This window comes from Benincasa hispida, chromosome 9 (assembly GCF_009727055.1).
Source record: "Benincasa hispida cultivar B227 chromosome 9, ASM972705v1, whole genome shotgun sequence".
Classification (NCBI taxonomy): Eukaryota; Viridiplantae; Streptophyta; class Magnoliopsida; order Cucurbitales; family Cucurbitaceae; genus Benincasa; species Benincasa hispida.
Genome location: NC_052357.1, coordinates 76,360,749 through 76,432,837, shown reverse-complemented (window position 1 = coordinate 76,432,837; position 72,089 = coordinate 76,360,749). Strand labels below are relative to the sequence as shown.

At 34.1% G+C, this 72,089-nt stretch overlaps 3 protein-coding genes and 1 non-coding gene across 6 annotated transcripts; 1 reads left to right on the top strand and 3 right to left on the bottom strand.

Annotated features, from left to right (window-relative positions):
• Window positions 1–21,829: 21,829 nt before the first annotated feature.
• LOC120086001 (4-coumarate--CoA ligase-like 5) lies at window positions 21,830–28,890 on the bottom strand. The gene is made up of 5 exons (XM_039042374.1): window positions 27,500–28,890; window positions 26,356–26,501; window positions 25,926–25,993; window positions 25,093–25,195; window positions 21,830–22,512 (listed from the first exon to the last, which is right to left on the bottom strand). The coding sequence occupies exons 1-5, from the start codon at window positions 28,719–28,721 to the stop codon at window positions 22,399–22,401; spliced, it is 1,653 nt and encodes a 550-aa protein (XP_038898302.1). The 5' UTR covers window positions 28,722–28,890; the 3' UTR covers window positions 21,830–22,398.
• A 14,395-nt stretch (window positions 28,891–43,285) lies between these two features.
• Window positions 43,286–44,870, top strand: LOC120085268 (NADH dehydrogenase [ubiquinone] 1 beta subcomplex subunit 2). Of its 3 annotated transcripts, none has more exons than XM_039041176.1 (4): window positions 43,286–43,490; window positions 43,859–43,904; window positions 44,310–44,360; window positions 44,595–44,870. In XM_039041176.1, exons 1-3 carry the CDS (start codon window positions 43,384–43,386, stop codon window positions 44,358–44,360), a joined length of 204 nt encoding a protein of 67 aa, XP_038897104.1. In that variant the 5' UTR covers window positions 43,286–43,383; the 3' UTR covers window positions 44,595–44,870. The 3 variants fall into 3 exon arrangements, with proteins under 3 accessions (XP_038897104.1, XP_038897103.1, XP_038897102.1); XM_039041175.1 differs by having other exon boundaries at window positions 43,287–43,490; window positions 44,575–44,870; XM_039041174.1 differs by having other exon boundaries at window positions 43,288–43,490; window positions 44,584–44,870.
• Window positions 44,871–54,222: 9,352 nt separating this feature from the next.
• TRNAK-CUU lies at window positions 54,223–54,295 on the bottom strand. Its single transcript has one exon. It is a non-coding gene; the product is annotated as a tRNA-Lys (tRNA).
• A 10,901-nt stretch (window positions 54,296–65,196) lies between these two features.
• LOC120084912 lies at window positions 65,197–67,875 on the bottom strand. The gene is made up of 8 exons (XM_039040722.1): window positions 67,714–67,875; window positions 67,215–67,481; window positions 66,958–67,097; window positions 66,581–66,851; window positions 66,139–66,232; window positions 65,738–65,983; window positions 65,542–65,653; window positions 65,197–65,449 (listed from the first exon to the last, which is right to left on the bottom strand). Exons 1-8 carry the CDS (start codon window positions 67,873–67,875, stop codon window positions 65,197–65,199), a joined length of 1,545 nt encoding a protein of 514 aa, XP_038896650.1.
• Between the last annotated feature and the right edge of the window lie 4,214 nt (window positions 67,876–72,089).

Below are 72,089 nucleotides of genomic sequence, written 5' to 3'. Positions count from 1 at the left end.
TTATCACTTAAGACATGATCCACTTGTATATCTCCTATACATGCTTAAGTTTACATACAATAACTATGGAACTTTGTTTATTGGATATGAATAAATGCCACATAAAATAACTGTTATTTTATTCAAAACAATATGTATAGATTACAAACTACGAGACTCCGAGAGAATTGGGACACCAATCCCAACATAGAGCGAGTGAAGGATTATGATTGTGAAATTTTGTACCACCCAGGGAAGGCGAATGTCAGTGGCAGATGCCTTAGTAGAAAGGTAGCCCATTCAGCAGCCCTCATTACCCGACAAACTCATTTGTGCAAGGAGCTAGAGCGGGTAGAGATGCAATGGCAGTGGAGAAGTCACGACACAGTTAGCGCAGTTGTCCATGCAATCGAGTCTAAGGCAAAGAGTTATTGATGCGCAACGGTGTGACCCTTATCTAGAGGACAGAGTTCATAGGGTGAAGTCAGGCCAGGATGGTGAATTCTTAGTATCAAGGGAAGGTGGTCTTCTCTATCAAGGGCATTTGTGCGTGCCAGTGGATAATGATTTTAAGAACGAGTTATTATCGAAGGTTCACAGTTCCCTGTTTACGATTCATCCCAGTAGAACCAAGATGTACCAGAACTTGAAGTGTTATTACTAGTGGAATGACATGAAAAGAGAGATTATTGAGTTTGTCAGTAAGTGCTTGGTATGCAACAGGTGAAAGCCCCGAGACATAAGCCAATAGGCTTGTTACAGCCATTGAGTGTGCCCAAATGAAAGTAAGAGCACGTGTCTACGGACTTTATTGTGAGGTTGCCTCGGATAGCAAAAAGTTTCACTATGATAGGGTTGTGGTAGACAGACTTATTAAATTAACACATTTCATATCTGGAAAGTCTACTTATTCAGTAAATAAGTGGGCACAGATATACATGAAAGAGGTGGTGAAATTGCACGGAGTGCCTATGTCTATTGTGTCGAATAGAGACCCTCATTTCACGTCTAACTTCTAGAAGAGTCTTCAGACAGCATTGAGAACTCGGTTGGAGTTTTCAAGAAGCTGTGATGCTCACCTGCATTTGATGGAATTTGCTTATAATAACAGCTACTAGTCTACTATTAGGATGTCGCTTTTTGAGGCCCTTTACGGGAAGAGTTACAGGTCTTCTATGTGTTGGGGTGAGGTAGGAGAAAGGAAATTGCTAGGACTTGAGCTAGTACAGACCACGAATGAGGCAATACAGAAGATCAAGGCTCGTATGCAAACAGTTCAGAGTAGACAAAAGAACTATGTCGATGTGAGACGTAAGGACCTAGAATTTGAGATTGGTGATAAAGTCTTCTTAATGGTGGCACCTATGAAAGGTATTGTGATGATTGGCAAGAAAATGAAGCTAAGTCCGAGGTTCATTGGGACTTTCAAGATCTTGGGGCGAATTGGCCTCGTAGCTTACCGATTGGTATTACCCCCAGCACTGTCTTCAATTCATAATGTCTTCCATATTTTGATGTTGAGGAAGTATGTGACAGATCCATTCCATGTAGTTGACTTTGAGCCATTGTGTTGAATGACAACTTGAGTTACAAAGAGAAGCCTACAGAAGTTCTCACCAGAGAGGTAAAGACATTACGCTGCAAGGAGATAACATTTGTGAAAGTCTTATGGAATAATCACCAGTTCAAGGAAGCCACTTAGGAGCGAGAGTATGACATGGGTGCCCAATACCCGAAGCTTTTTCAGGAATGAACTTTCGAGGACGAAATTTATTTAAGGAGGGTAGAATGTAACATCCCAAAATTTTATTTTTATTATACTTTCGTTAATTTCTAGTATTAAAGGGCTTTTTTGAAATTTTGGAAATTTATGTCCCCAAATTTAATTTGATATTAATGCCAAGAATTTATTTCATTTTGGAAGGGGATTAGTGAAATTCTTTTGAATTGAAAATTTTAAGGAAGAAGGGATTAAAAGTTGGGAGAAAGAAAAAAAAATTAAGGTAAAACATAATAGTATAAAATGAAATAAGATATTTTATTTTATTTTATTATGTTTAATTATTGTTATTTCCTTTCCTTTTATTTTTCTTTTCTTTCTATTTTTTCTCTCCCCCTCCTCATTTCTTCTTCCAGCCTCCAAACCCCTCCCCCCATCTCTATCTCTTTCTCGCGTCTCACCCTCTCTGCAACCCCTGCCAAGTGTCTCACCCTCGTCGTTCGATCCGAGCTAGTCTCCGCTAGCTGTAAAGCTCGATCGTCCGCACCATCGATCGGACTCGTTGTAGACAACCGCACCGCACCAAATCAGAAGGGACCCAGTCGTGAGTGTCGTCATCCGCGTCAGTTTCGTGCATCGCCTCGTTCTCCAGCCTGCTCCCGTACCAGATCTGGTCGTCTAGTGCTCGCCCAGCCAACATCTCAGTCGTCTGCCTCCCTTGTACTACACCGCTGTCGACCTCTGCATGCTCGAGCAGCCACCTACCCGCTCCAACTGCCAACCAGCGCCACTCGTTTAATCGCACATCGCCTGATCTCTATCGTCATGTCGCCGTTGGTTTTCGCCAGAATCTTCGATTTGGGTAAGAATGAGGGATTAAATGTGAGTATAGATATTTGATTTCTAGCATGAGATGGGTATGTGTTATTTATGTTTGAACGCTAGCATGAGATGAGTATGTTTATTCTATGAGATTATGTTTGAATGTTGGCATGAGACTAGTATAGGTTATCCTATGAGATAATGTTTGATATGAAAATCTTAGGTGTATGTACATGTGTGTTATAGAGTCATGCTATGATGTGTCAGTAGCAGTAGCATCCTAACTGTTAGTTAGTTACCCACTAGAGTGAAGGAAATTAGATATGAGAATTTACATGAGCAGCGGAAGGATCGTTCTAAATTCCATTCGAAATTGAACATGTACAATTACAGTCTTAAAACGGAAACTAAACGGGTCATGCACAATATGAAATTACAGTATGCTTTAAGAGAGTGTTAAGGGATAGAGTATGTGTACCTTTCAATAACCATTCTTCAAACTCCCTCGATCGATCTACAAGGGTTCACAGAACAACAACTTAACCCTCAAACGCAATGACCGGAACACCAGCACGATCAACAACACGGACATAGCGATCATGAACCCAACGAACGACCTCTAGAACCTCGAAATAAATCGAATTGAATGAGGACACCACCACAATGGTCACCTTGGTATTCTCGGTGTGAGAATCCATGAGTTATGGGCTCTGTATGATCTTGGTTAGAGGAAGAGACTGGAGAACAATAATCGTGTAGATGATTGAGTAAGTGGGAGATAGGATGTTGTCTATCATATAGACGATATGCTCGATTGTGTAGAATATGGCAACATATCGTATAGACAAAGCCACGCGATTGTTTAGCTACAATCAGCTGAATGAACTATCATATAGTTTAAATCCACGATCGCTTAGTCTCTCTATACCATCGCTTAGTGAAACATTTTCACTTGATAGCCTTGTCCGTGAGTAACTTTCCGAATCAAATAACTACTAATTTTAGGAAAACATTTTTCCTTTTATCTCACAGTTACCATAAACCACCAATAACCTCCCACTCAATTGGTTATTAGAGAAAAAGAGATAATTATCAAATAATTAATACTATTATAAATAAATATGATAACCAACTTATTGTATTATAATTATAACCTATAGTTTTCATATTTCATCTCATGAAACATATAGATTATAGTTATTTTTTTCTATTTTATGGTACTTAATATAAATCATATTTACATTAATCTTCCACTTGATGTATCTCATACATCATACCAATTATATCATATATAATTGAATTTCGTCTTGTCAATTTGAACACTTCAGACTAACACCAATAACTGATTCTGAACTTGAATCCATTGAGCTACCAAGGGAATCTTATGGACCTGTAGCTTGAAGCTCAAACGGTACGTGAATAGCTAACTAAACTCTTTAGTCACGGGATCCACCATCCATTAACTGTCGGACACTCCACTAAAGATCGACAGTTACAGTCTCCTCACTACCGATATATTTATGTGTCCATATCAATCAATCAACGGTGCGATAACCCTTCACAGATCGCTCGTAAGTACAGCTAGGCCAATTTACCATTATGTTCTTGTAGTTACATCTAACTCCTTAAGTACCACTAATTCCTCCAATGAACATAAGTCATAGTCCTACTATGACTGAGTCCTCTATTCCAAAGAGAGGCTATGGCCACTATGTTTGAGACCTAGAATCAGCCCTTAAGGGGACAATCTATCTACTTACCCCTGCTTCGGGGAAAGAGTGAATTCCGTCTTGTGTAACTAAGTTCCCAACTCCCCAATCAGACAAATGCTAAAAAATGTAGGCTTGTTGAGTCGGCAATCTAACCACTTTCACTCATACTAATCAAAAGACCGACCTTAAAGGCAGAAGTTTCCAAAACACTCAAGATTAAAGTCATGTCACCTATGGTTGTTTAAGTGAGATGTTAGTCTCAAATATCAACGATGTTATATAAATAGACGAATCATCTCGTGGTCCGGTCTTATATAAACTCTTTGTATAGGACACCCCCGCTCGCATGTCTCCACATGAATGGTCAGGATCAGACGATCTGTAATAGTTCACAACACTTGAAAACCTCTACAAAGCGAGCCATATCCGTAGTGTCACAAGGATAAGATATCTCTCCTTAATCCGTATACTACAGACCTTTTAAGTTATTACTTAAAACATGATCCACTTGTATATCTCACATACATGCTTAAGTTTACATAAAATAACCACAGATATTTGTTTGTTTGATATGAGTAAGTGCAAATAAAATAACTCTTATTTTATTCATAATAATGTGTACAATGTTTACAACTACCGGAAAAATTAGGACACCAATCCCAACAAAGAGGTTGTGATTCCTTTGGGAATCACCAGAGGTAGTGTTATCCTTTGGGATTCACCAGAGGTTGTGTTTCCTTCGGGATTCACTAGAGGTGGTGTTATCCTTCGGGATCATCAGAGGTTGTGGGTCCTATGGAACTCACTAGAGGTAGTGGGTACACTTAACTATAGTAGGATGGGAGGTTAGTTTTGCATGTCGATATGTGTCCCATGAGGACTAGAGGGGACATTTATGCTCTACTAAAGAAAGGCATCTAGAGGACATAGATGCCTAGCCTGACCCTAGTAATGGGGTTACTTACTGAGTATTTCATCCTTTCTCATGTTTTTGTTTCAGGTAAGGGTAGAGATGCACCGACGATTAATAGACGGAATCCGTGTTTGAGCCACTAGGACCAGTTTAAATGTTTCTGCTATATTTCTTTTATGTTTTAAATTTTCAGTTTTGAGATTTGAGACTACTGTTAAGTTTTTTTTTTTTTTTTCTAGATTTATTCGTTTCCATTTATGACTCATGAGTACCCTATCCTTGGATTTTAAATATCTGAGTTTAATGCAAATCTTTTTAGTTACCTTATTTATTTAGTATTTATTTCACTATAAAAGGAATGTCATTTTCATTTCCATGTATGCATGCGTTTAGTAACGGCCTAGCTTGAGTCCTAGGGGTCGGGCCGTTACAGTTCCAGCCCCGGAATCAATCCTTAATAGAGTAATTTATCTACTTACCCCGATCTTGAGGAAAGAGTGAATTCCTTCTTGTGTAGTTGTGTTCCCAGCTCCCCAATCAGAAGAATCTCCAAAATAGTTGGCTTATTGAGTCTGCGATCTGGCCACTCTCACTCATACAAATCAAAGGACCGCCCTTATAAGTAGAAATTCACAACTTACTCAAGATTCAGATCATGTTACCTATGGTCATCTTGGTGAAATGTAAGTCTCTATTATGAACGACATTATATAATGAGACTAAACATTTCATGGTCCGGTCTTATACAAAGTCCTTTGTATAGAATATCCTCACTCACATGTCTATACATGAATGATTAGGATTAGATCATTTATAGCACTTTACAACAATTGCAACACCTACAAAGCGAGTTATACTCGTAGTGTTATTAGGATAAGGTACCCAGTCTTAATCATCTACTACAGACCATTTAGGTTATCACTTAAACATGATCCTCCCGTATGTTTCTACATACGTGTTTAAGCTACAAGATAAACTTGGATTTTAGTTTATTGGTTTGTGGTTCATACAACTAAAAAATGGAATAAAATATTATATATTTTATTAAATAAACAATGATTTTGTTCATAACATTTACAAACTATAGGACCATATAAGATTTGGGGCATCAACCCCAACACTAGACTCATCGCATAGCTGTAGCCTCATCGCATGGTCTTGGCATCGCATAGTTCACCAGTCGCACGCCCAGCGCCCCCCGCATTCAGCACCTTGCGCCCATCCTTGCGAATTCATGCATGGCCTTTACTCGATGCACGATCTTTTCCTGGCTCATGCATGGACTTTACTCGATGCCCGATCCTTTCCTCACTCACGCATACTTTTACTCGATGCTCGGCCACCATTTCACGTCAAACACTTGGCTGCTAACTTATAAACACCTGAGAACCAAGTCTCCAATACTTAAGCATTTTCCTTCTTCATTTCCTTATCCTTTACACATTTTCCTACAATTCCACATTAACTCATACCCGAACTTAGTTTAACATACTAATTACTCACTTAAGTAGGAAAAATAGGGTTCGGGTTTCACAAATCCCACTATAGCTTATGCATTTAATTTCAAGCATCATGTTATATTATAAAAGTTATAATATATGTTTAGTTGCATGATTTATTTTTATTGGATGCTCATACATCATATAGTATAAATGTTATAATATATGTATGCATGCATTAATAACATATACATGCATCATTTATATTATAAGAGTTATAATATATAGTATAAATGTATGTTTAAAGTATGCTATTAATAATTTCATTACTTTAATATGTAATTGTTATTTATGTTAGTAATGAAATGAATTTGCATGATGCATGACATTACCTTAAGTAATTTATAATTGTTATAATTTACTATTATATCAGTGGATGCAATGTATGCTTTTAATTTATTTCATTTGCTTACAAAATAAAATAAATAAATCAGAATTGCATGCAAACCTTAGGTTAAGTTCATTTTTTAAAATATTTTTAAAATATGAATCATATAGACCTAAGATCACATTTCTAAGGAGATTCGAAATTTAGTTTAATCTTTTAATTGGTTTAATAGGATTAAATTGGTGTTAATTAAAATATTAACATTGTAACAAATGTATCTATAAAGGACCTTTTGTCTAAGTCTAATTCTTTCTAGATTGGGGTATTTAAGTCAGCAGAAACGTAGCACTCCTATCTAGGAACTTACCTAGAAATGTGAGTTAGATAGATTTGTTATAAGCATGTAATTATTGGTTAATGTTTGTTAAAGTGTTTAATGAACCTTAATCAACATTGTTTAACTATCCAAAGAAAATATCGTTTTTTGGCAAATTAAACAATCACTTAGTTAAAATCAGTCGTCGAATTTTTCTAAGTTAATTAATCCTAGGTAAAACGATAAGTGGGAGGAAAATGGGTATATGATACTTCATTTTTTCCTCTTCACGTTTCTCCCTAAAAGTTCACACCTTGAGATCTATACTTTGTCTCGAGGCACCTCTAGTATCCCCTTATGAATAGTGTTTGTATAGATCAATATCAAGGTGAATGGAGAGAATGTTTATAGTAAGTGGGAGTGGGACGTGTGACAACACATCCCTCGGTCTCTCTCATTAGTTTAAAGTAAAGTTTTATGCGCAGCCTTTTGGCACCTTGAGTGTCCCCCTACGAATGACATTTTTGCATGACTCTTTATTCAAACTCCAAAAATGGATAAAGGTTACTTTAATTTTTGTCCCAGTCGGTTTTTCCCTACGGTTGACTCATTTAGGCGGAACTCTAGAATCTAAAATAAGGGGTTACCTTTAGAAGAAATGTTAAGTGAGTTTAACTATTTCTGGACCAAACAATGGTGACTATAGTAACAAAGAGTTGTTCTGTCTGTTGGTTGAGATAGTCTCAATTCAGTGAAAGAGCACCTGATCACCCTACGGTGGTTTTTGTCCTGTCTCACTAAAATATCATTTCAAAATGGATTTCACTTAAGGTACACTAGATTATTTTGCTAAAATTGATTGGTTTTTCCTAATGGTTTAATGAAAATAAACTAATATAAATAATTTGTATGGTTTTAGTAAATTCATTCATTAAGACTTCAACGACTCTTAATTTACTACCACCAACAAATTAACAGGCGATAATTGCATAACATGAAAAAACATAATCAACAATATTCTAATCATCAATGACCTTTTTTTTGTCCTAATGGAGGACCGTCCGCCCATTCCAACTCCAAATGCAACTCGAAATGTTCGAGAAGCGTATGATTGATGGACACAGACAAACGAGAAGACCCGAGCGTACATCTTGGCAAGCCCCTCTGAAGTCTTAGCCAAGAAGCATGAGCCCATGCTCACGGCCCGTGAGATCATGAAGTCTCTAAGGTGAATGTTTGGACAACCATCCATACAGCTCGGACATGACACTCTTGAATACATCTTCAATGCACATATGCAATAAGGGACATCTGTTAGAGAACATGTTATCAACATGATGGTCCAATTCAACATGGCGGAAATGAATGAGTCCATCGTCGATGAAGTTAGTCAGGTTAGCTTCATCCTAAAAACTTTACCTGAAAGTTTCCTACAATTCTGTAGAAATGTTGTTATGAACAAAATTGACTATAACATGACCACCTTGCTCAGCGAGTTATAGACCTCTCAATCCTTGATGAAAACCAAGAAACAGAAGGGTGAGACAAACGTTGCTTCATCTTCTAAGAAGTTCTTTGGTGGTTCGACCTCTAGGACGAAGTATGTGCCTTCTTCTTCCGACACCAAAAAGTGGAAGAAGAAGAAAGGTGGAAAAGGGAAAGCCAATCCACCAGCTATTGCCGAAAAAAGGTCAAGGTTATAAAAGGAATTTGTTTCCATTGCAACCAGGAGGGACATTAAAAGAGGAACTCTCCTAAATACTTGGCAGAAAAGAAGAAGGCCAAACAAGGTACATATGATTTGCTTGTTTTGGAAACATGTTTGGTGGAGAATGATGATTCGGCCTAGATAATTGATTCAGGTGCAATTAACCATGTTTGTTCTTCATTCAAGGGAATTAGTTCCTGGCAGCAACTGAAACCTGGAGAGATGACGATGCAGGTTGAAACTAGGCACGTCGTCTCAGTTACAATAGTGCTTTGTTTACGGAAATCTTATGTTATACTAGATAATGTATTTTTTGGTTCCAAGTTTGAAAACGAACCTTATTTTTGTAAAATACTTATTAGAACAAAATTATTCTATCTCTTTTAATGTAAATAAAAGATTTGTTTACAAAAATGGTGTATATATTTATTCTACAAATCTGGAAGATAATATTTTTGTGCTAAAACTGTTAGCAACTAAATCCCTATTTAACACTGAAATATTTAAAACTGCGATAACTCAAAATAAAAGACTTAGAATTTCTCCTAAAGAAAATGCCCAACTTTAATACCTGAGATTATAACACATTTATCTCAATAGGATTGAGAGATTAGTAAAGAATGGACTTCTAAGCGAGCTAGAAGGAAATTCTTTACCTATGTGTGAGTCATGCCTTGAAGGCAAAATGACTAAAAGATCTTTTACTGGAAAAGGTCACAGGGTCAAGAACCCTTAGAGCTAGTACATTAAGACCTCTGTGGCCCGATGAATATAAAAGCAAGAGGAGGATTTGAATATTTCACCTTTATGATGGAATGCACAAGCATACAACGGAAGCAATCAAAATCAATAAGCACTCTAATTACATTTAATTTGAGTTCTAAAAGCATGCATGAAAAGAAATTCATTAAAGAAGGTTTCTTTCAATAACTTACACCTTTGAAGAAAACCTCTTGATCCTTGCTCCTCTCCACGAATTGGGCTTTCAAATCAATAGTATGATGGAATGTAGAATCGTGCAACGGAAGCAATCAAAATTAATAAGCACTCTAATTACATTTAATTTGAGCTCTAAAAGCATGCAAAACATATTTTTCGTAAGACGGTTTCATGAAACACATACCTTTGAAGAATTCCTCCAATTCCAAGTTGCTCCTCACGAATTCTCAGCTTCAAATCTTTAGTGAACCACCAAGAGATATTCCCTAATATTCTCAACCTTGAATTTGAGTGGTGGAACTCAAGATTGAAGTGAATTTGTGAAGGGAATGGAGTGGGTTTCAGGTGAAGAAGAACTTTTGTGCAGAAAACTATTTTTCAGCAACAATCCTTTCATAAAACTTGAGAAATCCAAAAGTTTTTATCACAATCCTTCAAGCAAGTTGAGTGAAATTCAGTCAATCCCACATTAGATTGATGAATGAAGTAGGTTAGGTGGGACTATTGTAATCAATCCACCTCATACTCAAGGAAATTATGGATTTTTCCACTATGAAGTTAATTTCCATTTTTTATCTTTAATTTTAATTAATTCACAATTAACTAAAATCAAAATTTCAATTTCTGAAATCGAAATAAAAATAAAAATTAATTTGATTTTAATTATTGGGTTGTAGGTCCTAAAACTCGCAGTTTATAGAGTTGAACATTTTATTCAACATTTCTTCAATAAAGTTGTTATTGAATTTGTAAATTGCACTTGAAAAGATCAAAGCCAATAAACTAAGATCCATGGCTATTATATGAATACTTGAACTTTATATGAAGACATAAAAGTGGATCAAGTTCGAGTAAATAGTCAAAATGATCTATAGTATATGAATAAGGTTGGGTGCCTTATTCTGGTAACACTATCAGATGTGGCCCACTCTGTAGTTGTTACAATTTGTTGTAAGGTGCTACAAATGAAGTGATCCTGATTCATTCATGTATTCACATGAGGAATGAGGGTGTCCTATGCAATGAGTTTGCGTAAGATTAAACCAAGAAATAAGTCACTCTTACTTTATAATGTTGTTTACTGTTTAAGACTGACTATTTCTTTTAAATGACCTAGGTAACTCGATCTTAATCCTGAGCTAACTAAGAACTCCTGTTTATTCAGGATTATCCTTAGATTTGCATAGGTGAGGGTTGTCTCAATAGCGCCGGCTCAATAAGTCTCCCATTTCAGGGGTAAGACCAGGTAGATAGCTGGGGACATAGAGTGCAAGATGGAATTCACGCCTACCCGTTTTAGAGATAAGAGGAAGGTTGTTCTCTTAAGTGCTAAATCCAAGTCTTAAACAAAGGGTCCCGTCCTCTCATTGGCCCGAAAGGGATCCGGTTTAGTGATTGAATTACAAACCAATTGTTCATTAGAGGATCAGTGGAACTTAAAGAGCAAGATGTAATTTCGGGGGTAAAACAACATTTGACCCAACCTTTATTACGAACAACCTGTGAAGGGTCGACTTACTGATTATGGTTAAATAAAGTGGACACAAATATATCTACAGTTGGGAGAGTGCAACTATCCAGCTGTAGTAGTGTGACTCGAGAGTTAACAAATATTGATTAATTCGGTCTAAAGAATTTTAGCCAATTAATCTCAAATCGTTAGAGCTCATGATCTGTAGGTTCGTAAGGTCCCTCTACTAGCTTGTAAAACATGAACACCTTGAATTAGTAAATTGAATGAATTTGGAATGATATCAATTTGAAGTGTTCGAATTGAATATTAATTTGAAATGTTCAAATTGAATTTAGTGTATTCAAATTCAAATTAGGGTTTATATAATTATATTTGATTATTATTTAAATATTAATTACATGAATAGGATTCATGTCTAAAATTTGGTATGTGATTAATTTAATATTTGATATTAAATTACTGTTTAATTAATTAAAAATCAAAATTAATTTTCATTTTTATTTCAATTTTAGAGTTTGAAATAATGGTTTTGATTTTAATTAATTTTGAAATAATTAAATTAAAGATTGAAAATGAAAATTGAGAGTTGGTAGTGTATTTTTCCACTTTTTGGTGAAGTAAGGAGGTGTTTCTCCTAAATTCACACACATTGCCCATTAATTCCATGCATTTGAAGTGGCATCAGCTGGTCTCTTGAGTGTATGCATGAAAGAGAATGTTAAAACTCTTCAATCTTGAGGTTGAAAGAAATTCAAGGGCCGAAAACAAGTTTACGCAGAAATTGTTTTTTCCTCTCTTCAAACCCACCAATTCCTTCACAAATTCAGTTCAATTGTGAGTTCCACCACTCAAATTCAAGGCTGAGAATAGTAGAGAAGATCTCTCGATGGTCCACAACTTCAATTGGAGAAGATTGCAGCTCAAATTCCTGTTTGAAAAGGATTTTCAAAGGTATGTGTTGAAACCTTTTTAATACCCCATGAACATGTTTATATTGATGTCAAAATTAAGGAATTAGAATGCTTAATGATCCTGTTTTCTTTCGCTGCATGTTTCTATAATCCAACAGCAAAGTGTTTCTGAAACACTTTTCTAGGGAACCATATTCAATATATGCATCGCAGTCTCAATTGCGTGTCCCCAAAAAGAACTTGGCAACTGGGCATAACTCATCATAGAACGAACCATATCTAACAGGGCTATACCACTCTGTTGAGGTGTGCCAGGTTCTGTGAGTTACGACTGAATTCCATGTTCTATCAAATAGTCCTAGAATTTTAAGTCCATATACTCACTCCCTCAATCTGGTTGAAGTGTTTTAAGCCTTTTACCTAATGGGTTCTCAACCTCAGCCTTATATTCCTTGAATTTTTCGAGTGTTTTGGACTTATGATACATTAGGTAAATATGGCCATACCTTGAATAATCATCAACGAAGCTAATGAAATATTCATACCTCATCTAACTTTAACATTCATCGGACCACAAAGGTCTGAATGTACTAACTCCAAGGTTTCTTTGGCTCTAAGACTTTTTCCAGAAAAAGATCTTTAAGTCATTTTACCCTCAAGACAAACTTCATGTGGAGATAATTGTCACACCCTGCCCCAAATCACCCTCTTAGCCTAGAGAAGGGTGTGACTGCAGCAGTTATCAACCCTTAAGCTGACATTTACTGCCTAAAAACTCTTGCGGAATAACTCTGATACCAAATACAAATTATATGCAATGGGATGGATGTAGGCCCACAATTTATTAACTTAGAAACTTAATATGTTTAAAGTATTTACAACATTAGATTTACAAGTTCCAAAACCCACAAACCATAGTCCCTATATGAACAATAGTAACATGTGTACAATATTAACAGTAACCACCTAGCAAACGGTTACAAGTCTTTTGGTCCTTTAGTGGCAGAGCAGATATTGAGCTGTCTTCAGAGGATTTAACCGCTACTTGTGGGGGGAAAAAAGAAAAATATTTGAAAACGGGGCGAACTTACGCCCAGTGAATGAACGAGAAAACATAGTAAATTCTCGTGCATAATTTAAGAAAATAGTTTTATCTGAAATATAAAGTTTAAAACTGTTTTAAACATAAAATAGTAAAATCATTTCTCAAATCAAAGTACTATATATCTGGTAAAATAATCCCAACACCAACTACTGGTCCAGAGAGAACCATTTTGCTCAATCTCTGACTTTATTCACCTGTGGCCACATTAGGTACTACTGCTCAGATACCTTCTCCTTGTACTTCAGTATTGAGCTACTAGGATACCTTCTCCAACGTACTTCAGTATCCCGTTGGCTTGGTACCTTCTCAAACGTACTTCAGTACCAATAGATACCTTCTCCTTGTACTTCAGTATCTAGTTGGGTGGATGCCTTCTCCTTGTACTTCGGCATCGCATTTTACCAAAATTATTTATAAACAACTTTTTCTTTAAAGCATGTACAGTATAACACATATACAACATGGCTTTAAAGATGATAACGCATGCTGGATAAAATCAATACATATACATATGTAAATAGTTTTTCAATAATATGCATGCGTTCAAATCACAATTCAAACTTGCTTGGAAACCACTTTAGAAAACTAGTAAGCATGAGAATATTTTCGCAAACATGCTTTCAGTAAAACATTTGTAATCGAAACAGTTTAAAAATATTTTAGTTCAAAAACATTTTAGCCACTCACCTCGAACTCTTAGGAACTTTTCACTCTAGTAGCTTCTCGGGTCCCTTTTTCATCCCTAGAATCCAGATTCAACTTACAACTTAGATTACCCATAGTTCCGAACCTTATTTGGAAATACTTCCTTCTAAAAACTTATTCTAAAATGTCTTAGGAATCTTACCCTAAACTTTAAGCTGATTTCCTCGTGGTTTCCCCAAAATCTCAAAATCTTCAAGATTGGCTCAGACTGATCCGACAGTCTGACCCTTTTGCCTTCTTCTCAACCTCCAGCCCAATTCCTTTGAGCCTTTTCCTCCGACAGCCCTACTCTGAAAACTAGATTTTCAGAGCTATAAGGTGGATTTGGAATCACTCCAAACGCACGAGTAGATTGGAAGATCTCATCGTCCAAAGTTGACATATTCCTCTAAACCCTCACCGCCCTCTACTTTCTCTACGAAATTTATGATTTTTGTGTGATTTGAAAATGAAATCCCAACTCCCCATCTATAGGCATTCAAATTGCTCATGGGATTGACAACACCTATTTGGCTACATGGCCAAATGTTTAATCCTCCCTTTATCAACGTAAGTTGACTTCACCTTGGTTCAATGTGTTCTTCCCAAACGCATCCAACACAATTTCTTAGGGTTTAAGAATTTCTCTTAATCAGACACCTAGATTTTAATTAACGTTTGCCCTTACGTCTTCAAGCTTTGTTTGTATTCAAATTAGGGTTTTTAAATGCATAATCCATCCCAACACGTCCAAATACATCACCTAGAAGCTTGCTCGGCCGTTCAATGCATAGGTGAGGCGTGGGCGTGACGTTCGAATCGGACAAAGCAAGGCTAACACATAGGCGCTCTCGCTCTTTTTGCTTTCGGCAGTGTCACTCTCTCTATTCTCGCTCTCTCCAGCTTTCTCGCTGGTCTCCACTCTCGCTCACTCCAGCTTTCTCGCTAGTTTCTACTCTCGCTGGTTTCCACTCTCGCTCGCTCCAGCTTTCTCGCCGGTCTCCACTCTCACTCTCTTCAGCTTTCTTGCTGGTCTTGCTCTCTCCAATCTCGCTCTCTCCAACTTTTCTCCACTATCGCTCTCAATGATCTCGCTGATCTCGATCTCAATGATCTCGCTCTCAACGATCTCACTCTTAGCTACCACGAACATTGTTTGTCTCCGTGCAATTCCTACACGATTGTGCCACTAGTCACTTTCCTTCCAGTGCTTTGTGTACAACACGCATTTCACATAAAATTTCCATACTTAGCCAATTTTTTCCAAATTTCCCAAACTCAATGTCCATATTTTTCTTTTCAAATCCTCATTCCTTCTTCACCATTTCACACTAACTTTCTCATCAACCTACTCAACTTATTTATACAAATTTAAATAAGGACACACAATTAAGTGAAAAATTAAGACAATTTAAATAAGAAAACACACTTAAGTGTAAAATTGGGATTCGGGGTTCACAATAACGAACTGTCTTCTAACTAATTTTGATGACCATTCTTCATCAGTCTCTCAATCATATTGAGGTTGACCAAGTCTCAAATGCCAAAGATAAGCATTCGGAGAAATTTTTCGTTTCTTATTTTGAGTTTCAGCTGTTTTAAACATCTCTGTGTTAAAAATGACTTTAATCTCAATTGGTTTTCACATGTACAAGTTATTTTTAGTTTTGTAGAATAAATTTTTTTATCTTTCAAAGTAATGAACACTTCATTTTTTCAAAAGAAAGTTTGTAATTCTATTCCAGTAAACATGAGACAGGTATTAAATTCTTTTTCATAGAAAGAATGTAATAGACATTTTCAAGTAAATCGTACCTATCTCCTATAAATAACTTCATATCTCCCACTGCTCTAGTTGAAACATCCTCCTCAGTCCCTACTTTAAAGGTTGTTTCGCCTTCTGTACATTGTCTCCAACAACTTGTTTCTTGAGAGAAAGTAAAAATATGATTAGTAGCACCTGAATCTATTATCCAAATCTTTTTATCGTTTTCCACTAAGCATGTTTCAATGACAAGTAAATCGTATTTACTCTGTTGTTCGATTTTCACATTCTCATCTATATAGTTTAAAACTTTAGATAAGTTGGGAGATAGAGGAAAATCCTCTGTTTAAACTTGTTTCGAATCATTATTTGGGATTAATTTGTTTGTTGAATTATTATTGTTGTTAACTAAAGTGGAAGCGAGCATTTTAGAAGACTTCGACATGCTGAAATTTTAAACAAATTCTATTATTAAATTGTAACTAAATCCAAATCAAGTTTTAGCAAAAAGTAATAATGTACCCATAATCATTTATTTGTAATGATACTATAGTGAGCCAGAATAAGTGCTACCGATGGGCTATCAAATACTCCTTCACTAAAGCAAGACATTCTTGACTAAATACTATCTCAAGAATAACTCTTATTCTTATAGTCATTTAGTTACCGTTTTTTGGTCAGAAATTATTAGCACTTAGTAACTCTATAAGTGTAACCCTCCATTTTCAGACTTCAGAGGTCGGCCCCAACGATGCTACCGAATTGGAGAGTCAAAGTTGGGAATGGACCTAAGAAATCCTATCCATTTCTAGAGCTTGAGTTGTTCTGAATCCTACGTTACAACCCTCCGAGGGGATAACCATCTTTAAACGACTAGAAAAAGCCACCTAAAGCTGGAGCAGTCACAACATATGAATTTCACAGTCCAAACCAACGAAAGAGACCACAGAACACGTTGACACACATCCTTCACCCACATACTATGAACTACTTTCTCCATTCACCTTGATTTTGACCCATACAAATACTTTCAAAATGAAGCACTTGAGGTATAATCGACATGAAGCGTTGCATGGACCTCATGATGTGAACTTTCTAGGGACATGAGAGTTGAAATCATTATATCACATATTTGATTTTACAATGAACAACTTTCCTTATTCATCTTGATATTGACTCATGCAAACACTTTCCGAATGGAGGTCACTCCTAAGGTGACACGAAGTGTCGCATGAATCTCACGGTGTGAACTCTTTAGGGACGTGAGAATTAAAATCAAAACATCGTGTATTTGATTTTTTTTGTGAACAACTTCCTCTATTCACCTAGATCTTGATTCATGCAAACACTTTTTGAATGGAGCAATTGGGGTATAATCGACATGAAGCGAAGCATGAATCTCGATGTGAACTCTTAGGGACGCGAGAGCTAAAAACAACATATCATATATGTTATTAATCTCCTAGTGAAGCGTTCTAACACCATATCATATATGTTATTAAACTCTCATTGAAGTGTTCTACTTATTATTTGGGTATATTTATACCAGGTTTATTTTGGCTAATTAAACAACCTTAAATTTTTATAGTTTATCCAAGTATAACGCTTATAAAATGATTTTAACTTACGATGTCTAGGTGATAAACCGTTTTATTACCTCACACCGCTCACGTACGCTTATAAAACTAGTTAACGACGCTCAATTCTTCGGCCATAATCCCCAGGTAGGAGGTGTTCCGTAGATTGTCAATTTAAAAACCTCCAGCCTTAGAAAGGATTATATGCCGATTGAGTTTGTAACCGTGTTTTATAAGATAACAACTTATTTTAACTATTAAAACAAATATTTAACCTACATGAGCATGTATCTTATCTTTGTTATGGATTTTAATGTCTAATTCAATTTTATAACTTATAAAAATAGACGTGTTTTGCATCCTTAACATTCAACATTCAATATAACACTTATATTAAACAAAAGAGCTAAACATGCATACTATATATTATAACATTTTATAACATATATCCAATACATGTAACATGCTTCCTATGGTGGGATTTTAAATCTACATGGCATACAATATGCACAAACATGTTTTCATTTAAATATAACATGCATCACATGCATAAATATTCAAATAACACTTATATGGTTCAACTTTGGCATCCTAAGCAAGCAATAATAACTAAATTATTACAAAACAAGTTAAAAGAAGTTTCAAAACTATTATGGACCGCACAAACTGACCCGAACCACCCGAACCGAACCTCCAAGCCTTCAAAATATGTTGAATCGATCCAAGGATGGTTGAACCAGATCAGAATGGTTGAAAACCAGTAGAATTGGACCTTTCGCGTGAACTGACTCCAACGCGCGCGTTGCTAAGCTGGGGTGAGCAGTGTTGCAACACTCATCCCAACGTTGTGATGCCTCGGGCTGCATATGAGCAGCGTTGCAACACTCTAAGGGCAACTTTATGATATAATTTATTGAAATCTCATTATTATCTTTATGTATTCCACCTTCTTCCTTAGTCATGTCATGAATTTCTTCATGGGTATTTATATCATCAATCAAGTCTTCTTGACTATTAATTGTTTTTCCTTTTCGAGAATTTTTATCTTTGGAACCCACTGGTCTACCACAATTCTGACGTGTTCCAAACTCATTAGTGACAACTTGTTGTGTTGAGACATCAATTTTCGATGGAACATTTGCAACTGGTATATGTGAATTAGTTACTTTTTTTGCATCTACAAATGCATCTAGTAACTGATTTGTTATTTTTTGTAAATTAATTATATTCTAAAATTTAAGTTCACATTGATCTGTACGGAGATCTAATTGAGACAATAATGATGCATTCCATGTAATTTATTTTTCCAACTTCTTATTTCTTCCCCCTAAATGTTGAAAATTTTGTCTCATAAAATGACAATCAACAAATCGTCCAATAAATGCATCATCCATCAAGGGTTCAAGATATTTAATAATTGATGGAGAATCATATCAAACATATATTTCTAACCTTCTTTGAGAACTCATCTTAGTACGTTGTGGTGGAGCAACTGGAACATATACTGCACATACAAAAAAATCTCCAATGGAAAATACTTGGCTCATAGCCATAGGCTAATTGTAATGGTGAGTTCTTATGATAAGTTACTGGTCTAATGCGTATAAGTGACGTTGCATGCAAAACAACATGCTCCCATATAAATGTAGGAATCTTAGCTCTCATAAGCAATGGTCTAGCAATTAACTGCAAACATTTTATGAATGATTCTGTTAAACCATTTTGTGTATGAACATGAGCTACAGGATGTTCAACACTTATCTCAATTTACATATAATAAGTATCAAAAGATTGGGATGTAACCATCATTATAAAGACGAATGGTCTTAATTGTATAATCAGGAAATTGTGCTCTTAACTTAATTATTTGAGCAAGTAATCGTGCAAATATAAGATTTCAACTTGATAATAAGCACATGTATGACTATCTGTTGGATGCGTCTATTAATACCATAAAATATCTAAATGGTCTACTTGGTGGATTAATAGGTCCACATATATCATCATGAATTCATTCTAAAAATGTAGGTAATTCAGTCCCCACTTTGACTGGTGACGGTCTAATGATTAATTTGCCTTGAGAGTAAGCATCACATGATAATTCATTAGTTGAAGAATCTTATGGCTTTTCAATGGATGTCCATTTGAATTCTCAATAATTTTTCTCATCATTATAAACTCTGGATGACTTAATTTGGCATGCCAAATTGTAAATATGTATGGATTCATGAACTTCAAGTTCATTGTTGCATATGTTTCAATTACTCGTATATGAGTATAATATAATCTAGAAGATAAAGTAGACAACTTTTTCATTATACATTTTTCATATGAGACAGTAGGTATGATTAAAAAAAAAAAAAAAAAAACTCCATATTATTCTTTCCATCAATCTCAATGTGATAACTGCTATAATGTATATCTTTAAAACTAAGTAAATTTCTTTTTGATTGACTAGAGAACAATGCATTGTCAATTGTAAATTTTGTTCCTTTAGACAAAATAATTTTTTTTTTTTCAAAACTCTACAATAGGTTTGTATAACCTAATATTGTATTGACTTTTGTTTCCAACATTGTCAGTTTGGAAAAATATTTTATACTTGTAAGTATTGTGTGTGTAATTGCACTGTCTGTCCGACATAGATTTTTTTGCTCATTTTTTAATCACCCAACATATGAAAATGACCAAATGTTTCTCCATTAAAAAAATAATTACAATATGAAAAACAACATTTGTAATATACAAAAGTTAATATTAACCAAGAAAAAAATATAAATAGAAAAAAAGGGACAACATTAACACTAAAATATTCCCAAAATCAAAAGAAACGCTTGTTATGCCATCAATTATGCTAATTTTCTCTTCAGGAGATTTGAAAAAAATGTGTCACATCCAAATATGTTATATTAGATGAGTCAAATATCTCATTATCCTGATATGCAAAATTTGCTTCTACATTTTTCCTTTTTCATTCAGGGAGGCTTGATAGATATCAACTAAATGTTTTGACATACGACAGGTACATGACCAGTGCCCAGTCATTTTTCATCGGAAGTATCTATTTTCAACACTTTTTGAACTCTTATCTTATAGAGTCTTTCCTCTGTGATCATCATTTTGTGTGATTCTTTTGAAATTTCAATGATTATGACGACCATCACAAAAATAATAATAACTTATTCCCTTGCCACGGTCATGACCTCGACCATGACCACAATCTCAACCACGATTATTAAAATTCACAACATTCACTTCAGAGAATGATGTTGTTTCAGTTGGTCGAATACATGATTTTTAATCCACGATTATTAAAAATTCACAACATTCACTATAGGAATGTTGTTGCTATAGTTGGCTGAGATTCATTATATTTTTTTTAATCAATAACTCGTTATTTCATTCAACCTCTAGCATATTGATTTAAAATTTTAGAGCCTCAAGTGCATCCTTTACGATGAGTTTTATGAAGGAAAATTATTTTTTGATGATCACATTTTTATGACATCTAGGTTATTTTTGCATAAAGGACTCACAAATAATTATTACCATTAATATCAAATGCTACAAAATCTAATTTTGTAATATTTTCCATAGTAACACTATTACAAAATATTATATATATATATATATATTAAAAATTTAATATGTACCAAACATGCAAAACAACATTTAATTTATTAATTATAACGAATAAGAAAAAAACGACATATCTTTAGGACCTACTTTTAGCGGAGAAAATGATAGGAGCTCGTGTTAATAATGTGTTGTAAAATTGATGAGCACAATAGAAACACAAATATGAAAAAAAATATAATTTAATAAGTAAAATAAAATATAAAAAATATAAGAAATTATGTAAATATATAAAAATAGAAATTTCCTCTCAAAACCTTTGGATTTCTCACCCATCTTTTGCACCTCTTTTCAACTGCCACAAAAGCTCACTATTTATAGAACTTGTGGCAATTAAGATGTGGTTATTAGGACACTAATCAAGTATAAATTTGTGAGAACACATGGTCCATTTTTAGGATGAGCATCTATTTATTATAATATTTATAATAAAATTGAGTTTATTAAACACTTTTTTTTTTTTACTCTTTTTAAATGTCTAATTATTTTTTAAAGTGCCTTCTTTTTTCCAATTAACCTGAAAATGAATATGAATATTAGTTACGATATTATATACTAATTAAACATCTAACAAAATCAATTTCTTAACTATAATTAAATAGTCGCCAAATTAAAAAATATACGAGCGAGAAAAGGATAAATTAATGTAATTTTGTAATAAAATAAAAATATTACAACTTACATAAAAGAAAAATAAAAATATAACTCACATAAAAAGAAGATTTTATACCAAATCTTGGATAAATGTTTCAAGCAAGAAAGTTTTGAATTTTGAATCGGGAAGAGAGGGATGAAATTCTAAGAGAAGAAGAAATTTGGGTAGATGAAAGTACAATTTGGGGTTAATTGGAAAAAAGAAGAAGTTGCTGGGGTTTAATGTGAAAAAGTGAAAGGAATACAATGAAAATCTAAGGAATCCCTCGTGTCTGGTCACGTCATCAGTCTTGTCAGGTCGTCATCCGTGTCATCCGTGTCAGATTTTTTTTCTTTGACGGAGTTTGAACATTCCATAAAAGATTTTTTTAAAAAAAAAGAAAAGAAAAAACACCCATTTTGCCTTCTTTTTTTTTTTCTTTCCAAAACCACCCATTTTACTTAATTTATTTCCAAAAGTACCTCAATTTTCTAATTAACCCCTTTAAACAATATAATATGTTTTATTCCCAGTGCAACTCACGTTTCATTTCTGATAATTTATACATAAAGGGAAAAAAAAGGAAGAAAGAAGAAAAAAAGAACATGACAATCTCAAATCAGCATCTGGCCGTCTCATCAACGGTCCAGATTGTTGGAAGACCAATTGCCTAAATTCAGAGTTTGGAGGTTGCGAGCTTTATGAGATCCTTTCTCAGAATCTTACCGGACGGATTCTTGGGAATGGAATCCACGAACGCCACCCGCCGGATTCTCTTGTACGGCGCCACCTGTACAACCGCACCTCCACCCATCTCAGTTTTATAAATTTATTATCATACCCAAACACAAAAATACCCACACTATTTACAAAATATATATACAATTACCCACGGTATTATCCTCAATTCTCATCTACTAAAAATATAGATTTAAATACTACTTCGTTGGTCTTGTATTTTCTAACTTTGTTCATTTTGATATTTATACTATTCATATATCTGTTTTGATCTTTGAACTTTAACAAAAGTGATCATTTTAGTCCCTTAAAATGATATAAAATTAAAAATGAAAGAAGAAAAATAGTCATTTTTAAAAAATACAAGGACCCCATAAATATTTTGAAAATATATGGATTAAAATGAACGAAAGTTAGAACACATTAAAAATATTGGACCCAAAATGAACCAAAGTCAAAAGTATGAGGACCAAAATAATATTTAAACAAAAAAAAATATATATTAATTTTCCTTTGATAAAGATCATATATGTGTATTGTTCTTATTTATTATTATTATTATTTACTTAGATTGTATATTAATGAAAATAGTATGATAATTTATTCGTATTACTACAATTATAGTGTAAGGGTGTTCGTGAGTTTGATTGAGTTGGGTTCAAGGACTTTTTCGACTCAACCTAATTGTTCAGTTGTAAGTTTCTTCAACCCAAATAACCTTCATTAAAAAAAAATGGACCCAACCCAACACAACCACGAAACGTTTGGATTGGGTTGGTTTGAGTTACACGTGTTATTTATTTAAATTTTATTTTTGTTCTAAAAGAAAGTAAAATGTTAATATGTAAAAATTTGATTTAATTATTTTCATATTTGAATCAAGATTAACCGTCCAATTTCAATTTATATAATGTAAAATATTTTTCCAAAGTGCTAAAAAATTATTTTTAAGAGTGGTTGGATAATAAATTATCTAACAAAAACTAATGAAATTAAATAAAACTAAAATAAATATATATACATCCAATTATATCACAGGTAAAAAGAATATACATTTTAAAGTTTATAATAAATTTGGGTTAGTTTGGATTTTTTTAGATAAACATGAACCAACTCAATCCATTAAATTTTCATTTATTTGAACTCAATACAACCCGAAAGAGTTCATAATCCAACCTAACCCATGAGAGGTCGTTTGGTTGAAGAGTTTTTTTGCATGGAAATTTGTTTTACAATTTTCAACCATTCCAAATCCCAGGCATTCTCATTTACCACATAGAAAACTTTTTCTCTCTTCCCTTGTTTATATGTATTTATTTTATATATAATTTCACTTTAAACCTAGTTAATTAGTTAAGTAATTAATATTAATTTAATAAAAACATTTTATAATAAAATTTTATTAAATGAATGCAATCAATTTTTTACATAAATTAATAATGTATTACCAACAATATCTTAAATACATTTAATTAATAAACTAGGATTAGTTAAATTTAATTAGTACAAAAAATTTATTTCTATAACAATAATTTATTACTTTATTATTTTTTTTAATAACCAAGTAATTATTTATTGAGATTAATTTTAATTTGACCATTTGTTATGAACATGTAATCATTATTGATGAGTTAGTTATTCATTGTTATTAATTTTTATTACTTCATTCATTATTAGCCTATCATATTTACATTTTTTTAATATTCTTCATTAATATATCATATTACTATTTATTTTTTTTAACTTTTTATAGAATATATTGTTTAAAATATGTATTATTATATTATTTAATTAAGAATTAAAATTATAATGTTGAAGTTAATTAATTATAAAAATGATTAGGTATTAGATTATAATTACTATGACGTTTATTGAATATATTAATTGATTAATTTTTAATTATAAATATTCATTTTTAAAATATTTATAATTAAAATTATTATTGCTTCATATATCGATATATTGAATGTTGTTTATTGGTTAACATATTAATCTATTATAATTATAAAAAAAATTCATGCTTACTTTCATAAACTAAATACAAACATGATTTTTGTTCATAAAGTTCTAATAGCATTTACATGTACAACAAAACACAACCATCTTTAATTTTCAAGCATGTTTTATTTCCAGTCATCCATGAAACCTTAAACCAAACGACCTCTGATAGAATGAATATGTTTGGGAGTGTTTGTAAAATAATTAAAATTATTTTTTTTCCTTTTTCAAAATCACTAAGAAACATTCTTTTAATAATTCAAAATCAATTTTAATAGTTTGAAAATTGAATTTAAAAGTATATAATTAATGATTGAGTTGATTATGAAGGATTAAAGTTGTGTTTCGTAGTAATCTCTAACATGAGAAAAGCGGTTTTAACCATTTCAAAATCACTCACTAAAGGCCCGTTTGGATTGACTTGAGAAAAAAAATATTTTTTAAAAGCTAATTTTGCTAAAAAAAATTTAAACACTTTTGATAAAAATTAATCAAAATACATTCAAAAAAGCTATTTTGAGTAGTTGACGAATATTCCAATTTTTTTAAATGACTTATTTTTTAAATTAAATACTTAAAAATGTATTTTAAATACGCCATAAAAGTACTTATAAATGTAAATGTAATCACTAACCTGTTTGGCCACAAATTGCATTACATCTTCATGTGAAATATCACTTCCATCCGTTCTTACCACGTACGCCATTGGAAACTGTCCAACTTCTTTGTCTGGATATCTAGAATTAAAATGGGGAAAACTCACAACTTTAGGAATTTTTTGCGTCCAATGTGACAATACACCCACATATAAAACATTTAAGAAGATGAGTAATTGTGTTTAATCTGGATAGTCGTTAGGTCTCGAGAATCATTAATTTAGTTGAAGTTAATAGGTGATGGAAGTTATGTTTTATAGTCGTATCCACTCATTCCAACCTCAATCACCTCGAATATGAAATTATGCTCACTTCTTTCTTTTTATTTTTTATTTTTAATTTTAAAAGTTACATTGTATTGAAAAAAAAAAAAAAACATAAGTATACTAATTTAAACTTTAAATTTTTATGAGTGTATCAATTTAAACCCCGAATATTTATAAGTGTATCCAAATAAAACATAATGGAGGGTTTAAGTTGATACAATTATAAAACTTCAGGGTTTAAATTGATACAATTATTAGTTTGAGATTTATATTGATACGATCCTAAAATTCAGGAATATAAATTGATATTTATCCTAAAATATATTATCTCATCCTACACTATCGTATTCTGTGGTGGGCCTTTGCCTAAAATGGATGTGTTTTTTGATAAGCATGTAATTTTTAGGTTTTAGTTTTCGGGAAAAAAAAAATAAGATTATAAACATCAGAAATAATTTTAGTAATTTTAATTAACAATTTTCCAAGAATTTCGTCGAACTATTTAAAGGAAAAAAAGAACGAAAAACGAAAAATGTTGAACTTACGGAATCACGGCTGCATCAGAGATATTAGGATGAGTAAGCAACAACGCCTCCAATTCTGCAGGAGGCACCTACAAAATAATATTAATATTAAATTAGTAAATGGATATAAAAAAATAATAATAAAATATGCAATTTTTAGAGGAGGAAAATATGCAAATAGACATGTTCTCTAAAATGTTCTCATAAAAGTTACAAAAAGGGGGAAAACTAATTAAAAAAAAAAAAGAGAGTAAAAGTTGCTGTTAATGAATTTTCTTTGGCAGTGCAATGTTTTTATACCTTTTAAAAATATAAATTAAATTTTATAGCAGAAAAATAGTTGCTGGATTTTCAAACAATGTATAATTTTTTTTCTTTTTGTCCCTTTGGAAAAATAAAAATAATAGTAATAATGTATATGGTTTTCAGAAACAAAATGAATGTAAATTACCTGATAACCCTTATATTTGATGAGTTCCTTAAGCCTATCAACCACAAAAATAAAACCATCTTCATCAATATAACACAGATCACCGGTTCTCAGCCATCCCTCTGAATCAAGTGTTGAAGTTGTCGCCTCCACATTACCAAAATACCCTACAAAATTGATGTCACTACGAATTATGCAAACGGAACATCGATCCAATTCATTACTATCAGAATAGTATCTATCAAAGTTTTGTTTTTGGAATTTGAGTAGGAATTCAAATATTTCTTTAAGATATATGAAATGAAATCCATAATAAACAATTGAAAAAAAAAATCATAAATTTTGAAAACAGAAAAATAAAAACAAAGTTGCCGTTAAACTTGTCAATTTTTATGTTTGTGTCTATCATATTCAAAGTATTTAATAGATCAAACAGATTTTTTAAAGAAAATAAAGATATAGATCATCTATGTCTCATTTGATAACAATTTGATTCTGATTATTTAACATTAAGAATTTATAAGCAATGTTTTTTTGTTTTGTTTTGTTTTGTTTTTTTTGTTAGAATTTAGCTATAAATTATAATCTTCCGTTAGAAAATATGAAAATCATCCAAAAAGAAAAGTAATTTTTTTAAAAAAAAACCTACGACAAAAAGACCAATGCAAACAGAACATTATACCTTGTGTTAGTAGGCTGCTAAGATATTCAAACATTTTTTAAAAATTCAAAGAACTAATGTATATTAAATTAAAAGTACAATGTCACAATAGGCGTTCAGGAATTAGGTTAAAGCGTAGAGATTTATTAGACAAAAAATAATAACTAGTAATTTTAAAAATAAAAGTTTTTGACTAATAAACAACATTTTTCAAACATGATAAAATATACACATGCATACGATACAATGCATTAAATATACGAAACAGATATTGAATTATCCTTGGAGTATGTATCATAGTTTAGACCAAAAAACACGTGTAAAATGTTGAAGAAATAAAGCCATCTTTCAAAGTTCAAAGCTAAAATTCCACTGTTCTATAAAAATAATTAAAGATTCCTCTTTAAAAAAATGAAATAATAAATTGCAGTATCCAAACAAGATGCATATGATAAACTCAATTCAAAATTTCAATCATGTCGGCCATTGACCACTTTTCTTTACCTTTCATTACGGTGGGCCCTCTAAGCCAAAGCTCTCCAGTCCGGTTCACGGGAAGAACCTCACCGGTTTCCGGGTCAACAATCATCCCTTCAGTGCTTGGAGACAGAAGCCCCGCCGTGCCGTACCGGCGGCTCTCCTCCAAAGAATCAGTGGACGCCCCAATTCCGGTGGACTCCGTCAATCCATATCCCTGAAGAATTGCAACATTTGGATACTTCTCAACAAAACCCTCAATCACCTCCTTTCCAAGCGGCGCTCCGCCGGACAACGCCGTGTGCAACGACCCCAAATCGTACTTTCCCTTTATCTGCTCGGCGGCGTTCACGAGCGCCACCAGAATCGGCGGTACAAGAGGCAAATACGTGGCCTTGTACTTCTCAATCGCCGACAACATTTCATGAATCTCAAATTTTGACAATACAACGATTGTAGATCCCGAAGAAAGCAGCCCCGTAGCGAAAGCCACAAGGCCGTAAATATGAAACATCGGGACCGTACAAATGAAAGTCCCTTCCCCTTCGCTTAGTTTGAATCTCGTCACAACCACTTGAACCATGGCGATTAGATTCTTGTGAGACGACACTACGCCTTTGCTCGCCCCTGTCGTTCCAGAGGAATAAAGCAGAGTCGCTGTGTCGTTTTGCTCCACGCGTTCCTTAATTCGACTCCCACTTGGTTTTTTCCTCATCATTTCGCTCAATGTCGACACGATTTTGATTGGGGATTTTGGAATTTGACCGTCGATTATGACGATTGGTAATTTGGAATTGGCGATTTTGGGGATTAGTTGTTGAGTAGTGAAGGCTAAAATCGGGTTGGAATCGGCGATTTGTTTGGCGATTTCTTGAGGAGTGTTGAGGGGATTTGTGGTAGTGATGATGGCGCCGATGGACATGACGGCGAGGCAAATAATGGGGAAGTAGATGGAATTTGGGGAAAGAAGGAGGATGACGTGGCCTTTTCTGATGCCCATGTCGGAAAGCGAAGAGGCGACGGCGTCGACGGAGTTCCAGAGATCGGAATAGGTGATGTGTTGGCCGGTGGTGGCGTCGATGAGGGCGATTTTGCCGTTGTGAGGGCGGGAAGAGATAAACGTCGTGGCATCGAGGGATTGGTTGGGGGGAAGTGGGATTGGGCGGCGTTTGCTGTGGAAGATTTTTGTGGATTTGCAGAAGCCGCTTCTCGGATCCACTTCGAGATTCTGGCCGCCGTAGTCCGCCATGAAATGGTCGGATAAAAAATGAATATTCAGGTTGAAAGTTTAGAGACTTGAGTTTTTGGTCGCAGAGACTTTCAGATTTGCTTCTTGTATAGGAGTGGTACAGCCGCCGCCGTTGACTGGTCTAAATTGAAATAATAATTTAGTTTCGAGAAAGATAAAATAGTAACAGGCATGTATTTAGTATTGGTTCCGACTTATAATTTTTTTGCCATATATGTGTGTGTGTGCATGTTGGAAAATTTGTTTACAATAATTTGGAACGTGAGAAAAATAAAAATGTCTGAATGTTTGGTTTATTTTAGCTTTTAAATTGAATATCTTTCTGTTTATTTTGTTTGTATTTATTGGCCGGTGACACGTTTTTTCTATTATGTCAAGTCGGTAATGTTTCGTAAACGATCCGAACACCGTTCGGAATTTGGCGTTTTTGTTAGTGGAGGTTCGAGTGCGGTTTATCAAATAAATGTTTCCGGCCAAATCTCTACTTACATGCAACTTCAACATAAATACGAGAGTTCAATGGATATATTTATTATAAATATTATAAAAATAAATAGATGTTGATTGTTTAGTGTTCTAAAAATTACGTGTCAATATTCATCTACGTGTCTTGTAGTTATCTCTTCGTTATAATTAATAAATTAAATGTTATTTTGCATATTTAGTACATATTAAATTTCGAATATAAATACAATATTTTGTGATAATGTTGTCATGACAAACCTTACAAAATTAAAATTCATATCCCTTGACATTGATGACAATAATTATTTGTCATGGGTGCTCAATGCTGAAATTCACCTTGATGCTATGAACATGGAAGAAACAAATAAATAAGGAAATACGATAGCCAATCAGGACAAAGCAAAAACTATGACTTCCCTTCATCATCATCTCCACGAGGGAATAAAAATGGAGTATTTTACAATAAAATATCTTTGTATCTTGTAGAAAAATTTGAAAGAAATGTATGATAAAAAAAATAGTCATTCTTCCTAAAGCTCGTAATGAGTGGATGCATTCAAGGCTACAAAATTTTAAATCAGTAAATGATTACAATTCTGCATTATTTAAAATCAGTCCAAAATTGTTGTTATGCATAAAGAAAATTACTAATGCTGATATGTTAGAGAAAACATTTTCTACATTTCATGTCTCGAATATGCTTATGCAGTAGCAATATCAAGAGAAATGTTTTAACCATATTATGAACTAATTTCATGTATTCTCGTGGCCGAATAAAATAACGAGATATTGATGAAGAACCACGAATCTCGACCAACTGGAACAATACCATTCCCTGAAGTGAATACTATGAATGTTAATACCTGTGGTCGAGGTCGAGGTCGAGGTCATGGCTGTGGCAGAGGAAGGAATAATTATTATTTTCGTGGTGGTCGTTCTAATCATTCAAATATCAAAAGAACCACACAAAATGATGATCACAAAAGAAAAGGCTTCACAAGATAAGAGTTCAGAGAGTGTTGAAAATAAATGCTTTCAATGCGGAATGACTGGGCATTAGTCACGTACCTGTCGTACGTCAAAACACTTAGTTGACCTCAATCAAGTCTCCCTGAAGGAGAAAGAGAAAATTGTGGAAGCAAATTTTGTATACCAGGATAATGACATATTTGACCCATCGCATATGAAAAATTCTCATACCAAGAAGATTGACACAATTGATGGAATTTCAAGTATTTCTTTTAACTTTGAGAGTATATAGACTTGATGTTGTTGTTTTCTTTTATCTATCTTCATTTCTTTAGTAACTTTTGTATATTTTAGATGTTGTTTTTCTTATTTTAATTATTTTCTTTTAATGAAGAAACATAGATCGTTTCCCTATGTTGGGTGATTCAAAAAATGTACAAAAAAGATCCATATCTAACAGTGCAACTACACACACAATACTTACAAATAAAAAATACTTTTCCACGTTGACAATGCTGAAAGCAAAAGTAAATACAATATCATGTTCTGTAAACCTGATCAAAGGTTTTGGAAAAGCAAATACTATTTTTGTTAAGGTTGATGCCCTAAATTTCGTGGGTCATGTAGTTTATAATTGTAATGTACAAACAATTTATTTATTTAATAAAATATATGATATTTTATTCGACATTTAGTAGCATTAACCCACAAAACCAATAAACTAACATCTAAAATTATCTTCTGAAACTTAAACATATATGTAGAGACATACATGTGGATCACGTTTAAGTGATAACCTAAATAGTCTGTAGTAAATGAATAAGGTTAGATAGCTTATCTTGGTGACACTACAAACATGGCACGGTTTGTAGATGTTACAATTGTTGTAAAATGCTACAAATGATATGATCCCGATCATTCATGTAGAGACATGTGAATGGGGGTGTTCAATACAAAAGGTTTGTATAAGATCGAACCACTAAATGAATAGTCTATTTATATAAAGCCGTTAATAGTAGAGGCTTACATTTCACCAAGATGACCATAGGTGACATGACCTGAATCCTGGGTGAGTTGTGAACTTCTGACTATGAAGGCGGGCCTTTGATTTGTATGGGTGAGAGTGACCAGATCGCCGACTCAATAAGTCTATCATTTTGAGTATTCGTCTGATTGGGAAGGTACACAACTATACAAGACAGAATTCACTTATTCCCCAATATCGAGGCAAGTAGATAAATTGTTACCTTAAGGACTGACTGTGGGGCTTGAACAATTTGATGTCACACCCTTTTTTGACATGACAGGGTTTGATCATAGTTGGACTATGGCTTATTGTTCATTAGAGGAATCGATTGTACTTAAAAAGTTAGATGTAATTACAAGGGCGATAAAGTAATTTTGGCCCAACTGTACTTATGAACAATGTATGAAGGGTCATCACACTGTTGACTGGTTATATCCAATAAACATAGAAATATACCTATAGTGCAAAGAGGGCAGCTGTCGATCTTTAGTAGAGTGACTGACGGTTAATGGATGTTGAATATTTTAATTACAAAAATTTAATTAATTATTCAAGTACCAATGGAGCTTCAATTTACAGGTCCATTAGGTCCCCTCTATAACTCAACATGGATTATTGAGAATTAATTATGGATTAATTTGAATTGTTCAACTTAATTGATGAAATTTTTTATATGTGATATAATTAATTTAACTTAATTATATATGATATAATCAATATAATGTTTTTGATACATTATAATATAAAGTTTATTTGAAAGGAATTGATATTTGAAAATGATTCAAATATTAATTATATGGATCTCATCCATATAATTAAATTTAATATAATTGTGATTTATATTAAATGTCATACATTATTGAGAGATAAACAAACTATAGGTTATATTGTATTTGATATAATATAAATACTATAGGTTATTTGTTATATTTGATATAACATATGGTTTAATATAAACTATATGATAAGGTGGTTATCATATATATATAATATTTATTAAATAATTGTTATTTATTAGATTATTTTAAATCTAATTAATTTTATTTTGAAAATTAATTGAAGAGAGAATTGTAACTCCCTCCCCATATTTTCTCTCAATGTGATCGTGCTAGTGGATGTGGGAGTTTTAACGCTTCTTCGTCGTTTTTTATAGAGCACTCTCTTCGAATTTTTTTATCTAAAAAAAAAACTCTCAAGAGAATTTTCTTCTCTTAAATCACTATTCTCCCTCTCCTAAAACTCAGAGCTCACACACTTTTGAGAATTCTCTTCCCCTCAGAGAATATGGAGGTTGCTTTTGTGGTAGTGTCCTCGTTGGCGGCCTTTTGATTCGTGATTGATCGTGACCGAAGAGGAGACTCTCGTGAAAAAGCTTTTGGCTTTAAGGTAAGTTGATCCAAACTATTCCTCTTCCTTTATTGCATGCTATGATTTTCCGATAATGCATAATATTTATTGTTCTGTACACTTCAATTTTGTGAAAAACTAAAATTGGGACAATCCAACTTCCACATTTGAATTTCACCATTCTTTCAATTTTACCCAGAGGAACAAAATTTACAATTGACAATGCATTGTTCTCTAGTCAATCAAAGAGAAATATTCTAAGTTTTAAAGATATATGTTGCAATGGTTATTATATTGAGACTGATAGTAAGAATAATGTGGAATATCTATATATTATCTCTATTATCTCAAATGAAAAACATATATTTGAAAAGTTGTCTGCTTTATCTTCTGGATTATAATATACTCATATACAAGTAATTGAAACATATGCAACAATGAATCTGAAATTCATGAGTCCAACTATATTTGTTATTTGACATGATAGACTGGGTCATCAAGGGTCTATAATGATGAGAATAATTATTGAGAATTCAAATGAACACCCATTGAAGAGCCAGAAGATCTCTGATCTAATAAATTATCATGTGATGCTTGCTCTCAAAGAAAATTAGTAATTAAACCATCGCCAGCTAGAGTGAGAACTGGATCACTTGCATTTTTAGAACAGGTTCATAGTGATATATGTGGGTCTATTAGCCCACCAAGTGGACCATTTAGATATTTTATGGTATTAATAAATGCATCCAGTAGATGGTCACACATGTGCTTATTATCAAGTTGAAATCTTGCATTTGCAAGATTACTTGCTCAAATAATTAAGTTAAGAGTACAATTTCTTCATTATACAATTAAGACGATTCGTCTTGATAATGCTGGTGAATTTACATCTCAAGCTTTTGATAATTATTGTATGTCAATTGATAAGTGTTGAACATTTTGTAGCTCATGTTCATACACAAAATGATTTAGCATAATTATTTACAAAATATTTGCAATACCATTACTTATGAGAGTTAAGCTTCATCCATCTGTATGGGGACATGCTATTTTGCATGCAGCGTTACTTGTATGCATTAGGCCAGTAGCTTACCATAAGTACTCACCATTACAATTAACTTATAGTTATGAGCTAAATATTTTCCATCTGATAATTTTTGGATGTGCAGTATATGTTCCAATTGCTCCACCAACGCACATAAGATGAGACTTCAAAGAAGATTAGGAACATATGTTAGATATGATTCTCCATCAGTTATTAAATATCTTGAACCCCTGATTAGTGATATATTTACTGCATGATTTGCTAATTTTCATTTTAATGAGACAAATTTTCCAACATTAGTGGGAGGAATAAAAAATTGGAAAAAGAAATTACATGGAATGCATTGTTATTGTCTCATTTAGATCCCCGTACAGATCAATGTGAACTTGAATTCAGAAAATAATTAATTTTCAAAATATAGAAAAGCATTTACCAAATGCATTTATAGATGCAAAGAAAATAACTAAGTCACATATACCAACTGGAAATGTTGCATAAAAAATTGATATCTTAACACAACAAGTTGTCACTAATGAATCTGGAACAAACCATATGCGTAACAGACCAGTGGGTTCCAAAGATAAAAATCATCGAAAACGAAAAATAATTAATAGTACAAAATTGTTGGTTGAGGATGTAAATACCATGAAGAAATCCTTGTAATGACAGGAAAAAGATGGAGTAAAACTAATGTAATTATTGACAACATTTTTGCGTATAATATCGTTCTTAATATTATATCTGAAAATGAGGATCCTGAATCAAAACTTGTTGAAGAATGTCGACATAGAAAAGATTGGCTTTAGTAGAAAGAAGCAATCGAGACAGAATTAAACTCACTTTCAAAACGACAGGTTTTTGGACCAATAGTCCGAACAGCAAAAGATGTCAAACCTGGGAGTTACGATGAGGTATTTATGAGAAAAATAAATGAAAATAATGAGGTCACAATATATAAAGCAAAACTAGCTGCACAAGGTTTTTCACAAAAACCTGGTATTGATTATGAGGAGCCACATTCTCCCGTGATAGATGCAATTACACTAAGATATTTATTTGGTCTGACTGTGTATGAAAGTCTGGATATGCATCTTATGGATGTAATCACAACATATTTATATGAATCTCTTGATAATCATATTTATATGAGAATCCCATAAGGATTTAAGGTGCCTGAAACATATACATCAAATTTCAGGAATTTTATTCAATAAAGTTATAGAGATCACTAGGATTAAAACAATCAAGACAGATGTGGTACAATTGCCTGTGTGGATATTTATTGAAAGAAGGATATCAAAATAATCCAATATGTCCATGTATTTTTATAAAGAAATCACAATAACGATTTACTATTATAACTATATATGTTGATGACTTGAATATAATTGAAACTCCTGAAGAGCTTTCAAAGACAATAGAATATCTTAAGAAATAATTTGAGATGAAAGATCTCGGAAAAACAGAATTTTGCCTTGGTTTACAAATGGAGCATTTAGCAGATGGAATATTTATTCATCAGTCAACTTATACAAGAAAAAATTTGAAAAGATTTTATATGGACAAAACACATCCATTAAATATTCCAATAGAACTTCATTCATTAGATATAAAAAAAAAAAGATATATTTCGACCTCGAGACGATAATGAAGAACTTTTTGGTCTTGAAGTACCATATCTTTATGTATCTTGCTAATAATACAAGACCAGATATTGCATTTTCAGTAAATCTATTAGCTAGATATAGTTATTCTACAAAAAGACATTGGAAAGAAATTAAGCATATACTCCGTTATCTCTGAGGAATAATCGATGTGGGTTTGTTTTATTCAAATAAATCAAATTTGACCTAGTTGGTTATGCAGTGGAAATTTATCTGATACACACAAAGTTAGATCTCAAACAAGTTATATGTTCACATGTGGAGGAAATGTTGTATCATGGCGATCAGTGAAACAGACCACAATGGCCGCTTCCTCAAATCATGCTGAAATTCTTTCAATTCACGAGGCTAATTGATAATGTGTATGACTAAGATCAATGACTCAGCACATTTGTGAAACATTTGGCTTGTCTTTTAATAAAAATCTTCCAATAATATTATACGAAGACAACAAAGCTTGCATAGCCCAAATAAAATAGTGCTACGTATAAATTTATGTGCTTGAATGATAGATCCATATGTGAATATAGGGATGCATACTTCTTTGACCATGTTTTTTTTATTGAAAAAGGAAAAATTGAATATATTAGAACATTTAATTATGAAAATGTATCTGTTTCTATGCCTTTTTCATCTATAGTATGCATGAAACTGAAATAATAACAGTTTTAGTATTATGCATGAAATTGGGAATAATACAACTTCTAATAGTATGCCTGAAACTGAAAATGTTACTTTGATAGAATGCATGATATAGAACCTAGAAATAGTAAGAAACAAAGAATTGAGAAAAAATTTGGTCCTGGTTTTTTTACTTTCTTTTTAGTTGAGAGGCCAAATGATATTGACTGTCAGTTTGCATATACGTATCTAATAGATGAGGATCCTAAAACTTACCAATAAGTCTTAAGTTCCGTAGACTCTAACTTATGAAAGGAAGCCATTAAGAGTGAATTTGATTTTATAACAATGAACCAAACTTGGGACTTAGCAAATCTCCTTAAAGGAAGTTAATAATTAAGTGCAAGTGGATTTAAAAAAAAAAGAAAACAAGGCCAGATAGTTCAATTGAAAGATACAAGGCTAGATTAGTACTAGTAGGGTATACACAAAAACAAGGTATAAACTACTTTGACACGTATTCCCCTGTAACAAAGATAGCTACAATTAGAGCCTTGATTGCACTAGCTATCATCCATGGACTTCTAATTCACTAAATGGATGTAAAAACAACATTCCTCAATGGTGATCTAGAAGAAGAGATTTATATAATACAGCTTGACGGCTTTACAGTTGTCGGTCAGGAAAATAAAGTATGTAAACTTAAAAAAATCTCGTTATGATCCTAAGCAAGCTCCCAAAGAATAGTACGAAAAATTCAATGACACTTTAATAAACAATGGGTTTAAGGTGAACTCTTATGATACATGTGTTTATTCAAAGTTGTTTGAAGCCGAGTGTGTGATTATATGTTCATATGTTGATGATATGCTCATCTTTGGAATAAACATAGAGACGAAAAATAATACCAAATTTTTATTATTGTCGCATTTTGAAATGAAAGATTTAGGTGAAGCTGACGTAATACTCGGTGTTAAAACAAGAAAAATTGAAAATCGATTTTCTTTATGTCAATCACACTACATTGAAAAATTATTAAAGAGATTTGACCGTTTTGATGTTCTTCCTCTAAAAACTCCTTATTCTTGGGCTCTATGCCTTAGAACATTAGATAGTAAATGTAATTAATTGACCACCATCAATAAAGAGTTATCGATGTTATTTCATCAATAAAAACTTATCGATGCTATTTCAATAAATATTATTGATTGTGTTGTATTCTATTTTGTCTTAATAACCCTAAATCCAATAAACTAACTTATGGAAAAATTGACATGCGCAACAGAAATAAGAATCAATTTTACTCTAATTGCCCAAAATAAACATGCAACCCTAAAAGAATTAAATAGGGTTATTTTGAAATAATACCTTTGAAGCTCCCAAACCGTCCATCTGTACCCGAACACGAACGGACCACCACTAAAGTTGACCTACTATTGAAAATAGAAGAAGGAGTTTTTGGTTGGGTTTAGGTTTTTCTTTTTAGCACCATTTTAGAAAACTATTTTGGCAAAAATCCAAAAGTCTTTAATCCAAAAACACAAGCCCATATTTATAGAATAGAGCAATGCAAAATTGCATGAAATAATTTCATAAAATCCCAACACCTATAATCCACTATCTTAATGGGCTTAATGTTCCACTATAAGCCAACACCTAGCCCACTATTTTGTTAGTGGAATTATCCACAAAAGTTTGGATTTTCCCACCAACTTTAGTCAAAAGGCAAAATAGTCATTTGGTCAAAGTCAAACTTTGACCAAAAAGTCAACATTTTGACTTTTTATGATTTTTTCCGTGTTGACTAATTTTGACCTCCCGAGCATGAATCCACATTCATTTTCTTGAAATTCAAATCACATTTGAATATAAGGTCGGTCAAAGTTTGACTTTTAAAAGTCAAAAGTCAACTCTTTGACTTTTTACATCTTTCACCATTTCTATTATTTCCAAGCTTTCGAATATGAACGTATTCATATTCTTGATATTTAAATCACATTTAAATATTAAAGTTGTATCTCTAAATTGAAAAACCGACTACTATATCACATATACTTATCGGTTTCTCTCTCTTCACCTAATTCGAGCAATTCGAATTATTCTATCATTCTGTTCTAAGTTTATTCCATATGAGCTAGTAGGGGAACCTAATGGACCTATAGATCATGGGCTCTAACGATCCGAGATTAGCTGGCTAAACTCTTTAGATGGAGCTAATCAACATTCGTTAACTAACAGATCATTCCACTATAGTCCCGTAGTCGCACTCCCCTCACTATAGATATATTTGTGTCCATTTGATATAATCATGATTAGTAAGATAATCCTTCAGAAGTTGTTCGTAATCTCGGTTGGGTCATAAAAATCGTTTTACCCTCGAGACTACATTTTAATCCTTAAGTTCCACTGATCATTTAATGTACAATTGGTTTAAAGTCCAACCTATAAATCAAACCTCTATCGGGCCAATGAGAGGGTGGGGCCCTTTGTTCAATACCTGGATTCAGTACTAAAGGGAACAACTTATCTACTATCCTTATAATGGGTAGAAGTGAATTCTATCTTGCACCCTATGTTCCCAGCTATCCACCTGATCTTACTCATGAAATGGGAGGCTTATTGGGTCAGTGATAATGAGCTGCCCTCACCTATGCAGATCCAAGGATAATTTCGAGTGAACAGGAGTTCATAGTTAGCTCAGGATTAAGATTAAGTTACCTAGGTCATCAATTAACGAAATAATCAGTTTTATACATTAAACGATATTTAGAACATAAAAGTGACTATTTCATGGTTCAGTCTTATGTAAACTCTTTACATAGGATGCCCCCATTTTCATGTCTCCATATGAACGGTTTAGGATCACATCGTTTGTACTAACTACAAAATGGGCAGCATCCATAGTGTCCCCAGAATAAGGCGCCCAACCTTATTCATATACTATAGACCATTTTGGCTATATATATTTGAACTTGATCCACATTTATGTCACTATATAAAGTTTAAACTTAAACTTAATAGCCTCGGAACCTTAGTTTATTGGATTCATGAATATAGAATTTAAATTTACTAAAGATTTTCAATAACTGCTTTATTGAACAAGAATAAGATATTACAAACTACGAGTTTTAGGACATAAAATCCAACACTAACATCCTAGATTGTCTTATGAGTCTTGAACAGTATGTGGAGATGTATAGGGATCAATATTCAAGATATAGCTAAAGGGTCTATAGTATAGAGATAAAGCCGTGCACCTTATCTTGGAGATACTATAGATATGACCCACTTTGTATTTGATACAAACATGATGATCCAACGCGTTCGTGTAGGTGACATGCAAATGAGGGTATCCTATGCAATGAATTTGCATAAGACCAGACTGTGAAGTAGTAACCACTATATATGACACCTTTGGCTAGTTAGGTTTCTATTTCAATAAGATGACCTAGGAAACTTAGTACTAATCCTTAGTATATTATGAATTTATGTTCACGAGGGATTATCCTTTGATTTGTATGGGTGAGAGAGGTCAGTTTGCCGACTCAATAAGCATACCATTTTGAGGACAAGACCAAGTGGACTCTAGGAACATAACAATACAAGATGAAACCCACTCCTTCCTAACTTTAAGGTAAGTAGATGAGTGTTCTCTTAAGTGGTATCTCCAGGAATTAAACAAAGAGCCCTACTATCTCATTGGCCTGATTGAGGTTTTTGTTTAATGGATGGACTGTAAACAGGTTATTCATTAAAGGAGCACTGGTACTTAAGGATGCGGAGGTAACCCAGGGGTAAAATGATAATTTGACCCTGTTGGTGCTACGAACACTCGTGAATGACTAACTTGCTGCTATTGGTCTATATCCACGAACACGAAAATATATTTATAGTGAGAATAATGCAATTGTGGGTCTTTAGTGGAGTGTACCCTATATTGATTAATTTTATTAATGAGTTTAACCAATCAATCTCATATGGTTGGAACTTCTGATCTGTAGGTCCATAAGATTCCCTTGTTAACTCACCAAATGATATTAATGAGGAATGATTTAAATTGTTCAAATCAATTAAGGAAATTGTATATTAATGTGATTAATGTATAATTAATTATGTAATACACACACGTTAATGAACATATAAATATGTTAATGAACATATAAATATGTGATATTTATATGTTAATGAACTCTATATTAAATATGATTTAAATAGTTACTTAATTGATTAATTAATGGACAATTAGTTGATTAAGAAATGATAAGAGAGGTGGAGGAATATAAACATGTGATGTTTATATATATATATATTAATTAAATATATAAATTAGATTTTAATGGTTATTTAATTAATGTTCCAGTTAATTTAATAAGGTCTTATTTAATTAATTGACATCAAGGGTAAAAAAGAAATTACTTGGAGAAGGGGTATATAAATTCACCCTACTAGTCCATTTAGAGAAAACATTCATTTGTGCAAAAATATACCCTCGCCTCCAAAATAATTCCTCTCTACACTCTCTTTACAATCTCTCTACCTTTTCATCTTCTAAGTGTTGGAAACCACTCACTCAACTCTTGGAATCCTAGAGAATAACAAGATTATTCTTATGGCAACGTCTGTGATTGTTGAGAAGATGTTTGTGTGAAGAACAAGAGGAATTTCAAGAAGTTTGAGAATCTACGAAAGTAAGAATCGTTCATCCTTTTTCTTTCTGCTTTATAATGCATGCTTATTATGATGTTTATCCCCTTCTATTATGTTTTAGTATGCTGTGTTTTTGTTTCTTTTAAATGAAAAATTCAAATGCAAGGCGATCTCACGCTTCCACTCGGGACTCGATCCATTTACTTATGATGCTAGTGTAAATCTTAAGAAAAATAAAGAAGCTAGTGTGTCTCAGTTTGAATGTGCAAAGATCATAGATACTGTTATGTTTCTAATGAACTATACGATACCTGATATTGCATATGCTATGAGTAGATTGAGTAGATATACACATAGTCCTGATAAAGATTATTAAGGTGTTCTTTGTTGTTTGTTGAGATATCTTAAGGGCACAATAGACTACTATTTGCATTTCAACAAATTTCTTGTTGTATTAGAATGTTATTGTAATGCAAACTGGGTAACTCATAATGCCGAGGTTGTTTTTACTAGTGGTTATATATTTTTACTCGGAGGAGGAGCAATATCATGGAAATCTGTAAAACAGACTTGCATAGCTAATTCCACAATGGAATGTGAATTTATTGCTCTAAAAGTAGCAGGGCAAGAGGCTGGATGACTTAGAAGCCTATTAGAAAATGTACCATTGGGGGAAAGGGGGCATTAGTACCAGTCACTATACACTGTGATTTACAGGCTTCGATAGATAGGACCAAGAATAATGTATGTAATGGCAAAAGGAGATATATACGTCTTAGACATAGAGATATGAAACAATTGTTAAAGGGAGGAGTTATTACCTTGGAATATGTGAGGTATGAAAAGAATTTGACTGATCCTTTAACCAAAGACCCAACAAGGAAAATCATTTTAGAATCCTCAGTGAACATGGGCTTAAACCCTTATAGTAAAATCTATAGCCCTTTATCTAGGTGGTCTATTGTGATAGACTTGATGGTCCATAATCTATTTTGTGGGTGGATTTAGAATGGACATGATGAATGATACTGCAACCTTTTAATGATTGATAGGCCTTTCTTTGAGTGGTCCTGATATGGACTTGATGGATAATAATGGAACCTTCATAGCTCAACATTTGAGTGGTTTGTCTTTGATAGGCTTGATGAAGATGGTCCCAATATTGACTAGATGACAAAGTCTTCATAGCTCAGTTATGAGTGGTTTGTTTCTGAAAAACTTGTTGAAGCATCTGACGTGATAGTGAAGGTATAGTCGCCTTCTATGAAAGAGTTTAATGGTCTCTTTGTAGAGCTTTCACGATGACCCGAGGTTTATGTGCATAACCATAATAAACTTACTTTATATCAAAGAATCAAGAAAGTGACCAGGAGTTAAATGTGTCGTAGGGGTCTCAACCAGTGTTATTGAAAGTTCAAGAGGTAGCTCACTTTCTTTAACAAGGTTATTGCTCTGCTTCACTATGCATTAATTCAAATAGTTAGATATCGATATTTAAGTTTGATCTTCTTTCTTTGCTCACAACAGTTTATCAATTCTTTTTTTTATTTATTTATTTTTTTTTTTTTGTTTTACTTGTTCACTTTGCCATAATAGTCATTTATGGGGAATGTTGGAATTGACTTTTGGGCTTGGGCCCATAGCAAAAGTTAAGGGAGTGAGAGAGCTTTGTCCCACATTGAAAAATTCAGCAATGTCTAAAGGGTATAAATACCAAGGTATGCTAAATGTGAGTCCAAATTGTGTTGGTGGTGGAAGTATACTCCTTTCATCACATGCACGACAGGCGGGTGATTTTGAGTGAATGTTAAATTATGCTTGTTTTATGTTTTTTGAAGTTAGAAAACCATTAAATCAATAAAATTAATAGTCTTATAACATGATAACATGTATATGTCTAAACAATCACCATATTGATGTAGATATTACATTAAGGTCCTTTGCATTTCAGATAAACAACACATCATAGTTGAGAAAGACTGATTTTCTAGAGGCAATTATCATTATTGTCGATACAATTTTTTTATCAAACACGTTAGATATATTAAGAGAAACAACACTTTAAAGATTTTTTTAGGATTTTTTTTTTTTTTAAAAAGAAACGACTATTATAGTATGACAACTGATATACTCTAAAACTCGCTCAAATAAATAACAAAAAAAAACAAATAATCTAATACATGAATGAAATATGGTAGTTATAATGGAAAATAACCAATATTTTGCATACCCCCTATCACATTGAAGCAATCCAATGGAACAGTTAAACTACCAAAAGAAGAAAGGAAAAACTTTAATAGATTGAAGCATTATTAATAGAGATTACTATACCATCGAGATTATTCCTATTCAAAGACAACTGCTTTGTTGCTACAATCAATATTTAAAAACAATTAGTATGATAAATTAAGAAATATTATGAGACAAGTAACTATACTCAACTACAACGACGGTTACCATGGTTACAATTTATATATATATAAAAAAAATACAATACTAACCATTAGAAAGCTTGCCAACTTGATTTCATATATATTTTTCATGTAAAGAATTTAATAGTCTTCGAATTTTCTCTAAAGTTTAATAATTAATTAAAAGTTATGTAACGTGTAAATTCTCAATCGTATACTGTCTTCTGTAAATCATTTTACCATGTACTATGTTGTTTGTTGTTAACATAGGTTTGGGGGCTTAATGGGCCAAAGGAAAGGCCCATTTACTGAAGTGGCCCAGATTCGGAGCCCACTTTATTAACTTCCCCCATAGTTAAACACAAGACGAGTCTCGTGTGTGATTTTAATCCCAGCTTTCATCTTCTTCATTCGATCATTTCTGCAATCAGATTTTGCTGATCAATTGAAAGTGCAGAGGCCAATTATGGGAGGCGGTGGACACGGAGCTGGAACTACTTACAAGGGCATGACCCTACACCAGCCGAAGCGCTGGCACACCGTCACCGGCAAGGGATTGTGCGCCGTTATGTGGTATAAACCCTAGCTTCCTTAGTTTCCGGTCGACTAATTTTATCGAAGGAACCCAAATTTGATTCTCCTGTTTTAGCCAACATGCACGATAGTTGCTTTTTTTACTTTTTTTCTCTGTCTTTCTATGTACCGCGTCTTTTCCGATCTGTCCTCATTACGTTCTTCCAAATAAATGCATCGTGATCGAGTGGAATTACAAGTTTTAATTTTATCTTGATGCTAGATGCTATATCTGAATACCTCGCTCGTATGCATCTTGATGTTGAGTGGAAATTAGAAAATTTTCAGAATCTGTAGGATTGAGAAGTTGGCATTCCCAGTGGTTCACAATCTGGGTTTTGACCAAATTATCGATGACGATCTTTCAGGTTTTGGGTGCTATACAGGGCGAAACAAGATGGACCGGTCGTACTGGTAAAAATCACTGGTTTCTTAATCATAAATTACATTTCACATATTTTATATTCAAGCATCTAAGTTTTTGGTTGAGGTCCTTAGGATATATGTCTGGGGTGATTCTAAAATGGTTTTCACTTTTGTCACATTCAAAATCACTAAAAAAAAAAAAAAAAACTTTAATTATTCAAAATTAATTCTAATGGTACAAAAAATGCAATTAGAAGTGTAAAATTAATCATTGAATTGATTTCGAGTGATTATAGACATGTTTAAGAGTGTTTAAATATGACAAAAGTGACCTTTTAACCATTTTAAAATCACTCCCAAACATGCACTTAATAAGTTAAGCCAATTTTCGTTTACATAGCATTTATTTTCTATACCTGAATGTCTTATTTTTGTAATATTTGCCATGATCAGGGCTGGAGACATCCATGGGAAGGCCATGGTGACCATGGGCATGAACACTAGGTACTTTTGTTAGTATTTACCTCTCTTTTCAAATTTCCCCAATTAATTATCTACTTTTATAGATAAAAAAAGTCAAAACAAAATGTGTCCTAGCTTTCTCCTGTAATTGCAACACTGAACTATTAACCAGTTGATATCAGGTCATATGATGGTACCAGCTATGGGCACTTCTTTTTGGTTACTTTGTATGTCTGGTATTCATTTCTATTGATAGGTTTTCCAGGTCCTTTGTAGATTTGCTGTCAATGGTGGGTGAAGGGGAAATGGCAAGGCTTCAGTTGCAGGTTCCCTATTTGAATGTTACAAGTACCATATTTTCCAAGTTCTGTTCAAATAAGGATATTGTGATATGCAAGTGGAAATAAACATCACTTTGTCATTTTCACTTTGTAATCATGAATTCTTCTGATATGTTTTGAATATTTAATTTGTGTTCAATCACTGCTATTGTTGAGTTGAAGCAAAGAACAATGCCTATTTTCTGAAAATATAGTCTGTTTTTTTATTTCATTGTTTCTCTTGCATGGCGTACACCTTTCTTTTAAATTAAGGTTATTCCATTTAGTTAATTTGATTTGCTCAAGCTGAAATTCATGTAACCAATGGTGATGAGCATTCGTGAATGCCCTTGAAGTTAGTGTCACAGCAGAGGGATTTTATTTACCGTGAGATAGTTACAGGCACTGTATTTGCATATTTCCTTTCGACTGCAAAAAGGAAAATTAATTGAAGAGGCTTTTTACTTGCTGCAATCAGAGAATTGGTAGGTTTTTTAAAGAGCATTTCAGCTTCTCAGCTTTCTGAATGCTAAATTCGAAAGCCTCAGTTGAGTTGCCTCTACGGCTCTCTGCAGTAAAGCAATATTGTCATTTCACAGGTATCTTGTATTTTTGTCGAGTATGTAGATACCAATTTTAATGAAATCAGTGCCTTTAAAAATGAGACTGTACAAATGAGACTACATTATGATTTTCTAAAGTTCACTGTACAAATGAGACTACATTATGGATAAATTGTCTCTTAGCTTGGATCGATCAAATGTTCACCCTTGTTATTCAAATCTTTCTGTTGAAAACTGAGATAGATTTGGTTCGGCAAACAGAGCATGAGTGATTGTACGCATTGGATTTGACTGCTTGATTTCAAGCGTACGTTCTTGCTAGTCATAGTCTTAAATTTTGAATGCATCTGTTTCTCCTATAGATTTAGAGAAACCTTATAACTGTTAACTTACAAGGACGAGGATTGAACTTTGAAATGCTTGTGTCAAAATTACTGCTTGCTAATTGCAGATAGATTAAGAATCCAGGAAGTTATTGTATCGTTGTTACACTTCCAGGTGGCTGATAGATTTTTATCTTGAGGTTTTGGCTTCATGATAGATCTATCGAAGAATCCTCCTTGTTCATCACCATTTTTGTCCTGCCCCAAGAATTATAGTTGTTTGCACCTATTAAAGGTTGATTTAAGAATGATGGAGATGGAAAGGATTCAGATGAGAATCACTGCTGAGAGAATCTTTATCTGCCATGGAGATCAGAAAAAAAAGATCTTATTGTAGACGAAGAAATATTCATCTTGTTGATGGAGGAGAAACATCCCCTCTTAAATGGAGAAATACAGTCCGTTTATCAAACAATCTATTGAAACATTAATGTAAGTAATTCAACCAAAATGCAAAATACACAATTGTGTAATACGTTTTAAAGACAGCCAATCCCAAATCGCAGGCGTAGGCTTCTCCTAAGGGAATGGGAGCCACCTGATTTTAAGAGTTAAAGAGTGTTTTTTTATAGAGATTTGTGTCATTCAGATTTTGATTGGGTTTTAAGATGTAAACCTTGTAGCTCCAACCATACGGTAAACATATGTATACATCTGTATTAAAAACTATATTGGTCCTTAAAACATTTGAGTTTGATTTGGTTCTTTAAACTTTTAAAATGTTCATTTTATTCTTTAAATTTTTAAAAGTGACAATTTTGATCATTATTATATTATATTTCTATTAAGTATCTATCGATCAATCTACCAATCCCTCGAGTACTCTGACAAAGGTCATTACGACTAAATACACATTTAAAACCTAGATATTTTGTTAAAAAAAAAATCATCAAAACAATAAGGATAGTTTTTCCAAAATAAACTTGAAAAAAAAATAATAAATAAATAAATAAAACTTTTATTCGAGGTCCCCTAAAAATAATATTCATAAAGAAAACATTCAAAACGTTAAAACTTGCTATCTCACATTAAATTTTAGTTTCAAAACTTTCAAATGACAAAAACATAGACTGTGTGGAAGCGATTTTTCTTGTCTCCATATGGCTCTGTCACAGGTCTTGTCTGTCACTCGCCAACCTGTTCCTATCATTCCTTAAAAAACATAAAGGAATAGAGGATGAGTATAACAATACCCAGTAAATGATCCCATTACCGGGATCAGGCTGTGCATTCACAAGGGATAACTTGACTCGCCTTAACTTGCATGTCTAGTGGCCTAGTGGCACATCGCCAATCATGGGAAGAGAAACATTATCGTGTACTATCGGTTCACGCATGTCTAGTGGCCTGAGGGCACAACGTCAATCATGGGAAAAGAAACATAATCGTGTACTTGTCGGTTCACGCATGTCTAGTGGCCTGAAGGCACACCGTCAATCATGGGAAAAGAAACATAAAAGTGTACCTATCGGTTCACGCATGTCTAGTGGCCTGAAGGCACACCGTCAATCATGGGAAAAGAAACATAAATGTGTACCTGTTGTTTCACGCATGTCTAGCATGAAAAGAAACATAAATGTGTACTTGTCGGTTCACGCATGTCTATCAGCCCGAAGGTACACCGTCAAACATGGAAAAGTAACATGAACGTGAACCTGTCGATTCACGCATGTATAGTGGCCCGAAGGCACACCGTCAAACATGGAAAAGAAATATGAATGTAAACTTGTNCACACCGTCAAACATGGAAAAGAAATATGAATGTAAACTTGTCGATTCACGAATGTCTAGCGGCCCGAAGGCACACCGTCAAACATGGAAAAGTAACATGAACGTAAACCTGTCGATTCACGAATGTCTAACGGCCTGAAGGCACACCGTTAAACATGGAAAAGTAACATGAACGTGAACATGTTGATTCACGCATGTCTAGCGGCTCGAAGGCACATTGTCAAACATGGAAAAGTAATAGAAACATGAACCTGTCAATACACGTATGTCTAGCATCTCGAAGGCACACTGTCAAACATGGAAAGGTAACACGAATATGAACCTGTCGATTCACGCATGTCTAGCGGCCAAAAGTTACACCGTCAGACATGGAAAAGTAACATGAACGTTAACTTGTCGATTCACGCATGTCTAGCGGCTCGAAGGCACATCGTCAAACATGGAAAAGTAACATAAACATGAACCTGTCAATTCACGCATGTCTAGTGGCCCGAAGGTACACCGTCAAACATGAAACTAGACCCGTCGGTCCTTTTAAATAAAACATGCACCAAGGCGAGACGATAATCTGCCTTATTGGTCTAATCATGCATCACATACATAATTTCCTGAGTAACCCTACAGCTCAGATCATAGCATAGCATGGAAGTTCAAACATGCCTATAATACTCATAACTGTCATGCAACAAGTATATCACAAAGACAAAATCATGCTTCTAAAGTCTATTAATTAACTTTATAAATCTAATATAGGCCACCTGGCATGAAGACACCGATAATAGTACCACTTACCTCAAATTAAGTCAAGGACAATTATCTCGACAACCAACTCCTGCTAGAAAGCACGCCACTAATCTCCAAACTTTGAATAGTAAATGTTCAAAAACTCGTTTCCCTTGTTGGACAGTGACCAGAAACGCTCCCAAACTTCAATCCAAAATATCAATTTTGGTGACAATGGCATTAGCGACGGTGGCAACCATAGATAGGCAGCGAGTGTTGCTGTCAGATGGTGTATGTTATTTAGGCTAGCGGCTGGTAGTGATGGTCTTGCATGAGAAGGGTTTGCGAGAGTGAGAGAGAAGGAGAATTTCTAGTTTTACAGATTTTATTCAGCAGTGATTACAAACAAACTAGAGCTTCAAACAACGACCCAACTGTTCAAAATGAAACTCTATATGTCTCGAACAGACTGACCAAATTTGAGCACAATCCAACTGTTCAAACTCCGGCAATCGACAATTTTGTGGAATCTGTCGCTGAAAAATCGAATTGCTTTCTCCCCAATTTTCTGCCTCTTTTCACTCTCATTTAATTTTGAAAAATCTCAATTCTTTTATTTTTTTCAAATTTTGAAAAGATAAATAAAATATTTTATCACAATATCTCCAAAATCTCCAAAGATTCTATTAAATTAATAAATCAATTAAAATTTCAAATTATCTTAATTTAGGCTTCGAAAACCAAAATTAAATGGCATAAGATCAATTAATTTGATACAAATTAAACCCTTCCAAATATTTAAATCAATTCAAAACTACATGAAATTAATTATCTCCTTAATTTATTTTAAGTTGGCCCTAAAATCCAAAATCAACGGGAAGCAAAATTCAATATTTTCAAAATAATTAGTTTGAATATCTAATCAATTAAATTCAATTTAACCAATAAATTTTTTTCAGTTATTTCAATTTAATCCAAATTTTCCAAATGCAAGAGAAATTTAAACTCAATAATTTTAGATAACTAACTTTAAATTTTCCTAAAATTCAGGACGTTACCTTCTTCCCTCCTTAAGAGACTTTCGTCCTAGAAAGTTCAAGTCCTTAAAGGCTCGTGATACTTAGTTCTTATCTCATCCTCATGTTTCCAAATCGCTTCTCAGACTGATAATTCTGCCAAAGGACTTCTAACTAGCACTGTCTCCAAGTTTCAGAAAGTCTTCTCCACTCTAGCAAGAATTTTCCCTAGATTGCTCATCGTAACTCATTTTCTCATTCAAATTCAAGCACTCATAGTCCAACACATGAGACCGATTTTTCATATACCTCCTTAACATACAAAACTTCTGCCTAAGACAAATATTAGGCATATGAAAATTGCCTTTTTGTTCGTGTATCTATGACTTGGCTACTTCAACTCTCGTGTCACTTGTATTTTACTTGGAGCTAAAATATTTTCACCTTTAAAGTTAAATTAATGGCATCATTTGTTTCTCGTTCTAATTTTGTGCCCAAAATCAGGATCACCTAAACCTTGATAACACTAGCAATGACGTACCTTTTAACTAATAAAGCCTTATTATTTCATGTCAATAGTTCTCGAACAACTATTGCTGCTAATATCTCCACTTACAATATTTTCTCCAACTCCACTATAATCTGAAGAAGCTTGTCAAGCACTCTTCCAATGCGTGATTGTCTAGCTAAATCAAATTCTCATGCTAAAACTGAGTTTCAGGACCAATAGCTTAGGCAGGATATCCACTCAACCAACAAATACGAAGATCTAAAGTTCCATGTAGTAACGGGATTATTCATACCAATTTCAAAGGTTCGCAAACACATATACCTATCTTAAACACCTATGTTCTTAATCTCAAAACATTAATTCTCTTACCTTCTCAAAATAAAAAAAAATATTTCTCAAATACTTTTATTTTCTCTTACCCTTATCTTTTCCAAGACCAATAAATCCAAGATGCTCTTTTCCACTTTCCTAGTGAAATATATCTATATCAAAACATGTGACTGTTCGAATCCCTTTCCACAGTCTACAATCCAACGACCTAAGCAAGCTATATTTTTTTTTCTCAAATAATGTCTACTGCAGTCCAAAGTTCCAGACGGTAATAAGAGATTCCTCCTTTATACTAAAACCAATGCCTCTTTTACACTAAAACCAACACCTTGTATCCACCCATATCATGTTTTAAAATCCAAACCATACTTAACTATTTGGGAGTCTTGAACACATTAATTTCCATTTACCTCTCCAAATTAAAAAAAAAAACCTTTCCTTAAATACTTTTATTTTTCTTCATATTTATCATTGCTTAACCCAACAACTTGAAGGTCACTTTTCACTTCTAAAGTGAACATAATCCCTAAACCAAGATATATGACCCTTTATAACCTTTTCCATAAATCTGAAATTCCATTCCAAACTTGGAACTATAGTAGGGTATCCTCACTAAATAACATTGCTTTTAAACTTCAAAACGTTTATCCTTCCTCTTGGTATGGTTAATTAAACTTGAACTTTTTCATTGCAACAAACACATAGTTCAAACCCAAGCACCTTAAGAATTTTTCAACCCAACAATTCGTTTTCTTCTATCTAAAGGTAACTATAATTTCAACCATCTTGACATTCCTTGACCAATTCATCTTACCTAGGTCTTGTAAAGAATTCCTCATACCATCGCTTCATGCTCTAACTAGTAATTCTTCTTCTTTTTAGGCACGTTACATGAAGAACCAAAACACCATACCTTACTTGGTCCACTAACTTCGATACCATGAAAGTGATCATGACCTATTAATCCTTTCAAAATTTTCCTTAGAATATTTTGACTTTAATATCTAGTAATCCTTAATAGAATTTATAGTCTCTTCTTCACCTCTTTCTTATCTTATAAAGAAACTTTAATCTCGTAACTAAGAACATGTGCCTTGTGATAAAGTTCCTTGTAGTACCACTAGTTTTATTTTCGTAATGCAAAACTTAATATTATTCCCTAGTGAATTTTCAATTCACATACCTTATTCTATAACTTAACCAAATACATCAATTTCTTTCTTTCTTGTCATAAGTGCATAACACTTCATAGTTTTATCAGGTTTCAATATCCCTGAACAGAAATATATGTCCATTTCTAATAGTCCTTCCATGAATTAAACTAACATCAAATGACCTTATTATGATCCTTCTTTCTTTCCACAACACCAAAACAAAATAGTCATCTCATATAAACTTCTTTCAGGTCGTTAAACTAATAATAACAATCAACCAATACATAAAGCATAGACATGAAGACTTTTAAACACATTTTGCATAAAACATTTAATGAAAGAACATACTTGAGAGGACGAAGGATCCGTGAATAGCCATAAAGGACACAAAATGAAGACTTACATCGTAAGTCAGTCTACAGGATCTAAAACTTAGGCTCTGATACCAACTGTAACAACCCAACCTTTTGAGTACTCTGACAAAGGCCGCTACAACTAAATACACATTTAAAACCCAGATATTTTGTTAAAAAAAATTCATGAAAACAATAAGGATAGTTTTTCCAAAATAAACACGAAAAAAAAATAAATAAATAGGGTCCCCTAAAAATAATATTCATAAAGAAAACATTCAAGACGTTAAATTTTTTTGTCTCACATTAAATTCTAGTTTCAAAACATTCAAATGACAATAACATAGACTGCGCAGAAGCAGTTTTTCTTGTCTCCATATGACTCTGTCACGGGTCCTGTCTGTCACTCGCCAACCTGTTCCTGTCATTTTCTAAAAAACATAAAGGAATAGAGTCTGAGTATAATAATACCAAGTAAGTAATCCCATTACTGGGATCAGGCTGTGCATTCACATGCGGTGAATGCTTGTGGTTAGTGGAACTTTCACGGTGAAGCTATTCCTGAATGGCTAACTAAGGGGATAACTTGACTCGCCTTAACTTGCATGTCTAGTGGCCTAGTGGCACATCACCAATCATGGGAAAAGAAACATTATCGTGTACCTATCGGTTCACGCATGTTTAGTTGCATGAGGACACACTGTCAATCATGGGAAAAGAAAGATAATCGTGTACCTGTTGCTTCACGCATGTCTAGTTGCTTGAAGGCACACCGTCAATCATGGGAAAAGAAATATAAACGTGTACCTGTCGATTCACGCATGTCTAGTGGTCTGAAGGTACACCATCAATCATGGGAAAAGAAACATAAACGTGTACCTGTCGGTTCACGCATGTCTAGTGGCCTGAAGGTACACAGTCAATCATGGAAAAAGAAACATAAATGTGTATCTGTCGGTTCACGCATGTCTAGCGGTCCGAAGGTACACCATCAAACATGGAAAAGAAACACAAACGTGTACTTGTCGGTTTGCGCATATCTAGCGGCCTGAAGGCACATCGTCAAATATGGAAAAGCAACATAAACGTGAACCTGTCGACTCATGCATGTCTAGCTGCCCGAAAGCACACCGTCGAACATGGAAAAGTAACATGAACGTGAACCTGTCGATTCACGCATGTCTAGCGGCCCGAAGGCACACCGTCAAGCATGAAACTAGACCTATCAGTCCTCTGAAATAAAACACGCGTCAAGGTGAGACGGTAAACTGCCCTATTGGTCCTATCATGTATCACATACATAATTTCAGTATTGTTTCCGCCACACAGATCATAGCATAACATGGAAGTTCAAACATGCTCATAATACTCATAATTGTCATGTAACAAGTATATCACAAAGACAAAATCATACTCCTAAAGTTCATTAATTAACTTTGTAAATCTAATCTAGGCCACTTGGCACGAAGGCACCGGTAATAGTACCACTCACCTTAAATTAAGTCAAGGACAGTTATCTCGACAACCAACTCCAACAATTTACTTGAACTAAAACCAACGAAAGGACGAACGATCGTAAATCTTGCTAGAAAGCACGCCACTGATCTCCAAACTTTGAATAGTAAATGTTCAAAAACTCGTTTCCCTTATTGGACAGTGACCAGAAACGCTCCCAAAGTTCAATCTAAAATCGAAATGTAAAGGATATCAACCAATTTGGGCCAAAAGCTAATGGGTGGTTAAGAACCTCAAAGAATTCTAAAACTTACCCAAAATATCAATTTCGGTGATAATGGCATCAGTGACGGTTGCAACTATAGATAGGCAGCGGGTGTTGTTGTCGGACGGCATAAAATGTTTAGGCTAGCGGCTGGTAGTGAGGGTCTTGCATGAGTAGGGTTTGTGAGAGTGAGAGAGAAGGGGAATTTCTAGTTTTACAGATTCTATTCAGCATCGATTACGAACAAACTAGAGCTTCAAACACGATCCAACCGTTCAAAATGAAACTCTATATGTCTCGAAGACCAAATTTGAGCACGATCTTAAACTCCGACAATCGACAATTTTGTGGAATCTGTCGTTGAAAAAACGAATTGTTTTCTCCCCATTTTTGGCCTCTTTTCACTCTCATTTAACTTCGAAAAATCTCAATTCTTTTATTATTATTATTTTTTATTTTGAAAAGATAAATAAAATATTTTATCACAATATCTCCAAAATCTCCAAAGATTCTATTAAATTAATAAATCAATTAACTTTTCAAATTATTTTAATTTAGGCTTCAAAAGCCAAAATTAAATGACATAAGGTTCATCAATTTGATACAAATTAAACCCTTCCAAATATTTAAATTAATTCAAAATCAAATGAAATTAATTATCTCTTTAATTTTTTTTAAGTTGACTCTAAAATCCAAACTCAAAGGGAAGCAAAAATCAATATTTTCAAGATGATTAGTTCGAATATCTGAACAATTAAATTCAATTTAATTAATAAAAGTTTTTCAATTATTTCAATTTAATCTCAATTTTTCAAATGAAAAGGAAAATTTAAACTCAATAATTTTTTATAATTAACTTAATTTTTCCTAAAATTAGGGTATTACACTATTAAAACCTGAATGTCATGTTTCTATTAACATGCTATTACACTCTCAAGATAAAAATGGGCAGATATCAAAACTTTTTAAAAGTCTAGAAATTAAAATTGGATAAATTTGAAAATTTAAAAACGTGAGGGACACGAGGGAAATTTCAATCTCGACAAATACCCCTCCTTTGGATTAGAGAAGTTTTTTCTTTTGTGAAAAAGGAAAAAAAACGCCCACCGTGGGGTTCGAACCCACGACCACAAGGTTAAGAGCCTTGCGCTCTACCAACTGAGCTAGACGGGCTGTTGAGTATCATGTCCAACTTTATTATTCTCTTTTTATTCGTTTCCACACCCCCCTCCACGATTTTCCGAGAGACATGGGTAGTGCAAGTTTTTGGACTCAAAACAACAATTTAATTGGCAATTAATTTTCATCTAAAGCCCGTATTGTTTACATCAATTTTTTTCGTAAATCATGATGAATATTTAACACATATATTTTTTTAATAATATTATTTTAATAATTATTAACAAAAATAGGGTTTAGTAGAAAATAATGTAAAAAATAGGTGTTGTAATCACAAACATTACAATTAAATCGTGTATCGGGTACACGACTACCTGTGACCTGGAACGGGCAGACTGCCACATGGACAGTCATGCAACGTTGACCAGGTAATCGTGGACAGGTCCACGATTACCCTAAGTCATGTACCGGGTACACGACTTAGTGGTCCCTTAAACCGTGCCCTTCCTCTACTTCTTCCCATCCAAAACGTTTTCTTCATTTTCTTCCTCTTCACTGCCGTCGGTCACCATCTTGTCGCCGTCCGCTGTCTTCGATCTTGTTGCTGCTGCCGCCGCTGTGAGCCGATCTACCCTTTTTCGCCATCCACCTTAGATAAAACTTTTTCTTTATTTCTTTTCTAATATATGAATTTGTATATTTGGGCTTTTATAGATTTGTTTATTTGTGTTAATTTATAGATTTATTTATATGATTTTATATAATTGTTTACAAATTTGTATATTTGGGCTGATTTGGCTTATTTATGTATAGATTTGTTCATATGATTTATATATACTTTATAGATAGATTTATGTATGATTTGGGCTGATTTGTTTGTATGATTTGGGCTGATTTGTTTCTATGATTTGGACTGATTTATGTATACTTTATAGATTTGGGTTGATTTAAATGTATTAGAGTTAGGTTGATTATTTTTTTTGTAATTGGACTGTTGTAATGTATACTTTATAGATTTGTTGGGCTGATTATGTTGATTATTTTTTGGGTGATTTTGTTGGGCTATTTGTTGGGTTAATTTAAGAAAATATTTGGATTTTTTTAAAAAGAATAAACAATTTCTTTTTGTCGTATTAACATATTTTTTGTCAATTGAAAAAATTTGAATAAATATGTCGATGTGTTCTGAAGATTTAGTTATTTTTGAACCTAGAAATGATGGAGATAGTGATATTGACGTTGAACTTGATGAATTATTTGGAAATGCTAGAAGTGAGGAACAAGATCTTAAGTGGGTGCTGTCAGATATTTTCACTCAAATAGATCGGGAAATTACTAATTCAACATGTGAACGAGAGTCAATTTTAGGGAAAGGAGTGTATGTGTAGACAATTCTAGTTTAATACAGAAAGGAATCTTATTTAATACTAAAGAAGATTTACAACTTGCTATAAAAAAATCCTGCGTGACAGAACACTATGATTATTGTGGTGGAATCAAATCAAGATATTGGTATGTGAGATGCAAACAGGAAGGATGATTGTGATTGGAGGTTACGGGCATGTCGGTGTAAAACTCATGGGATTTTCGAAATCACCAAACTTGAAGAGAAACACTCATGTTTGTATTCTAAATTGACACAGGATCATTCATAGCTTAATTCAAATTTTATAAGTATCGAAATTCAAAATTTGGTTAAAGTTGATCCTGGGTACCGGTAGCCTTACTCTAAGAAGCAATAAAAAACAATATGCCTATAATGTTAATTATAGATGGGTGTGACAAGCCAAGAGAAAAACATTGATTGCTGTATTTGGTGATTAGGAGAAATTATATTTAGAGCTTCCGTATTGGTTGAGTGCTCTTGTTCATTACAATCAGTCAACACGATTGGACTGGTATTTTCTTCCGTCTGATGTGCCAGATACGATTATTTTTTGTCGAGTTTTCTGGTTCTTTGATTCTGTAAGAGAATGGTTCAAATATTGTAGACCATTAATCCAGATCGATGAAATTCATCTCTATGGAAAGTATAAAGGGAAATAATTGACCGCTTTATCTATTAATGCAAACGGTCATATATTTTCCCTTGCTTTTGCTATTATTGAAGGTAAAATTCGTCTAGTTGGTCATGGTTTTTGTGGGCATTGCGTGAATATGTTATCCAACGAAATGGTATTTGCTTGATTTCTGATAGACATAAGGGCATTCTTTTGCAATTAATAATGAGGAAACTGGTTGGAGTGAACCTAGAGCGTACCATCGATATTGTCTTCGCCATGTTGCTAATAATTTCAATACGAAATATAAATCAAAGCAACTAAAAGATTTGGTGTTTAAGGCAGGAAATCAATACCAAAGGCGCAAATTCATCCAGATTGTGTATTGAGACAATTCGGTCTGCAACAAACGATACCTTCGTTGTGCTATACACTCCCAACACTACATGAGATTGATTTGAGAGGTAAACACGACCAAGACTGACGTCAAATTCACGGGAATATATATCCTACTGCCATGCACACATGATGTGTACATGGAGAAATAACAAATAGACCAGCTATATCAGACGACTACTTTTCCTGATATGATTCAATCACGAGGTGATTTATCACACCTGACGACGCTTACTATTACTGCATGGTAAGAGATTTAAAATCAGACATTTCTCAAATATATGATATGAATATTATTTAATATTAATTTTTTCATCGTACACAATAATTTTATCGAAGAAGTACAATAATGTTCAGTACAACACAAATTGGGTTCAATGTGTGACCAAACATTGGTCAACATAGAAACTATTATTCAACAAATAAGACGACTCAATGTTGCTGACACTGATCGAAGATGTATTTGTCGACAACGATAATAGGGCGATTAGAGGCACACGAAGACAACCCCCATGTGGGGTAAGGGCTAGAGGGTGTCTTTAAATTTACAAATTGTAAATCTTCTTTAGTATCCTGAGATTTTTTTTTTAAAAATTTATTTGTAGAGAGATGTACTACTTAGTAAAGTCTACCTAGTGAAGTCACAATTTTTTTTTTAATATGAGTGCAGAATAATTAAGTTTTCATTGCATATTAAATATATAATTAAGTTTAGTAATGAAGGATTTTGTTACTTAAAAATTAGAAAATAAACCGTTAAATTGATTAAAAAAGAAAAAAGAATATATAATTTACAATTAAATATATAATTAATTAAAAAAAAAGTAATCGTGGACCCAGTCCACGAGTACGTGGTTGACTAGTCCACTGAATGTGGTGCTAACTGGATTAAAGTTTAATCGTGTACCTGGTACACGATTTCTCTTCCCCACCAAAACTATCTTATTTTTGTCAATAATTTCCCTTCCCACCTATTTTTAAGAATTCTTACACATATACTTCATTTTTGTCATTATTTTAAAAATTAACTATATTCTTGAACTTAGTCCTATTTAACATCCATTTGAAAACGGGAAGGTTTGATATTCAAATTTTCTAGGAATAATTTTTTTTTAGTTAAATTGTTATAAGGGGCAGTTGCAAAGATGTCAAAATGGTTTTTTAAAATTAGGCTCGTGGATCATGTTTATTGATTTTGTAAAAATAGTAAAATCTTTAAGTCTAACCCAAATTCGCTAATGGATCCATTTACATGTAACTTAGGTTTTTATTTATTCTCCTCACTTCTTCAATTCTTCAATGCCAGTTTCTTCGATTCTTCAATGTTGGTTTTTTCGCTTCTTCTCACTGCTTTAACGTCGATTTTTTCACTTCTCCCATCTATTTGATTTATTCGAAAATACCCACTCAATTTCTTTTAATTTTCACTCGTGCTTCTAATTCCCAATTTAATTTTCATTTCAAATTCCTAAACCTTCGAAAAAATAGAAGGTTTTTTCACTTCTACTCACTCGCACTTCTAATTCCCAATTTAATTTTCACATTTTGTATAACATATTGGATGTATTATTAGCAATTAATTATTAAGTATTACTTAACACCTATCATATTGATACTAAGTAGTTTATGAGGGGAAAATCATAATACCAACCATGAAATTAAAATGTATAAAGCTACAAATTTTACCAACCATAGCAATCCCAAGACAATCAAATAAAAATCACAAAGTACTTAATATCTAATAAAAATCACATGACAATCAGATAGTAATAAAATATCAAACAGATGGTAATCACATGACAATCAGACAAAAATCAGATATCAATATGATAGATATCATATTTTGAGTTAGAGATTTGTACCACTTCTTGAAAGATTACATATAACTTAACCAGCAAACTGTTGAGGTTGATGTCCTAAATCTTGTGAGTCCTGTAGTTTGTAATTGTACAAATAATTATATTTATTTAATAAAATATGAGATGTTTTATTTCTTTAGTAGCATTAACCCACAAAACCAATAAACTAACATCAAAGGTTATCTTCTATAGCTTAAACATGTATGTAGAAATATACAGATAGATCGTGTTTAAGTGATAACCTAAATGGTTTGTAGTAGATAGATAAGGCTGGGTACCTTATCTTGATGACACTATGAATACACCCGTTTACAGCATGCTTTAAAAATGAGGTTTTAGAAATTTTACCTTTGAAGACTTTTCTTCAAGAATCCCTCGAACAGTACTCAAACGCCTTGAAGAATTTTTTCAAGGAAAACGTTGATCCAGAACCCACAAAGGTTTCCTCAGTATTCTCAGGTAGAGAACCTAGGAGTAGTGGGTTCTGACTATTTTGAAATGAGAGAATTTAGATTTGAGTAGAGAGGAGGAAGAGTAGAGATTGTTTACCAACAACTCAAAAAACCATAGAAACCTTCTGTCGTTTTCCATTCTTTTAATGAAGAAAAAGAAACTATCTTTTCAACATGCCAAATATATCAACCACCCACTTACAGGGTGGAGAGAAAAGAGGGGGAAGGGAGTTAACTCCCTTCCTCATTTAAAAAAAAACAATTATTATATATATATATATATATATTAAATTATATGTTATATCAAATATAACATATAACCTATAGTTTTAATATTGTATCACATACAATATAANAACAATTATTATATATATATATATATATATATTAAATTATATGTTATATCAAATATAACATATAACCTATAGTTTTAATATTGTATCACATACAATATAACCTATAGTTCCTTTTCTCTCTTATATGACATTTAATATAAATCATATTTATATTAAATTTAACAATTATGAATCCAATTCATATTAATAATATTTGAATCATATTCAAATATTTATTTCCTCTCAATAAAGCTATAATGTATCAAATACATTATGATAATTATATCACATATAAGTAAAATAACTTAATTATATCATATATAATTAAACACCTCTATTAATTTGAATAATTTAAATTAATCCAAAAATTGATTATCATTTAATCCTATTGAGTTACTAAGGGGACCTCATAGACCTGTAGTTTGAAGCTCCAACGGTACATGAATAATTAATCAAACTCTTTAATTAAATTATTCACCATCCGTTAACTATCAGGCATTCCACTAAAGACCGGTAGTTCACAAATTGCTTGTAAGTACAGTTAGGCCAAAATTACCCTTTTGCCCCTATAGTTACATCTAACTCCTTAAGTACCACCGATCCCCTAATGAATAATAGATCATAGTCTAATTATGACTAAACCTTTTCGGGTTAGGAGAAGGTATGACACCACATTGTTCAAGACCCGAAATCAGCCCTTAAGGGAGAAATTTATCTACTTACCCTGACCTCGGGGAAGGAGTAAATTCCTTCTTGTGTAATTTTGTTTCGAACTATCCAATCAGACGAATCCTCAAAATGGTAGGCTTGTTGAATTGGTGATCTGGCCACTCACACCCATACAAATCAAATGATCGCCCTCATAGACAGAAGGTCACAACTCACTCAAGATTCAAGTCATGTTACCTATGGTCATCCTTGTGAAATGTAAGTCTCTATTATGAACGGCGTAGTCGTGGTCCAGTCTTATACAAACTCTTTTGTATAGAATATCCCCGCTCACATATTTATGCATGAATGATCATGATAAGATCATTTGTAGTACTTTACAATAATTGTAACACCTACAAAGCGGGTCATACTTGTAGTGTCACTAGGATAAGGTACCTGGATAAGGTACCTAGCCTTATCCATCTACTACAAACTATTTAGGTTATCACTTAAACATGATCCACCCGTATGTCTCTACATACATGTTTAAGTTATAAGATAACCTTGGGTTTAGTTTATTGGTTTGTGATTAATACAAAATATCATACATTTTATTAAATAGACAATGAGTTTGAATAAAATATCATATATTTTATTAAATAAACATTGAGTTTGTTTAATAATATTCACAAACTATAGGACACTATGAGATTTAGGGCATCAACCCCAACAGGTCTTTAGTGAAGTGACCGACAGTTAATGGATGTTGAATAATTTAATTAAATGAGTTTAATTAATTATTCAAATACCATTGGAGGCTCAATCTACAAGTCCATAAGTCCCATCTGTAGCTCAATTGGGATTATTGAGAATTAATTTTAGATTAATTTGAATTGTTCAGATTAATTGAGAGAATTAATTATATATGATATAATTAATATAATGTATTTGATACATTATAATATAAAATTTATTTTGAGAGAAATTAAATATTGAATATGATTGAAATACTAATTATATGGATGAAATTCATATAATTAGATTTAATATTAGTTTGATTTATATTAAATACCATGTATCAATGAGAGAAATTAAAACTATAGGCTTTATGTTATATTTGATATAACATATAGTTATATATATATATATCTATATATATATAATTATTTAAATTAATTAATTTAATTTTGAAACTAAAGGGAGGAAAATAACTTCCCTCTCCTTAATTCTCTCTCAATTTAACCATGGGTGATTTATTTTTCTGGTGGTTCTTTATCTTATACGCAGAAGAAGTTTTGCTCTCGGAGTTTTTATTTTCTCTAAAAAAAACATTCACAGAGAAGAAACATATCTCTCTCAAATTTCTCTCTCTCTCCTAAAGAAACAGAGCCCACATTGAATTCTCTACCCAAAAGAGAATATAGAAGGCTCCGCTTAGTGGTGCCTTTTTGGTTTACTACGTTTTTAGAGATCGAAATTCATTGGAGGTTCGTGACTTTTTGGATAGGAATTTCGAGAAGAAATTGGTTTCTTCAAAGGTATGTAATTTCTAACCATAATTCATTTCAAAAGCATGTTGTAATTTATTAAAATGCATACTTAGGATTCTGTATTTCCATAATTCTGTAAAATTGAGAATTGGGAACGATCCCCACTTTCGCAGTGGACCTCACGGTTCTTTCACAAGCATGCTTAGGTTAGCACATGGGCCCTCGTTCAGATCCTAAGTTAGTGAATATGAGTTCGTTCAACTAATTTTATCTCAAACCATATTATTTTTCACATATTTCAGTAATAGTTAACTCGACGAGGGGAAGGAAAAAAATCGAAGGAAACTTTTTTTTATCTTAAAGTGCTTGTAGAAAAGTTAAATGAGAGCAGTGGTATCCCATAAAAGAAGTTTGATAAATATCATCAGTGCTTGCTTGTGATAGCTCTTTGCAGTGGACAAACATTGTACAACAAATTGATAAAAATGAAGATTATGGTTAATCTCATTCGACAAACAAGTCATTTACTTAAAATGGAAGATCATTAGCAATTAATGAAAATATAAAGCCAAATATGAATAAAAATAGGTTAATCCCCAGAGTCCTTTATCTAGGGCTCTATTTCTTCTAATTTCTCCTATGGTAATCAAATAAAATCAAGCACAAATAGAATCACGTAGTAATCAGATAAAAACCACGAACTATTGAGCTGAGTACAATTTCAACTTCAATTTCTATTAGCTCACAACTAATGTTACGTCAATTTTCAGTAGCCAATCGTCCTAAATAAAGAACGGGAATAAATCTATAGAATTTGAAAATTTCTTATAATTTCATCTCTACAAGTTTAATATTAAATTTGGAAGAAATTGTTCATAATCTTGCAAAATGTTGAATTTTGATGGCCTATTGTATTTTCTCATCACCAGCTTTTTGAAAGAATAACTTCTTAAACTTGGGAATAAGATCTCTGCATTCAAAATCTACTAAAGATGCTTATCGATTCTATCAATTAGTTCAACGAAACCTCTTTGTTGATCCTAACTCCAATTGAAAAAAAAAAAAGTAGAAAAAGAGCTTATATGATTTAGTCAACCTAACTTTAATTTCTTAAAATCTAAATTAAATTAAAGAAGAAGAACATGAAGAACTTGTTAGGGCTAAAGCTGTAACAAAAATGGAAATTGTAAAAAGAAACTGAAAGAAGAGGGAAACTAAGGAAATAGGAAGGAGTATATCGATGACAGATGAATGACGATAATGGTGGTCAGAAGCATTGACTGAAACAGAAATAGAAACTGAAAAAGAGTTTAGAGAGAGAAGGAGAGAGAGAGAGAAATTCATAGAACAATCATACCAGCAATGGCAACTGGCCATTAGTGAGCGTTGTGGTTGGCAATCGGTGGACGAGCGGTGGTAGGGAGTGCGTGAGGAGGAACGATGGAAGAGCGACGAGTGGATTAGTCTGATGGCTTGGAGGTTGAAACTTGAGAGTGAAAAAGACAAATGAGAATGAGGTCTGTGTGTGAAGAGAATGCGTGACGAGGAAATTTTTTTTAGGGTAAAACGAAAATACAGAAAAAGTTAAAATGAAAATTGAATTTTTTGCTATTCCTGCCAAATCTCAAAAACCCAAACAATATTTGTTATTTCTCTAATTAGTTTTGACATCCATTGTGTAACAACCCCACCTCCTAGGACTACTAAAAAAGGGATCGTTACTGCATGCATGCATAAATATTCGCATTGAGGAAAATAAAGTAAAAATAAAATGGAATAATCATGAGTTTGAGCTGCTTTAAGTATATAAGAAAATGTTCTGCCATTATCTCAAGATCTTAAATCGTTCGACCGGGTACCCTTTTAACATGAAATAAATTATATATATATTAAAATTTATAATAAAATCATAGATGTAATAAAAACAAAATATGAGAAAATATAAAGGGTCAAATGCGGAAACAAATTCTGGTTCTTTTGGCACTGTCGCAGATTCTTCTTGTCAGTCGTCCGAGTATCCTTGCCCTTACTTGAAAAAAAAATAAAGATAAAGGTTGAATATAAAATACTCAATAAGTGATTCCATTATCGGGATCAGGCTATGCATCCACGAGCAAATAAAAATAGCCCGTGGCTCATACAACTACATCGATTTTTTATGATGAAAGGAAAACCAAAAGATGTACTATTTTGCCTTGAAACGCATGTCTAGCTGCCCGTAGGCACACCGTCAAACATGAAAATAACATGAACGTGAACCCGTCGACTCACGCATGTCTAGCAGCCCGTAGGCATACCGTCAAACATGGAAATAACATGAACGTAAACCTATCGGCTCACGCATGTTTAGCGGCCTGTAGGCACGCCGTCAAACATGAAACATGAAAAAAAAGTAATATGAACGTAAACCTGTCGGCACGCATAACTAGAGGCTCATAGGCACACCGTCAAACATGGAAAAATAACATGAACGTGAACTTTTCGACTCACGTATGTTTAGCAGCCTGTAGGCACACTGTCAAACATGAAACTAGACCCGTAGGTCCTCTGAAATAAAACATGTATCAAGGCGAGACAGTAAACCGCTCTACTGATCTATTCATGCATCACATACATAATATTAGTATTGATTAGAAATTCGAACATGCTCATAATACTTATAACTGTCATGTAACAAGTAAAACATAATGACAAAAATCATGCTCAAGAGTCCATTAAGTAACTTTATAGGTCTAGTCTACGCTGTCTGGCTTGAAGGCACCGGTAATAGTACCACTTATCTCAACTTGGTCTCAAAAGTCTGCACAAAAAACTCCTTAATAGCCCTTGGATAAAACTCAAATCAATCCTATGACATTAACCACAAGTTTAGTTTAGCAACTATGGCCTAGGAGGTGAGTCAAAGATTAAATAAATCATCGGGGTCCAAGTCCAAAAGATAACCAAGCAACTTACACAAAACTTACCCAACTCCAAAAACTCAAAAAAACCAACCCTTGCCCAAACTAAACCAACTCAAGATTTGCAAGAATAGGCAGTGGCGGTCATAAGCGTCGACTAGCGGTTGGACGCGACAACAGAAACAGAGCTGAACGGCTGGGCGCGATGGCAAAAGCGGGTCTGCACGGCCGAATGGCTTGGGCGCGGTTCGCGGTCAACCCGACTGTCCAGACACCAGACGAGGCAACGACAGGCGAATGACGGGGCTTTTTCGCCGGCGACGGGGATGGCGCTGGCGGCGCTTGGCGATGGCTCGGTGACCGATGGCAGAATAACAGGCGGCGGCTAGAGTTTGGAAAAAAAAACAGGAAGAAGAAGAAAGGGGGGGGGTCGCGGTGGCCTTGAGAAGAGAGACGAAAAAAATCTATTTTCTTTTTCTTTTTCTTTTTCTTTTTTAACGTTTTCTTTTCCCTTTAAAAAAAAAATTCCCTAATTCTTTTTCAAAATATATATACTTATATATATTTTTCTTTTAAAAACTCCAACAAACAAATTTAATTATCTCCATAGATAATCAAATCTCCAAATGCAAGCCAAAATAAAACTTCATTAATTCCAAATAATTAAATTATATTTTAGCTTAGCCAAAAACATAAATCTCATATAATTTATCCAAGTAGCCAACATAAAAAAAATAAAGCTTAATTACAAAATAAATTATCCCCTTAAGAAACTTTCGTCCTTGAAAGTTCTAATCCTGAAAAAACTCGGGATAATGCGCCTTCATGTTGTCCTCGCGCTCCCATGTTGCTTCCTCGAACTTATAATTCTGCTAACGAACCTTTATCAAAGCTATCTCCTTGTTGTGCAAAATTTTCACTTCCTTGGTCAGGATTCGAATGGGCTCCTCTTCGTAGCTCAGGTTCTCATTTAAATGAAATGGCTCATAATCCACAATATGAGATGAGTCTTCTATGTACTTCCTCAACATGGAAACATGAAAAACATTGTGAACTGCAGAAAGGGATGGAGGCAAGGTCAGCCGGTAGGCTACAGGGCCAACCCGTTCTAGGATCTCAAATGGCCTGATGAACCGAGGGTTCAACTTACACCTCATGCCAAACCTCAACACCCCCTTCGTGCCACTTTTAGAAACACCTTTCCACCTACCTCAAACTCCAGATCCTTACGCCTAATATCAGCGTAACGCTTCTGCCTACTTTGAGCTGTCAACATTCGGGCCCTAATCTTCTGTATTTCCTCGTTCGTGATTTGTACTAACTCAGGTCCTAGTAATTTCCACTCACCAACCTCATCTCAGCATACGAATGACCTACAAATCTTCCCATAAAGAGCCTCAAACGGTGACATGCCAATGGTTACCTGATAACTATTATTATAGGCAAACTCTATCAAATGCAGGTGAAAGTCCCAACTCCCTACAAACTCTAGCGCACAAGCACGTAACATATCCTTCAGTATCTGGTTTAAACGCTCAGTTTGACCGTCAGTTTGTGGGTGAAAAGCCGTACTGAAATTGAAACGAGTACCCAATGCTGCCTGAAGGCTCTTCCAAAAGCTGGAGGTAAATCGAGGGTCCCTATCAGACACGATGGACACTGGTACCCCATGCAATCTTACCACTTCTTTGATACACAACTGAGCCACCTATTCACTGAATATGTAGGCTTCCCTGGAATGAAATGTGCTAGCTTGGTGAGTTTGTCCACTATAACCTAAATTACTGTAAAACCCTTCGCGGTTTGCGGCAAACCCATAATGAAGTCCATCGAGACATTCTCCCACTTCCATTCCCGTACGCTCAAAGGTTGCAACAAGCCTGCTAGCTTTTGTTTTGGGGCCTTTACCTGTTGACACACCAAGCACTTACTGACAAACTCTACTATCTCCACTTTCATGTTATTCCACCAGTAACAACGTTTTAGGTTCTGATACATTTTGGTACTACCAGGATGTATTGAAAATGGGGAGTTATGAGCCTCCCATAACAGATCGTGCTTGAGGTCACCGTGTGCTGGTATACATAAGTGTATTCGAAAAGTAAGACCATTATCTGCGGACAAGGAGAACTCACCACCCTGTTCTGTCTTCACCTATTGCGCTACTTCAGCCAAGTAAGGATCACTGCGTTGAGCAACAATGATCCTCTACCTTAAACTTGGTTGTATCGACAATTGTGCTAACTGCGCAGAGACCTCCCCTACCACCACTGCTATCTCGGCCCGCTCAAGGTCTTTACATAATCGAGTCTGTATAGTGATAAGGGCTGCTAAATGGGCTACCTTCCCACTTAGAGCATCTGCCACTACATTTTCCTTTCCTGGGTGGTACATAATCTCACAATCATAGTCCTTCATTACCTCCAACCACCTACGCTGCCTCATGTTTAACTCCTTCTGAGTGAAGAAGTATTTTAAACTCTTGTGGTCGGTGAAAATCTGTATCTTCTTGCCATACAAGTAGTGTCTCCAGATTTTTAAAGCAAAGACCACGACTGCCAACTCCAAATCATGTGTGGGATAGTTCAGTTCATGGTTATTTAACTGGCGAGAGACATAAGCAACTACCTTACCTTGCTGCATCAACACGCACCCCCAACCTTCTCTTGGAAGCGTCACTGTAGATAACGAAACCACATGTTCCATCCGATATGGTGAGAACTGGGGCAGTAACCAATCTTTGCTTGAGATCTTGGAAACTATCCTCACAAGCCTTACTCCAAATAAAGGAAGCTCATTTTCTGGTCAACTGGGTCAGAGGGGTGGCTATATGGGAAAAGTCCTTCACAAAACGACGATAATAGCCTGCCAAACCCAAGAAACTGCATACCTCTCCGACTGTGGTAGGACGAGACCAACTCGTGACTGCCTTGATCTTTGTGGGGTCAACAAATACACCTTCCTTGGACACCACATGCCTTAGAAAGGACACCTGCTTTAACCAGAACTTGCACTTGGAAAACTTAGCATATAACTTTTGCACCCTCAAGGTCTCTAGAACCTTTCGTAAATGTTCCTCGTGTTCCGCCTCTGTCTTGGAATACACCAAAATGTCATCTATGAAGACTATGACAAAGGTGTCATGAAATTCCTCACCCTATTCATCAGGTCCATGAATACTGTAAGAGCATTCGTCAACCCAAATGACATCACGATGAACTCATAATGTCCTTACCTTGAACGAAAAGTTGTCTTGGGAATATCACTGTCATTTATCCTTAACTGATGATACCCCGACGGAAGATTAATCTTAGAAAACATTGTAGCTCCCTGCAACTGTCAAATAAGTCGTCAATCTTGGGAAGTGGATACTTGTTTTTTATGGTCACATTGTTTAATTCCCTGTAGTCAATGTAGAGACGTAATGACATATCTTTCTTTTTCACAAACAACATCGGCGCACCCCAAAGGGACACATTAGGGCATATGAAACCCTTATCCAACAACTCTTGCAATTGAACCTTAAGTTCCTTCAATTCTGTTGGGGCCATTCTGTATGGAGCTTTTGAGATAGAAGTTGTGCAAATTCCAAAAACTTTGGAGAAAGTGAAAAAAATCCATAATTTGTGATTTTATTGACTTTTATTATTTATTTTATTTTATATATTTATATATATTATGTTTAATTTATTTTAATATTTATTTATTCCATATATTTATATTTATTTATTTATTTAATATTATATTTTATTGGCATTTGTGTTCCCGTTGTGCTCCTTAAATTCACATCACGTTATCACGAGCTCTTGTCATTTTTCCTAGTAAAGGTAGGTCTGCCTAAAGAGAAATTCCTTCGAGTGCCTTTTGTTGTGGATACAGACGAGCTCACTTCTCTTACAACATTCTTCCAGTTGGGGCCTACCTCTCGATGCGGCGGCAGACCTGGGAGTTCCTTTAGAAAGACATCCGGGTAGTCACGTACCACTGGCTCCAAAGTCAAGGAGACCTCAGGCTCTTTAGTGTCAACGACACTAGCCAAGATACTCTAGGTACCCTGGTTAAGCAACCTCTGAGCTTTCATGGTAGAAATCACTTTGAGCAGGACCACGGTCCCCGCCCCTTTAAATTTAAAGCTGGCTCCCGTGGGAGGGTTAAAGACCACCTCCTTGCGAGAGCAGTCTATACTGGCATGATTAGCAGCCAACAAATCCATGCCCAAAATCACATCAAAATCCCGCATGTCCAAGGCTATTAAAGTCACATCCAGGGTATGACTCGCTACTTCAATCTGAGATGCTTTTATCTTCTCCTGTGCTAACATAATTTCTCCAGACGGAGTGAAAATCGATAACACATAGTGTAAAGGCTCTAGTTCTAACATGGCATGCTTAACAAATAATGATGATATAAACGAATGGGATGAACTAGAATCAAACAATACCAGCACAAAATGTCCCAAGATTGAGAGCGTACCTGTTACAATAGTGCCTGCTTTCTCGGCCTCCTGTCGGGTGGTAAAGCAAACACGATCTTATTGATGCTGAGGCTTACCCGAACTCCTCTATTCATGGCCTACAAACTGGTTCCCATAACCGAACGTGCTTCTAGTAGGACATTTATCTATCTAGTGCCCCTCTTGCTTGCAATGAAAACAAACCCTGGTGCCTTCCAAACATCAACCCCAATGGCGTCTTCCACATGAGCTACACACCGATCGAATCCTTTCCACCATACCTGCCTCGGCAACCTGTTGCTTAAAATGTCGAGGCGGCTTGTCTGAGCTTTGGACCTTCTGATGGGGGTGAGGCTCGAAAGCCTTCTGATCTGCCTTCCTCTTTGACCTGAGGAAGGTCCCGCCTCAAACGCTCGTGAATACTCATCTCCTGACTTTGGGTCCACCTCGATTGCCAAGCAAAGTGCCTCAGCATGAGTGGTTGGTTTGAATGCTCGCACGATACCTCGTATACTGTCTTTTTGGCCTTGAACGAACCTTTCTGCCCTCATAGCTTCCGTGGTGACCAACTTCGTGGCGAAATAGGACAGGGTGTCAAACTTCTAGTCATACTCCTCCACTGACCTGTGTCCTTGCCTCAGCTCCAAAAACTTCTTCTGCTTATTGTACCTCAGGTTGGCAGAGAAGTACTTCGCGTAAAAGTGCTCATTGAATTGTTCATATGTCACCGGTTCCTCTCCTACACCCAACATCCTTTCTGCCGATTGCCACCAGATTTGTGCTTTGTCGGTAAGCATGAAAACGACACACTGCACCTTCTGATCTTCTGGGCATTTTATATAATGAAAGATCGTTTCAATCGTGGATATCCATAACTCTGTATTGGTAGGGTTATTTAGTGACCCATTGAAGGTGCTGGGGTTGTACTTTTTGAAATCTCGCAAATGCTTGGCCTCCACCGAAAGGCCTGATATGCTTTGGTTTTGGATCATGTTCTGAGTCTGGACTTGCGCCATCTGATTCTGTGGTGGTGGTGTCTGATGGAACTGGGCAAACTGGGCCAGTCGTTCATCAAGCATGTCTTTCACCTTATTCAACACAGCTGAAGTAATTGTGTCTGTGGTGGCGTGGCCGTGTGATGGGCTCTACTTTGTGTCTGGGTTCGTTGCCACCCTAACCCTGAGGGGTCCCTAGGCAGCAAGGAATCCTCTGGTACCGGAGGGTCCTGAACTTATGCATCTTGAACTTGTGGATCCTCATCACGTGGATCTTGATCCTGAACTGACGGATTCTACTCTTCGGGAACGCGCCCCCTTTCTGGTAACCTTATGACTGCCTCTTCCCCTAACACGAACCATTTTCCTGACAGTTGATCGCAACCATCCCTTAGCTACTTTTTTTACTAGCAAAAAAAAAAAAAACACAAAACACATCAATTGCAATCATAAATGCTAATAACTCGGGTGCATATTATTGAAAATACTTTTCATAAAGGACATACCTGGCGACGAAGAAGAATCCGTTATAGGCCAAAAGGAACAACCTGGACTTACATAGTAAGTCAGTCTACAGAACCCCGAAACACGGGCTCTGATACAAACTATAACAACCTCACCTCTTAGGACTACGAAAAAGGGGATCGTTACTACATGCGTGCATAAATATTCACATTGAGGAAAATAAAGTAAAAATAAAATGGAATAATCATGAGTTTGAACTGCTTTAAGTATATAAGAAAATGTTATGCCATTATTTAAAGATCTTAAATCGTTCGACCCGGGTACCCTTTTAACATGAAATAAATTATATATATATAACATATGATAAAACTTTTGTGATTTTTGGATGGTGATTGTAAAGTTTTTTTTTAAAAAAAGAAAAAAGTTTAGAAGGAAAGATAAATAATGATTGATTCTTAATGTTGTTTGTCTACGGCTAGGTGTTTTGTACACATGATATGTTGTTTTTTAATGGTGTTGTGGATGTGACTTAGAGATGAATTTAAAAAGAAATGAATTAAAAGGAAATGGAATTTAATATTATTTCTATGTTTGTATGTCTATACGGCTAGTTTTTGACGACGATGCGGTGGATGTTTTTTTATTTTTTGGATTAATTTTTAAAAAGAAAAATGAATTTATATTATATTTTGGTTTGTACTCTAACTACGTAGTTTGAGTTTGTAAAATCTCCACCATGTGTTGATGGTTTTACTTGTTCGCAAAATCGCAATCCGGTCCCCACCACCTCTCACACACTCTCGTCGGTCTCCTCCTTCAACAACACATTTCCCATCTCTACTACTCCACCACCACCACACTCTCTCCTCCCCAAACATCTTTAACACGCACACCAAATTTTACCATCTTCATAAATTCTCCCAAAACTTCAAAAAGTTTCATTATTTGCTCTCTGCTAGAGGTTCCGCAGGATTGTTTTTTCATCTGGTATTCTTAGAGAATGAGTGTTATGTGTAATTGTGAGGAGTAGAAGTTTGTGAGGTGCGTTTAGCTTTAAAGCTTGAAACACTCTGGGAGTAGAGAGTTGTATTGTGTTCTCAACAAATTCCAAACATTTGTAACGGTTTGATCCCTAAAACCGTGGAAAGGATCGAGTTTTTTGCTTTTGAACCCGTAAAAAGGAGGGGGTGGCATAATGGTTGGGGCTCCCTAAATCTGTGGAAAGAGTCGAAAGATATTTATTCAAATCCGCTTTTAGAGACGGCTTGGGGAGTGAAGTAGGCTCGCCAGCCTCTTCTGACCGCGACACCCCACTCATAACAAACAATTACGTGCGTGTCTTATTTCTCTAACTCTTTTATTTTATTTTTTGCAATTTAATTTAGAAGTAAATTTATTTGTATGTTTTAGTTTGTTCTAATTTATTTGGCTGAAAATTTGATAGAATAAATTAATCACATTTTTTGTGCATCTTAATTTTGTTGGCATAAATTCGAATTCTTTTTTATTATTTCCAATAAAACAGGTCGCCTACTTCAACTTAGCTTCCATTGGCGTAACTCTTAAAAAACACAAAAGGGATTAAATTAGAAACTCTCTTCAACCCCCCCCCCACTACCCTTCCCGCCCTTTTCTCACTCTCTAGGATTGCCATATCGTCCAACACCCTACGGGCCTCTAAACTGCGTTTCAAGGCAAGATTAGTAACGTCTTTTGATTTTCCTTTCATCATTTAAAAAACATGTAGCGCCTAGTAGCCACGGGCTATTTTTCTTTGCTTGTGGATGCATAGCCTGATCCCAATAATGGGATCACTTACTGAGTATTTTATACTCTTCACTTTTTATCTTAT

Bases quoted from the DNA above. Each gene is read 5' to 3' on its own strand.
- LOC120085268 (XM_039041176.1), top strand. From the start codon at position 43,384: ATGGGAGGCGGTGGACACGGAGCTGGAACTACTTACAAGGGCATGACC. The intron at 43,491-43,858 runs GTATAAACCCTA...ACGATCTTTCAG, and splicing joins GGATTGTGCGCCGTTATGTG to GTTTTGGGTGCTATACAGGG. The intron at 43,905-44,309 runs GTAAAAATCACT...TGCCATGATCAG, and splicing joins AAGATGGACCGGTCGTACTG to GGCTGGAGACATCCATGGGA.
- LOC120084912 (XM_039040722.1), bottom strand. From the start codon at position 67,875: ATGGCCCCAACAGAATTGAAGGAACTTAAGGTTCAATTGCAAGAGTTG. The intron at 66,233-66,580 runs GTCTCTGCGCAG...GTGTGTCAACAG, and splicing joins TAGCAGTGGTGGTAGGGGAG to GTAAAGGCCCCAAAACAAAA. The intron at 65,654-65,737 runs GCATGTCACCGT...GGAAATTACTAG, and splicing joins TAGTTATCAGGTAACCATTG to GACCTGAGTTAGTACAAATC.
- LOC120086001 (XM_039042374.1), bottom strand. From the start codon at position 28,721: ATGGCGGACTACGGCGGCCAGAATCTCGAAGTGGATCCGAGAAGCGGC. The intron at 25,196-25,925 runs GTAAGTTCAACA...TTTTAATTCTAG, and splicing joins TCTGATGCAGCCGTGATTCC to ATATCCAGACAAAGAAGTTG. The intron at 22,513-25,092 runs GTTAGTGATTAC...GCGGTTGTACAG, and splicing joins TGCAATTTGTGGCCAAACAG to GTGGCGCCGTACAAGAGAAT.